This window comes from Electrophorus electricus, chromosome 11, assembly GCF_013358815.1.
Source record: "Electrophorus electricus isolate fEleEle1 chromosome 11, fEleEle1.pri, whole genome shotgun sequence".
In the NCBI taxonomy this organism is placed as follows: Eukaryota; Metazoa; Chordata; class Actinopteri; order Gymnotiformes; family Gymnotidae; genus Electrophorus; species Electrophorus electricus.
In genome coordinates, this window is record NC_049545.1 from 7,049,713 (window position 1) to 7,116,554 (window position 66,842).

Genomic DNA, 66,842 nt, shown 5'->3' on the forward strand with positions numbered 1-66,842 from the left:
CCTATATATCCCCCTTTAAATGATATTAGAAGGTGTTGGCCTGAACTTCACATACATAAAATTTTTACTTAAATGTTTTAAATAAAGTTTTTAAGTAGATGTTTAAAAAATGTAACTTACCTGCCCTTAAAGTCAATGTTTTGACGGAAGAACTTGGAGCTTTTGTTCAGATTAAATGGGCTATAGGAAGAGTCTCCTTTTCTCCTTATAGCCTTGTTAGAGGGAAGTGGAGAACAAGCCCTATTTGATTTATCTCTGTGATAAAAGACTTCACAGGCCCCCTGAGAGCAGTAGAGAGTGATGGAGAACAACTGAAAAGCTTCTCAGAGTCTGGGTACTCCACTGAGTACTTTGGATACACAATGTTTGTTTTGATTAAGAGAAAACATGCATATCATTAATTGGTAAACAGTTTAAAAGTCAATTATCGAAAATTGCCCTTTAAACAGATTATCTGCTTTCAATCCCCCCAGTGTGTATTTAGTGTCTTTTTCAACATCATATACTATTATACTAGCTTATCAAATTCATAAGAAATCCCAGTTCTGTCTCTTTGGAGTTTATAGGGTCTCAGTGGGCTTATTATTAGGAGTAGCCTACTGTACAGATGTTGGCGTCACAATGTTTGATATGTTATATCTGACCTGGTGAGATGCTGCATCCTTATACATGGACAAGCCCATATATATCAGTACTAAGGCAAAATGATCTGCAGGGAGACAATAATGTTTGTCACTCCCAGTAAGAGCATGTGCCAAATGCTGTTAATGAAAAGTATATGTTAGAATTTGGCTGTACTGTGCCTTATGTTTTAGAAAGTTAAAAACTACATTCTCTGAAACTTTTTTTAGGCCAAAGAATTACAAACCAAGCCACAGACAATATGTCTTAGTCTGCAGTTTCAGCTCCCTTGTCCTTGGGGCCCCAGCCAGTTTTTATTTTTTGTTCTGTTCCAGCTCTCAGCACAGCCTTGCAAGGAAGGACACAGCCCTGGTTACCTGGCTCAGGAATGTTGGGAACTAAAATAGAACAGGATGGCTGTCTGTAAGGGCTGATGACCTGGCTACAAACATGTCTTAACCCATTTGACACAAAATAATCCCTGAGTAAAATGGGTTTACCTGGAGATAAGAGGTTATCTTTTATTGCCATCTACTGGATAATAACTGACATTACAGAAATATAGGACGTTACAAAACTGTAGACTAAAGCTTGTATATGCTCTTTAATAAACATTTTATGTACAGATAATAACTGAGATATTTTAGTAATAACCGACATTATAAAAACCTAGCATGTTAAAATTCTGTAAAAAATGACATTTTATTTTTTCCTTACAAAATAATCAAGTTGTTTTCACTTTTGCTAGGTGGTAATATCTCGCAAATACACCCAAAACACATAATCCTGCAAATACACCTAATAATTTCTCCTTTAAGTCACGTAAATGTTGTCTTAAGTGGTCTATCAAACATGGAAGCAATTTTGTGAAATACGTCTCTGACCAAAGTGCTATTTTGTCATGAACACTTGGTGGCGCTAAAGAATTTTAGATCATTTAGATGCTTGTGTGCGTCCATCCCTCTTGAAGTTATTCGAGACTATATCTTTGGAAAATAAAGTGTTTAGTCATAATCTAATTTCCAATTTTTCTGTCTGTTATCTGTGCCTGCCTCCTTGGAAAATGTGTTAATTTGTGGATACATACAAGCACTATTGTAAGTCGTCCGCTGAATTCTGTAAATATAAATATACGCAGTTATACCACCCCATTACTTAGGCACTGCTAATGTTTATGCAACGAGTAAAGTCATGTCGAGAATTTAATCAAAGGGTGGGTATCAGATTTATTTTGTTTCCCTTACCTGAAGTTCATCAGGCAGTTGTCTCCTCGCATCCAACACATACACGTTGCGTTTTGAGTACGCTTCCTATTTTACGCATCGCCGAGATCGCTAGTCAGAACTCAGAAAGTGTAGTTATGTTCTTCTGAGAGGGAACTCCCAACATTCGACATGTTGAAGGTGGTTGTTGAGTGCGCTAAAGGAATACCCAAAAAGACACTTGGTGTTCCAGATCCCATTGCAGCAGTCATTTTTAAAGGTAAGTGTGAGTTTTGCATTCAACTTTATTATCTGCTTGAAAAAATCTCAATTTCATTAAAAATAATACATTTTCGTGTTGTATCTATACCACCTGAGGTCATTTAGGGTCGTATGTTAACTAATGATGTTGGTCATTTATAAAAACTGTAAATAATTGCATAAATAATGGATCTGTTTTGTGAGGTACCATACATTTCCAAATAAGGGCTGGAATGGCGCATCGCTTAGCTGGGAAAACTTGAATCCTCCCGCAGCTACCCAGAATGAAATGAAACACGAATTAAACGTTTTAGTTCGTATAAGTCGAATGCACATTTAGCGCTTGTATACCCTGTGCGCTATTATGCAGAATAAAATAAAAGTGAATCCCCACTGTACATGGTTGTGCTGATTTGGTCTGTGGTGACTCTTTTAGGTGAAAAAAAGAAAACAAAGGCCATCAATAGTGAGTTAAATCCTGTGTGGAATGAGGTCAGTGTGACGCAATGGTGCTCTACCATCTACCAATTTTAGGTCCTTTATGGAAAATAAATAATTATTATTACATTGTTTATGTTATATAATCAAACCTTTCCCCCCCCAATTCAGATTATTGAGTTTGATTTGAAAGGCTCATCACTGGACTCTTCCTCGTTCATTGAAGTGGTTGTTAAAGATTATGAGACCATCGGAAAGGACAAGTATGTACTTCATATTTCCCAGTCTTTTATAGGTGTTAGGTTAACGAAAATGAGATCAGGACACGTATATGGACTAAAGCACTCACTATCATTCCTAGCATTTAGTTATTCACGGTCATGGATTGCTGGCATTAGTGGCTCCTGTGACTCCAGAGAAGTGGGATACATGCATGACTTCATGCCAGTGCTCTAGCTGAAACCTCTGTTATTTTAAAGGTGCTCATTACACTACTTACCACTCTGCTGAGAGCGAATGTATGAAGTCTGAATGCTTTGTATCGTTAACGCTTAATAACTGTTAATAGTTTTAGTGTTTAATAACTGTTATTAGTGCCATAGTGTCAGGAATGTTATTTAAGTGACATGTTCATGTAGATTACTGAGGAACTGCATGGTCTTGTACAACCATCACCTACTGCCACACCCGGCTACCATGTCTGTACTTGCCATTCTGTGCTGTGAGAGATGTTGCATCTACCCCAGTGTAAAACGCTACAGCAGACATAACACTTATCCCAGACTTCATTCCCTAAAATAAGACTCTTTTTAACTTTATATGTTATTTCTGTTGCAACATAAGTAGAGAAATAATCATTAATGGTCTAATCCTGATTATAGGGAAAGTGTTCTCTTCTCAATTTCTTGCTCCGAAAGCCTGTCCTAGCAATTTCCTTTCAGTAACTATTTGTAGCTCACTTTGGACCACGGGCAGACTACATACACATTTTTTTTTTTTTCCATGATGAGCAGTAAGTAGTCTTGCAGCACGAGGTGAGTAAATGTGGAAAGGCCTGTGAATCCATCTTGTATCCAGTTTTTCTTTTTTTTGGGGGGGGGGGGGGGGGGTTGGGGGGGGGGTTGAGTGTTTCATGGAAACATGTTGCTTGAAGTACCCTTTTTTACATACTTGTGTCATTCCTTTTATTTTGTAAAATGATCTAAAACTTTAGTATGCACCAGAGGGAACACAGGGGGAGAAAATGACCTTGTTAAGATGTGACTCATAGTTTCTATAATCACACGGGATTACATTCCTTTTGTTTTCCCCAAAGTCTAAAAATATCAACCAAATGGAATTTGTCACCATTATCTACTATTGAAGCTCCCACTGCTTCTGAACATCCGATTTGATGATTTGAACAACAATATTTGATGCTTGACTATTATCTTCTTTAACCTACTGTGTTTTAATTGATCTTACTGGCTAATACACACATTATAAATAAGTGCAAGCATGTTTAACTTGGTATGATGGAAATCACAAAGTTTATGTATTTCATTGTCTAGTAAGTGCCATTGTATTTAAAATGTTTAGTCACTGGCACAGACTAATGTTGAAATTGTATGAAACTTCACCATGAGGAAATAGTGACTCGCACAAGCAGCTGAATTTCCCCTTCTTTCCGTCAGGTTGGCCACTGTGTCATGTCAAAACAAAAGCTGTTTGATAGCAACAGAATTATATATTATTTCTATGTCATATAACAGAATTCTATGTCTTCTAAGTCCCCTTTCACACTGCTCTATAAATGCATGGCTACATTGGTACAGTGCCATTGTTAACTGGGGCTCCACCCTCTGAGGCTGCTCACTGTGCCTCACTCTGGCCAAAGCTCATGCCTGTGGTTCTGGGTAATTACTCTCAGCCTCGGTTTTGCCTTATGTTCCCTTGGGTTGCTCTGTTTCATCCTGTCACAGAAGTTCTTCTATGCTTGGCAATAAGGTCCTGGCCCGATCATGTGACCATGTCCTTTTGTTTTTACAGTCCTTCTTTAATATGACATTTTTTGGTTTTAGTTTGCTGAACCGGTTGATAACATATGCATCTTATAATGCTGGCTGCTGTTCATTTTACTTCAGTTTTGAACTTAGCTAACTCTGCTAAGTTGAAATGTTGAAATGCAAGCTTTGATCAGTACTTGCTGTACCATCTGAGTCATCATGACTCACCTGCCATTGCATAACTGGAGCCAGTTCCCTCCTGTAGGAGCATGAGCCTGGCTATAGGTGGGCATGGGAAAGAGATCATTTACACTACAAGCTCCTCGTTTGCGTGCTTAAGCCAACCAAAGATTTATTAAGCGATAGAGACCTGATATATTAGCATGCTATTTGGTAACAAGGGGTTACTATTTGATTCTGTAATAGACATTTTTCATATTATGCTTCATATTAGAGATTCATAGAACACTATATGATGTGTGTGTTATATGTAAGTAAAGACCAGGTCTGCTATGTTGCTCATGCTGTGATATTCTAATGTTTTGCAGATTTATTGGCTCTGCAAAAATATCTCTTCGAGATCTTGCCAGTGGCCAGTCCAGATCACTGCCTTCAAGGAATGTCCCTCTTATCAATGAGAAGAAGCAAGATATAGGCGTAAGTCAGTTAGTCATTTGCAAATGACTAAAGCAGAAATGTCAGTTTTAAGCTTGTGTTTTAAGTGTACCAAAATACCAGCATTCAGTATTTTTCTGGGTTTCTGATGTTCCAGGCAACAATCAGTTTAGTAATTGGATATGAATCTCCTGCCAGTGCTGTTCCTAACCCAATCGGACAAGTTGATGGAGATATCCAAGCAGGAGAAGCAGGTTCCATGTGGTCCTTACTATGCACTGCTTTATACATTTTGCTACGTTGGAAGTTTGGTATCAGAATGATTTCCATAATGCTATAAGCCATTTCTCTTATAGTGGAAAAAGTTGTTGCTGCTATACCTTATCTACAATCTCCCATTTGTTTGGCCTGATCTGAGTTACTGGAGCTGTACTGCACTGCTGGAGCAAATGCAGGAATGCTGCTTGCTTTTCCCCAGATCACTGGGCTTTTCATACAGTATGAAAATGTGTGATGCAAATCAGTGACACGACAAATAGAAAAGTCAAAACACAAAGGGACAACAGGCACCACAACTAGAACATTCCCAGTACCCATTCAGAAGCCCATATCTGAAGTTACTCATAAGAGACACTGCACACTGTTACACTACAATAAACATTTAAAACTTTTAAATAATTGTGTTAGTGATTGTTTCTCTGAGTTTTGAATTTTTTCGTTTCTTGTGTGGGACTGTCATTTAAAATGAAAGCTTATTCATAGCTGATCTCATTAAAATGAGTGAGCTGCTGTTTTTTGTTCCACGTGTAGCTGTTTCCCCTGCTGCAAAAGAGGGTGCTGATGGTGATGAAGACGCGACAGACTGGGGGGATCCAAGAGCTCCTGGAGGGGCTCCCCCACCTGGCCAGCCTGGAAAACCTGCCCAAAAGATAATGGGCCGGAGAAGGCAAAAAGCTCTGGCTAACAAACTCCAAGATTTCCAGGTATATGCCTTGTGTTAGAATTTCTGCAGTATTTGTGAGACACAGCAAGTAAATCTCAATGAGATCTTGTTGAATTTGTCAATTCAGCCGCGTGTTTGTTCATTAGATTCGCATCCGAATCATTGAGGGTCGGCAGTTGCCTGGCAACAACATCAAACCAGTTGTGAAAGTAAGCATTTGTGGACAGAATCATAGGACAAGGATCAGGAGAGGAAACAATCCATTCTTTGATGAGGTACCCCACCTATTAAGAGCTCCATCCATCAGTTCAGTGCCTAGGCTCATGCTGAAACGTTGTCTTTCCCTGTAGTCACAACATTTTGCAATCACTTTGCTTTTCAGGAAATCTTCTAACTGCCATTCTGTTCATTGCTCTGTGACTCTGCTCTGCCTTGTCCTGCCCTTACCACATCTTCAAGCTGCTGGCTCTTTTTTTTTCCTCTCTTCCTCTGCCTCGTGCAGCTGCTTCAGTGAGTCTCAGACCTTCCCTAGGGGCTATGTTGGGGCACAGGCTTCCTCACACAGGCACAGGGCACAGTGTTTTGTGACAGTCTGTGCAGACTCTTGCAGACTCTGTGCAGACTCTTGTATACTTTACCATCCCAGTCATCTGAAGGGAAGCCATGCACCAAAGAAGCCTGTGAGGTTTATGACATGTTTTGCCACATGGTTGTCACTGATGGCAGTACATTTTTCCACAGATGTTCTTCTTCAACTTCAACATGTTGCCTTCAGAACTTTTTGATGAGAACATATACATCCAGGTAAGATGTTTAAACGTAACTCATAGGTTGTTTGCCTTTTTTGGAAGTGAAAGCTTTGTTTACTTACTGATGGCTGTGACATTGAGACATGATGAGGAAGCAGGATGCCGAGGCAAGTCTCCCTGATTAACAATTGTCTTTTATTGAATCAGAAACAAAACTGAAATAAAAACACAAAGAACAAGGACAAACTATGGTAGAATAAAATGACATTGCAAACAGAAAACCTGGTAATGCTCATGACAAAGTACAGCATGTAAAACACACAGGAACAAACACTACTGATAGCACAGAGACTTAAATACACACCTTAATAAGGGCTGTGACAAGTGACAGGTGAAACGGATAAGTAACTAATAAGATGGGAGCGTGCTAATGAGCACACACAACCACACATACACAGACAAGATGATACAAACACAAATGCCACGTGCCGAGAGGCAGGATGCAGTTGCCAGTCCTAAACATAAAAGCATTTAATGAAAACAGAAGCAAAACAAGTGGTTATCCATATAGACATCTGAGAAGTCAAGTACAGCCACAAAAGCATAATAGACATAGAAGACATGAAACGGGGGTAACATATACAAGGAGGAAACAGGGAGGGAAATGACATTTAGGTAGGATGAGGGAAATAATTACTAGACACAGGTGGATGGACTTACACTAGGGAGTAACAGAAGTAAGGGGTGGAGCAGGCAGGAGGACAACAGAAAGCACATGGCTAGAGAAACAAAGGACCAAATGGAGCAGAGCATCATGTGGGGTCAGTGAAACAGACGAGGGGGGCACTGATACACCATCACTAGATCATGGTTAAAAGCTATAAGATTTAGAATAAGCATTTCTGTGTCTGTCTGTATGTAGGTTTATAACTCTTTTTCCCTGAGATCAGACAGTCTTCTGGGGGAGTTCAAGGTAACCAGTGATCCACTTACTCTTCCATTTGAAAGTTTTACACCTCTTGTACTTTTTGTTTTGTCATATTGGCTTGTAAAACAAAAAGGTATAATTCACAACTAGAATTATGGAGTTAAATAAGTTATTTTTGCATTTGAATCTACAAACTCTAATTTTAGCGAAATTACTTTACTTCTTTCAACAGTTGGATATGGGCTATATCTATGATGAGCCTGGTATGTGAACTATTTAACATCAAAATTTTGTGTATGTGTGTCTGTGTGTGTGTATGTGTGGATATACCACTGCGTGTATACCTTTACATTATATGTACATCTCAGTGCATTCTATTTTGCTATGAAATTTAAACCATTAATCCCATACCTTTATACATGACATTATTATTGCCAGTTCCATATCTCCTTTCATTCTGTAATGTCTGAAGCTCATGCTATCTTGAGAAAGTGGCTGCTGATGAGTGACCCAGATGACTCCAGTTCCGGTGCTCGGGGTTACCTCAAAGTCAGCATGATCATCGTCGGAACAGGAGATGACCCACCAGTGAATTTTCATTATTTCTTCTTATCTCTTTTCTATCACAAGAAAGTGACAACTGTAGACATTTCCTTGAGTGATATACTGTACATGTAACAATCAGCAATCCATACATCACCAAATGTATTCCAGTGGCCCGGTCTGCAAATTCATTAAAGTAAACATAAGCTTGTTTTTTTTTTCTGCTGATTTGTATTTTGTGTGAGCAGGTAGAGAAGAGAGAACAGAATGAAGAACAGGATGATATAGAAAGCAACCTGCTGCTGCCCACTGGAGTCACCCTGCGTTCAGCCATGCTCTCTCTCAAGGTGTACCGGGCAGAGGACATGCCACAGAGTGAGTCTTCAGCCACGCTGCAGTCGGATATCACCTTCATTCAAATCACTTACAACAGTTGTGAAACTGGTTCCTGTGGCTTTGCACTTGTTTCTAGTGGATGATGCATTTGCTGAGACTGTCAAGCATATCTTTGGAGGAGAGGGTGACAAGAAAAACCTTGTGGACCCATTTTTGGAAGTCAACTTTGCAGGCAAAAAGGTAAACCTGTGAATGATTTGAATTCCTCTTAAAATATTTTGTAAGAACCAAATAAGAAAAGAATAACGTATTTTATTCTACAACAAAATTAATTTTTTTGACAAAATATATTTGTTTTGGCAGAATGAATGTCTGAGCCAACATAATACTCTGCCTTGTGGTCAGTGTAATTGCCATATTTCTTCATATTTTCATTGGGCTTACAAAGGGCTTTCCAAAAGAGAAAAATGTAAAGATTTAAAACCTAGATATGAGCTACACTTATATGAGATACACTTATATATATATGAAAATTAATATGAGCATCTGGCAATGAACCTGAGTAAGACAAAAGTGGAGAAAACCGTTCTTCCATTTTCCTCCAGCTAGGTCTTGCAGGTCTCTGAGTAGTGGTTTTCTCCATACCTGAGTTTCTATACAAAAAGTTCTCCGCAGCCTGTAGCAACCCTCAGAGCATCAAGCACTCTGAGGGCGAAAAACGTTAAGTGCACAAGCCCGGCTGCCTCATGCATCATACAACAACACGGGTCAGCGTGATCAGGCTGACCCTGCCTGGGGAACTCTAGCTGCAGACAGCACGGGATACAGCTGTAGACTCTTCTAGCAGGCCCACCTTCCCAGGACAATTCAGTTAGCGTGTGTGTTCACAGTTCCAAGAGTATTGGTTATGGAATTGTAATGTGTTTTGTTTTTTATTTCTTATCAAGCTATGCACCAGGATCATTGAGAAGAATGCAAATCCTGAGTGGAACCAATTGATAAACATGCAGGTTAAGGTAAGATGAGTGACTATATGGTACAAGTTAATAAATGCTCTTACTGGAATTATTTTGCAGATGAGTGCATGTCATTTTTTTTTAGTTCCCATCAATGTGTGAGCGCATCAAACTTACAGTATTTGATTGGTAAGATTCTAATTTGCTCATTTAGTTAATTCAAATGTACTATAGGAAGGACTGTCTTTCAATATCTTATATTTAACCCCCTGGACAATATTGGTTCTCGTTTGTCAGGGACCGCTTTTCAAGCAATGATGCTATAGGAACCACTTACTTAAATCTCACTAAAATAGCATCTTCTGGTGGTGAAACTGAAGGTGAATTTTCTCATTTCTACCTTGCAACTACCAAACTGTATGGATGACCCATCTATGCAAGCCCATGCCAATCCTTGTTCAGAATAACAAACGTAGTTGTTAATTCACATGATGCAATGTAGTAAGATGCATTTTTTTAATTTTATTTGACCATTTGTTAATAATAATAAAAATGTTCTGACATATGTCTGAAATACATTTTATCTTTAGCAGAGCCACTTGTTGACAATGGAATCCTTTCTGCAATCGACGGTATTCGTATTTCAGATTATTTGGAAAACCTTCTGATCATATTTCTGTAATGATTTTTTATAAACCATGCAGAAATCTAAAGGGTTTCTGGTATGCTGATGTGATATGAAATATCTTCCTTTTGTAATTGTTAAAACCTGAGGCTCATTTTACTTTTCTATTCCCTCATCAGCTGGTGTGGGGACTGAGGTTGGCTTTCTTCCAGCTTTTGGCCCTTGTTACTTAAACCTTTATGGAAGTCCAAGGGAGTTCGCTGAGCTCTCTGACCCATATGAGGAGCTCAATTTAGGAAAGGTGGGTGCCACATATTCATTCCAAGTAGCCAAAAAATTCAAGCAGTAAGGAACACATTATTGTTTAAGTAGAATTTAACCTCTCTCATAGTCTCATAACTTCTCTAATAGTTTCACATTATTAGAGAAGTTATGCCAGGATCCAGAACCTAGTATATTAGACTATTACTATTACTATAATTAAACTTAGTTCTGCAGTATTCACAAGACAAGTATTTACTAGGGCTTACATTCTGATTTGTCACTGCTTTATTAGTAGTCCTTATTCATACTGAAGATCAGCATTGTGGCTGTTGTCAGGGCTGTGTTATAGCAGGTCTTTGTGTCATAGGGTGAGGGGGTGGCCTACAGAGGGAGGGTCCTTATAGAGCTGTCTACCTGCCTGGATGGCAATGTTGACAAGAAGGTGGACGACATGCCTAACGATGACGTGTTAGTAGCACAGGTATGAGCATGCAGTATACAGACTCATTACTCTTCCAAATAAGTTTCAGTATTATGCTTCTACTCAATAAGACCATTAGAGAAATTTTGGTAACACCTCCTATGAATCCTGGAATATATAATGTTTTATAATGCCTGCCATAAGCCTGTATAATTACTCATGTAGTTATAGCTACATGCATAATACCTTATAAAGCAAGAGTATGACTTCATAATGTCAGATTGTGACTTGTAGGCCTCTCTAGGTCTGCGTTTTACCATTAGATGATGAGGTGTTGGGCCAAGCTTAAAACTGTACTCATCAGTGATGACAACCTTACTGCTATCCTATATGTTCCAGTCCTTATGGTCTTTTCCAAACCTCAGCCTTACTCTTCTTTGCATCTGACTGATGAAAGGCCTTTTTACTAAATTAGCACGACTTCAGCCCTACCCCTAGAAGGACAGGGAAACATGCATACCTGTGCCACTTCTGCCCAGCTGCTATTTGCCATTCTTTATATAGGTCATTTGACAGTTTTATATATATGTGATCACTCTATCACTCTATCTGACCACTCTATCCTTTTGTGAGTAAAGCCAGGATTGAACCCTGTTTTTCTGGACTCAAAGCCTTTCTTTTGCGGTCTTTTGGCATGGTCAGTAGTGCCTGTGTTGGAATTCAGTAGACACTGGAATGGAATGACTGCCAGAAATGTCGAAATATTGATTTAAAAGCTGAAGAGGTCCTGCAACAGCTGTGCAAACAAATGAGAAGCACTCCTGTTTACTTCACTGCCATTTTGTCATTCTCTCTCTCTCTCTCTCTCTCTCTCTCTCTCTCTCTCTCTCTCTCTCTCTCTCTCTCTATGTGTGATTAGAGGATATGAGAATTTCATAAAATAATAATTTTAAAAGGAAGTGTGATGTAGTTTTAAATATTCCCCTGTGAGCAGAAGTACCAACGGAAGAGGAAATACTCCTTGTCAGCAGTGTTTCATAGTGCGTGCATGCTCCAGGAGCCAGGAGAACCTATCCAATTCGAGGTCAGCATAGGCAATTATGGCAACAAGTTGGATTCAACATGCAAACCCCTGGCCTCCACCACACAGTACAGTTGTGCAGTGTTTGACGGTGAGTTTGATTTTAGGATACTGGGACAGACTAGTATGATATATTAACCTGGTAACCCTGGTGTAAGTTTAAATGCCTATTGTGTGTACTCTCACAGGAAATCACTACTATTACTTGCCCTGGGCTGACACAAAGCCAGTCGTAATCCTAACTTCCTTCTGGGAGGACATAAGTCATCGTTTGGATTCAGTGAACATCATTCTTTTCATTGCTGACAGATTGGTAGGATTTTAAAACCATAAATGTTGTGATGCACAAAATCTATGTTTAGGGCCATACAGTTGTATTAGAAAGGTTGTTTTTCATGCCTTCACTAGCAAGCTAACATCACCTCACTGAAGATGGCCATGCAGGCTAATGTGCCTGAGACACGCCTAGCTGAGATCTGGCTGAAACTTATCAACCAGCTCATCGAAGACCTCACCAGGTGAATATAATTAGACGCAATGTATATGCCTCCACTTAACATTCACTGTTTCCACTGAATCATTCTGAGACATTTTCCACTGGCCCTGTTATACTTGCTATAAACTCTTGACTGTTTGTTAGCTACCAGCTTCCAGACTTGGAAGGCAAGGCTAACCTGACGACGCTGGATATTCAGATCAAAAAGCTCAGAGACAGAACCTTGGTCAACATTAGGGAAGCAGCACACCGCCTGAGAGAGGAAGCTACAGATGTTAAAGCCACTCTTTCGGACATAGAGGAATGGCTTGAGTGCCTACAGCAGATTGCTGATGAGGTAGCCTACCACAGACTGCCTTATTGCTCTCAGTGTAGCTCCAATTATTATTTTTAATAATTGTTACCATCTCTTTAATTCTGCGTTGTCATATGCCATATTCTTAATCATTATGGTAATAAATAACTCTTAAGTCCTCTGATCTTTGGGTCAGGGTTCTATAGGACTAGAACTGTAAATACGACTACATACATAAGCGTTTCCCTCCTGATGCAGCCCCAGAACAGCCTTCCTGACATCATCATTTGGATGTTGAGAGGAGAGAAGCGCATGGCCTATGCCCGCATCCCAGCCAATCGGGTGCTCTTCTCCACCCACAGCAACCAGGCTACTGGAAAGTACTGCGGAAAAACACAAACCATCTTCATGCAGGTAAAGCACATAACTTTAGTAGAACTCATTTATTTGACTGTATGCAACAGTTTAGGAGAGAGTTCTACTGTGCTCTGCTATGAACTTCCATTCCTCTCTACATAGCTGACATTGATTACATCGGTGACTTCTCGAGCCTGTGCCTCTAAAGTGCTTTGTCACATCACTTTCAGTACCCAATGGACAAGAACAAAGGGCTGAAGATTCCTGTGCAGCTGCGTCTCAACATGTGGCTGGGTCTGTCTGCTCATGAAAAGCAGTTCAACAGCTTCTCAGAGGGAACTTTCAGCGTCTATGCTGAAATGGTAACACTCGCTTGCCACTTTGTTTCTAAAGCAACAGCATAATGCTGGTACAAGCATATCAGGAGGAGCATATAAGTAATGGTGTGTGCTCTCTGACCCCCCTACCCCAACCTGGCCAGTATGAGAACCAGGCTCAGGTGTTTGGGAAGTGGAGCACCACGGGCCTGGTGGGCCGCCACAAGTTCTCTGATGTGACAGGGAAGGTGAAACTGAAGCAGGAGTTCTTCCTGCCCCCGCGTGGCTGGCAGTGGGAAGACGACTGGTTTGTCGACCCCGCACGCTGGTAAGTATCGGTTGGCACCAAACATCACCATAAAAACTTGTGATGACATATTATGTGTTTATGCAAGTATTTTTTAAATAAATATTTGAACAATAACTCAGCAGCAAGTAGAAACATCCTGTAAATGAGAGCGTGTGGGTTTATAACTCTCTGGAATGTTGTTTGCCCTATCTGGTATTCAAACAGAGGAAATGGAGGCCATGGTCAGGGGGTTGGTACACACATTCAGCCAGTCAGCCTCTTACACCCTCTGCTGTGTTTATGCAGTCACCTCATTTCATAAACACACTGTACTGTGAGTGCTCAGTTCTAACTCTCCTCAACTGCGTGTTGCCAAGGTTTGGAAATGGAGTGCTGTGTCTCAGGGAGCACGCAACAGAAAAAGTGATAAATTGTCACGTGTGTGCATGTATATGTGTAATGTCGTGTGTGTGTGTGTGTGTGTGTGTGTGTGTGTGTGTGTGTGTGTGTGTTTTGATCAGTCTGCTAACGGAGGCTGATGCAGGGCACACAGAGTTCACAGATGAGGTGTTCCAAAATGAGAGCCGTTTCCCCGGAGGGGAGTGGAAGCCAGCGGCTGAAGCCTTCACAGACGTGGTGAGGAAGAGAGATCAGCACTACACAGCCTCCAGTAGACTCCTGCAAAGCAGAGTCATTACACCACACCACAGCAGGAATGGAAAACAGTTCTGTTTTTTCTGAGTCATGTAGTAAATCATTATCATGTTCTCATCCAAACACTAATATCTTTAATATTGTAAATAATAAAAAAATTCTGAAAATATTGGGTTTAAACCAGACAAAGCTTTACTGTCCACCACAAGACTCTAATCTAAACCCAATGTTTAACCACATGATACCTGTCAAAGCCACATTGAAGAAGCAAGCCAGGTGCTGTAATCTGATCCTGTTCCCTGGACAATGGGTCTGCTAGTCAGCTGGAATGCACCTGTTTGTTCAGGCTACTGAATGGTGCTGTATTATAAGGTGTGTGTAAAAATACCGAGTGGGGCGGATTTGTACTGTGCAGAATGGAGAGAAGGCCCAGAGTCCAGACGAGATCGAGTGTCCTCAAGGGTGGAAGTGGGTCCAGGAATGGAGCTTTGACAGCAACAGGGCTGTTGACGAAAAAGGTCTGAGAATATGATGGCTAGAAAATGTAACATTCTTCCTACCAATTTAGTGCAATAATCCAGTTGTACCAGTTTGGTACAGATGCATGCTCTTACTGTGGAGAACTCCTAATCTTTATTACTGTGCATAAGAGAATGTGTGTGACATGTAAAAAGTTGATCTTGTGGTGTATTTTTGCTGCACCCCAGGTTGGGAGTATGGCATTACTATTCCTCCAGATAAGCCCAGCTCCTGTGTAGCAGCAGAAAAGATGTACCATGTCCATCGCAGGAAGAGATTGGTCCGACCTCGTAAGAAGATAGCAAACATCCCTGCAGTAGAGGTGTGATGTTATTAACCCATTGTTCAGCCCTGATGATTGAATATTGTAATTCATAATCGAGGTTCAGACATGTTTCCTCCATGAGCTTCATTGGTATGAACTCCAAAAAAAGAGACAATGTTAATCATCAGCATTGTCAAGGTAAGCATTTAAACCAACGAATGGTGAAGGGATCATAAAGAGAGAGCCACAGCTTTGCAATAAGGTCTGCACATTATAATCAAAACAGCTATGATCCTACTATATTGGAATGGTAATAACAGTATTTTAAGTTAAGTTCATTAGTTAATTAATAGTGCTATTACTATTACTATTACTATAACTATAGGACTACAGCAACATGTTTTCAGCCTCATTTATTAAACAATCTCAATGCTCATTATTTAGTTTGATCTAATTTCTTATGTAACTCAAAGGCATTGCTCATATGTTTTGTCTCTTCCTTCAGTCTCAGACAATGTTGTAATTGCACATTTGCACAATAACCACATACTCATGGCCATATTAAAATGCCCTCATGTAGATACTAATAACTTTTTTCTTTCTTATTGGTCATCTTTATGTCCTAAAAGAAGAAAGAGTCAGATGACGGCTGGGAATATTCCTCTCTGATTGGATGGAAGTTCCACAGGAAGGAGCGTTCCTCAGATACATTCCGTCGCAGACGTTGGAGGAGGAAGATGGCCCCATCTGACAGCATGGGTGCGTCAGCCATATTCAGACTGGAGGGGGCGCTGGTAAGAACCAGTTCACTTCTGCTCACATGAGACTATCTGGAATGTTTAGTGATACTGTATAAACAGATCCTTTGGATCCCTGACAAATTACAGGATTAGAAGCACCCTGTGATGGGGCTTGTCTTGTTAGGTTGGCCTTGTTAGGCAGGAAGTACTCTGTATTTGTCTCAACAGGATTGCAGATGGCTTCAGTGAGGCGAGACAGATCTAGGCTATTTGGGTTGTAGTGCACAACGGCTTTCACCTAGTGGCTATCTCAAGTAATTGTATTTGGGTTCTAGGGGGTAGACATTGATGAAAAAACCAGTAAAAAGGATGCAGCCAAGTTGTTCGGTGCCAACACACCCACAGTTTCCTGCAGCTTCACCAGTAAGTAGTGTTGATTTATGTCACTTAATTAAAGCCCATGTAAAAGATCCTTGCTGCTGATGTGATTGTGCTCCCAGGACCCACTCCCTTTCCTCTGAGGAAGTCTGGACCCTGTAAACAAGCTAGATTAGACCACATTGAAAAGTTTGAGTTTGGTCTCTGAATGGCACTGATGAATAATAACATGACATTCCTGTACAAAAAACCCAAGGGCATATAGGACTAATTTGTTTTACAGCAAAGCAGTTCCTGCAAAGATTTAAGGAACCGTGTTAGTGTAGCTAACATTAGTTCATTGTTCAAGAAAAGGAATGATTCCAGCTCTAGAATTTTCCAAAGAACATTTGCTATATGTTTATACATTACTACTTTAATGCTGTGTAGATTTTGTTGACATCTCACACTGTGAGATATTTACTGTAAGTAAATATTCTAAATAAATATGGTTAAATATGTTTTTACAAGTATGTTCTGACATACTCCCAGGGTCGTACATGTACCATCTCAGAGTGTATGTATATCAAGCCCGGAACCTTCTTCCAATGGATAAAGACAGCTTTTCTGGTGAGAACCTTTGCACTGAATGGATTTGCTACAAAACCTTCAAATGAAGTACAATTTCTGCCTATGCTTTTCATCTGATATTAATGTGGCCACTTCATTGTAGTCAGTTGCTATTTTGCATCTGGTTTTCTTACAGATCCATACTGTCATGTGTCTTTTCTCCATGTGAGCAAGACCACAGAGATCATTAAAGCCAACCTCAATCCCACATGGGACCAGACACTCATCTTTAATGATATTGAAATCTACGGGGACCCTCAGAATATTGCTCATAATCCACCCAGTGTAGTCCTGGAGTTTTTTGACAGTGACCAAGTGGTATGAACCTCCTTAATTAAAGGCTTTATTACAGCACTTACTTCAGCAGCTATTGGCAAACTACTGAGTTCTCACCCACACTCAGCAGAAGCTTTAATGAATCATCAGAAAATTATTGCTAAAATCAATTCATACACTCTGAGAGTGGAGGGAAGCTTCTGTGTTTATGCAGTGCTGTGTTGCAGGGGAAGGATGAAGCCATGGGAAGATGTACCTGTCCTCCAGTAGTAAAGCTAAACCCTAGCACACCAGTGACCCCAAAGCTGCTCTGGTTCCCCATCACCATGAAGGGCCGACATGCTGGAGAAATGCTGGTGGGAGCTGAGCTATTGCTGAAAGATAAAGTATGTTATTATCATTGTCGCTGCCCTTCATGTGCAGGAACATTGCTGTGCTGGCAGTATTCTTCACTTATATGATGATGGGGGTGTATTACACATTTGAACTTTTTGCTATTAGTAATTTAATTTCTACAGTGTTAACCTGAAGTTCACTTGAAGTGAACCATCGTGTCCGTCTCTGCTGTGTCCAGACTAATGATGCAGAACTACCCTTGGCTCCACCCAGAAGAGGTGAGAAGCTGTACATGGTGCCTCAGGGGATCAGGCCTGTGGTGCAGCTTACTGCCATTGAGGTAAGGTAGTCAAGTCCGTCATTTGCATCATTCCCTTAGCATTAGGCAAACCTAGCAGGGAAGAGAAAAGGCAGTCACTCACCACAAGCATGCTTTTTTTGGTGTGTGTGCGTGGGTGGGTGTGTGTGCCTGCGTGGGTGTGTGTGTGTAGATCCTAGCCTGGGGTTTGCGGAACATGAAGAGTTACCAGTTGGCTGCTGTGTCCTCGCCCAGTCTCATTGTGGAATGTGGGGGCCACACAGTTCAGACTGCTGTCATCAAAAACTTAAAGAAAAACCCAAACTTCCCTGGCTCAGTCATGTTTCTGAAAGTGGTATGGTCCATTTACTCATGAAAGTTGACTGTTAACACCAATATCCCTAATGTTGGACTCAGCTGGCCCTGCCTTATTTGCTGTGTCATGTGATCTATTACAAAATACAAGTGGTCATAATATGAGCGAACTCACCTTACAGTAGTTTCACGTTCCTTTGGGCTTCATGCACTACTCATATAATAAACTCTTTAATTCCTAAATAAGTTAATTTCTCTCTGTAGCTTCTTCCTAAAGAAGAGATGTACACTCCACCTATTGTGCTAAAGGTGATAGACCACAGACCCTTTGGCCGCAAGCCAATTGTTGGACAGTGCACCATAGACTCTTTGGAAGAGTTCAGGTGTGATCCCAACATGTGTACCACTGAAGTTGCCAGAACTGCCAGAGGTAAGAGATCCTCTTTTACTTCATTTTTTGCAAATATTCTTTTTGTCATTCTAAATAACAAATAACATTTTGAACTGCCTGTATGCATATTGTTTTAGTGGCCTTGATGTCATCAGTCGCTGGAGATGTGATCATTGACATTGAAGACAGAAGACCAATCCTCGACAGTCAGGTAGATATAATCCTTCTGTGAAGCATAGCAAAGAAGTACTGCTCCTGAGGGCTTTTTAAAGTAGTTTTCAGGTTCACGTGGACCAGGATCATTTTTTTCTGGCATGTTTCAAGAGCAGAAATGTAAATATCATTGTAAATGTAAAACATTTTAAAAGTCATCTCCCGTTCTCTTTCCTTTGTTTCTATAGCCCGCTGAAAAGGTATGTTGTTCAATTCCAATGGCTTTGCATTATCATTGTTCTATACACGAAAGACTTGAAACTGCTTTTTGATTCAAACGGTGTCTTATTTTACAAACTTTATTTGAGGTGGATGAAGCTGTGGATTGGTGGAGCAAATTCTATGCATCCACTGGGGAGCATGAGAAGTGTGGCCCATATCTCCAGAAGGGTTATGCCACGTTAACAGTGAGTTCAAGCAACCCCCCCTCCCATTGAGCCAGACTGGATTCATGATTAAGCATGACCTGTATGATTAAACATGATCTGGGCATGTCTCTTCAGCTCTATGAACACGCCCTTGAGGAGATTCCAGATTTCCATGGGCTGACAGACTTCTGTCACACTTTTAAACTGTACAGAGGAAAGACTGATGATGAGGAAGACCCCTCTGTGGTGGGGGAGTTTAAGGCAAGTACTCTTTAATGTACACAGTATTTTTGAAAGCTGCTGTTCAGAAAGTTCTCTTTAACATGACAGTTGGACGTGTATTCGGAATAGCTGTAGAACAAATGTTTCAGTGAATTTAAAACAGCTGTAGAACAAATGTATCAGTGAATTTAGGACAGCTTTAGCTAAATGCCGTTGCAGTGCCAACTGGCATTTGATGATAATTGATTTTCGCTTGCCCCCTGGTGGCGACTTTGACTGAGTCTGAAATGTTTTATTAACTTAAGGTAGGGGTGTCAAGTGGGTGACCCAAAAAGTAGTTAGGTAGTAGTTATGTAATCAATAACTATCTATCTAACACATAAAGATCTGCGCGTGTATCACGCAAAAAAACAAAACAAAACAGATAAACAGAATTCAATCCATTGCCCAAAAACAAGATTTTTTTTTCTAAATTATTCTTTTAGAAAGAGATATGGTTGCAATTTTAAATTGTTAGATGTGTAATAAATGTTTTGTCAGTATTCTGTAATCTGGACCTGAGTTTGTTGCTTTGTTTGGCCCCCTAGTGGAATAACAAAAATTAGCTCATTTTCAGTTTGTAGGGCAGGATCTTTCAACTCAACTGCAGAGCACAAGATGATTTTAATTTAAGTCATTCTAGATTAATTTGATGTGACATATCAGAACCATAGTCAAGTTGGTCCAGGCCCACAGACTGCATGTTTGACACTCCTAATCTCAGGTCAGCTCCATTAGTTTCATGAGTGCATATGTTTGCATTTGAAATGTGACATAGATATTGTTAGAACCAGAGAAAATTCTTCAACCATAGCTTCAATACAATTATATCTGACATAAGATAAACACAATGCTGCAGTATTACAAATTACATCAGATGTATTCAAATCATAATCCTCAAGGTTCAGGTACTACAGATTTGTCAGGTGACAAAGTGCCCAACCAGTTACATTAATTATTTAATCAGCTACAAAGGAGTATAAAATGCAGAACTGAATTTGGATTCAAGGTCCATATTTGAATAACACTGGTCATAGTGCAGTAAGTATTCCAGCAGCTGTGCTTTAATTCAGACATTATGAATGTCTTTGCAGGGTTCATTTCGGGTTTACCCCTTATCGGATGACCCTGATATCCCAGTACCTCCTCGGAAGTTCCGCGAGTTACCTGAAAGCAGGCCTCAGGAATGCCTGGTTAGAATCTACGTGGTGCGCTGCATTGACCTACAGCCTAAAGACAACAATGGATTGGTGAGGGGTCAAACAAAGAACCACAGCACTGAAATCTTGTTATACACTATGCAAAACTCAATATTCCTTGGTGGTTTTTCAGTGTTTATATATTTCTTTTTGTCCAGTGTGATCCATACATAAAGATTTCTCTGGGGAAGAAAACCATTGATGACAGAGATAACTACAAACCAAACAGCTTAAACCCTGAGTTTGGAAGGTCAGAAATGCTTTTGGATGCTACTAGGAATAACTATGACTGAATGGTGTATGGAATTTGTCAAATAAAGATTTTACAGGTACATTATCAACCATAACCCATCAACACAACACCATAACTTGTGTTTGCAGAATGTTTGAACTCTCCTGCTTTCTGCCACAAGACAAAGACCTCAAAATCAGCATCTATGACTATGATTTGCTAAGCCGCGATGAGAAGGTTGGGGACACAGTTATAGACCTTGAGAATCGGCTTCTCTCTCAATTTGGGGCACACTGTGGCCTTCCACACTCATATTGTGTGTAAGTGCTTTCCACTGACCCCACTCCGTTTTCAGTGCTACATTTATGTGGACTTACAGTGTATATAACCTAATATAGATCTATGCAATATGAATATTTTATGTTATACATCATGAGTAGCACTGGAGTAAACCAGTGGAGGGACCAACTTAAGCCATCTCAGATCCTGCAAAACCATGCCAGACTGAGAGGACTCCCCCCTCCTCACATCGCAGATGATGGCAGTTCACTGTCTTTCGGAGGACGGGACTACAACCTGCAAGACTTGGGTATTAACTGCACTATGCATGAAAGTCTAGTTTATGAACACATAAACAAAAACAAACTTAGGAGCATGCATGTTTCAGTAATTGGTCAATACTCAGACCATTTTGTCACAGCACCAGCGATATTGCACGTGTCAGTGTGGTGCTGATGGTGGCTGTTATTGTATGACACTGCATTGCTAGAGGCCAGTAAAGTGCTGCACCAGCACCTGGGGCCACCCAGGGAGCGCATCTGCCTGCATGTTTTGCGTAAGCAGGGCCTGGTGCCTGAGCATGTGGAAACCAGGACACTGCACAGTTCCTACCAGCCCACGCTCTCGCAGGTGAGTCCATGGCCACGGTGGTACACATTACCCGCATGCCTGAGCTCTCCTGTCTTGGCACACACAAAACACAAAGTTCATTCGTGACAACAGGAAACATTCTCAACTTTATTTTTTTATATTTTCTTTAAGGGAAGGATTCAGATGTGGGTGGACATATTCCCTAAAGGCCTTGGCATTCCTGGACCCCCAGTTGACATTACTCCTCGTAAAGCCAAAAAGTAAGATCCAAGTGTCCTCATTTTCTTTTACCTCTTACTTCGTGGATAGGTGCTATATGCAATCATGTTCCTTTCCGCTTTAAAGGTACATCCTACGAGCTGTCATTTGGAATACCACTGATGTCATTCTGGATGATACAAGCATTACTGGGGAACATATGAGTGATATCTATGTGAAAGGGTAAAAACTAACACATTAAACAGTATACTGTACAGTACATATAGTCTTTAATACAAACGAATGAATGATTTTACGTAATAGCAAGAAATTTTCTTTAAAAAATCAGAATATTCAGAAAGAAAAATAGTACATGTAGCGTAAATGTACTAAACCAGATTAAGCAGTGAATTACTATTCCAATGCTGAGAAAATGTGTACTCTTCAGGTGGATGCCAGGTATGAAGGACAAACAGAAGACCGATGTCCATTATAGGTCTCTTGATGGAGATGGAAATTTCAACTGGAGATTTGTCTTTGACTTTGACTACCTGCCAGCTGAGCAGTTGTGCCTTGTATCCAAAAAAGTGTGTACATTTTCTTTCAGTTTGTCTCAATCAATCATTGTCCACAGATTTAGCAATTTGTGCCCACATATTTGAAAACGGCACTCTCAATTTAACAAGCAAGACCCACATATCTGCCTACGGATCTGTGGGCGCAGATGAATTGAGATTACAGTTCCCAAATCCATTGTTAAAACAAAGGAATGGTTTACAAATCCGTGGATACAGATTAGAAATCGAGAGTATGGATTTCTAAACCATGGGTACGGATTTCCATATTATCCAAATATTTCTTCTTAGTGACCCCTGGGGGGCTTCATAGTATTCATTTCACAACTGCTGGTTATTTTATTTGGAGGTGGAATTTAATTCTTCAAATCTATTTTGTCACCAGGAGCACTTTTGGAGTCTGGACAAAACTGAGTTCAGGATTCCTCCCAAACTGACCATCCAGATATGGGACAATGACAAATTCTCTTTGGATGACTACTTAGGTGAATCAGTTAATTTTCTTTCTATTATTTATTCATTAGAAATTTAAAAGTGATGAAGAATCTAGTTTCTGTGGCCTATATGAGAACCTAACATGGAATTATTCTGACAAAAACAAGTCAATCAGCTGAAAGATTCCTTATGTCATAAAAATTCAGGTTTGTCTTTGCAGTTTATTTGAATTGCTGGGAACAGACTCAAATTATGAAGACTCATTCCAATCCAGCATGCTCTTTGGAAAGAAAGTTTACAGTGAAAATAAATTAAAAGAAAAAAAAGACATACATGCAACTTGTCATTCAACTTTGTCAAACAGGCACAGTAGAGTTGGATTTAATTCACCTCATCCCTCCAACTAAGACTCCTGAGAAGTGTAGTCTTAACATGCTAACAGAGGGAACAGGCAAGCATCTCCCTGCGAAATCTCTCTTTGCCCAGAAGTCTGTGAGAGGCTGGTGGCCCTGCACCATGGAGGAGGATGGAAAGAAAGTTTTAACTGTAAGTAAACTTATATTCTACATAGAGTTTATATAGAAAATGGTGGAATGGTTGCCTTAGCATAGTTATGCTCTGTGTTGTTACAACTTATCCATAAGCACTTGTCCACCTGAATGATAGCTTTATTATAGATAAAGATTTATTTTTACATGTAGCTCATTTTTATAGAGTAATAAAAGGCTTTTAATTGAACATGGCCTGTTGGTTGCCCAGTGGTTACACAAAGATAAATATTACCCAGCTGGTTTATTATAGACCCTTCTAACAGACAATACTATTGTGTATGTTAGGGTAAAGTGGAGATGACATTGGAGATTGTGGATGAGAAGGAGGCTGATGAGAGGCCTGCTGGGAAAGGAAGAGATGAGCCCAACATGAACCCGAAATTAGAGCCACCAAAGTAAGAGATCATTTTCTAGAAAACTGATTATTTTACTGCATTCATAATTGTTTGATGTGGCATTAATCTTTAATATTAACTGATTTCTTTTAATAGCCGTCCAGATACATCATTCCTTTGGTTCACAAATCCTTGTAAAACTATGAAATTTATTGTGTGGCGTCGATTTAAATGGATCTTCATTGGAGTCATCATTCTCATACTTGTGGGCCTCTTTGTAGGAATCCTACTGTACTCTTTACCAGTAAGCATTTTTGATTCTGTGCTGTATATATTTACCACTATTGCTGGTAAAGAATAGTTAATATTAATGATTTTAATTTGACATGACTTATTGCTGCTTTTTTTGGTTTTCCAGAACTACATCTCAATGAAAATTGTGAAGCCGTTCTAATAGAAGACTAAAAGACTATCAACACCAACAAGGAATGTTGAATTAACCAAAATTCTTCATATTTTTATACTTTAATTCATATGAAAATGAAAGCCTATTCAATAATGGCATTTTAGACTAATGTTCACTGCAGTTTTAGCTACTGTTCAGAAAGCTATGCCTACCAAATACATACACCAGTCTTACCTAAAAAAAAATGTTTTTGTTTCCAAAGTCAAAGAAAATTTAAATAATAATTAAAAAAAAATCAATTACAAGCCAGATTGCTGTAACTGTGTATTATTCAACTCTACTGAATAAATCCATTAGTTTGTGGGCATTATGAACAATGAAAAGGTATAACTAAAGTCTAAAATACAGAGTTAAAAACAGATTTACTATGTATTGGAGGACTCTATGTGTTCAAACACTAACAAGCCTAATAGCTACTAATTACAATGATCACAGTGCCTTTAGACTATCTACTTTATGTAGACAAGACAACACAGTCAAGAGGTGACAAAAACAGGTAATAGAAGCTATTTGACGGTCCATAATCGCAGAATTTGTCGTAAAAATTATGGTTAAAAGGGAACTCTCAATAGGCAATACTCACAATCACAAAGAATTGTCCACCGTAATCTGAGCTGTTAAATTTCTCTAAAAAAAATCTGATCTCTAAAGGCTGTAAAACGACTCACTGGAATCTAGCTTATACAGTTTTGTAAAAGACTAAGTTTGAAATGCCTTCGTGGACGAGGCTTACGACCGGACGAATTTATTTTTCCTACGGTTGCTAAGTTACTACATGTAAGGGCCGGCCATTGTGGCAGTTCGTCGTTTGGATTGGTTTCTCTGGCCTTCCGTAACTGAGTGCGGAAAGGCTGAAAGTAGAACAATTCTGGATTACGGATATTGTCGAAATAGTAAATCATTTTGATTCTTTTTTTTGCTTAGGAAAATAAGGAAATGGGATGGCAGGCAATTTTAAGCCTCGCGTTTCCTTAATTAGAAAGCACTTCAAATGTGTAATTTAAGCAAGTTAGACTGCGATAGGAAGACCTGAATGTCTGTTGACTGACGAGCTAGCTAACTAGCCTTGATAGCTACTGGCTAGCGAGCTAACTGTCTAACCAGGTGGCACACTCTGTAGCTAGCTGGCCGTAGCTACATAACAAAAGCTTGTAGGTTAGCTAGCTAGATAGCTAATCGTCTGGTAACACTTGCTGCAAGTTGGAAGTCAGCATTCACTCGTTGCACACGTTATCTTTGACCTCGGTGTATTTTTGCAGCAACCTGATTCCAAACGTTCTCTATTGCAGTCGCAATCGTTATGGGCAATGTTAAACAGCTAATTTAGGCAGCTAGCTAGTACGCTAATGTTAAAAATAACAAAGTCTTAACCTATAGTATCGCATTAGTTTAAAGGATTATTCATTATTGAGAAAATTGTTAGCATACAAAGAGTTTAACCATAGCCATAGGGTCATAAAAGAATGACAACTTTGTCAGATACTGAAGTAACTGAAAAGAAATTGAAGTTGGAAGCTGACTGTCACAAACCCTTCAAAGATTGCTACAAGAATTTCACTGCCAAAGGTGTCCAGGAAACTGATGGCACGGCGTTACTGGGCTGTTGTCATCGAGGTTTGGAACGTCTTTTGGCTCATCGAGTACTACAGCGTTTTTGACATAGTGATATTTAACATTGAGTTAATATCGAGTATTCAAGTTATTTTTGTATTCGTCTGTTTGTACCTGTAAATTATTGTGGTCCTTTTCAGTTTTTGTAGTCTAGTGACGTTAGCACTTTCTTGCCTGTTTAGATAAAAGACTGGTTTATGATTTAAGTGTATATTAATTTTACCCTTTAACATAGGTAATTTGTCTATCAATGTGCTGACAGCAAATATGGATAAAACTGGAAAAGAAGTAAACAGGTAGACTTCAGACTTTTACATAGAGGCAAAATGTTGCCTTGTTTGTTGTATGCCCTAAATTCGTTTCATAACTGTTTTTTTTTCTTTTCACAGCAATGTCACTGGCGATTTGAGTGTAGATGACATAAGAAATGATTTTAAGTCATTTGAGTGCAATAGAAAGGATGATTGTAAATCAGATCTAAAAGAAAATGACAAGTGTTTTGATGCTTCAAGAAAACACGGAGAGTCAGGTGAGCAGTTGGAGAAAAATCAAGGGAGCGTTACACTGCCAAACTCCAATGTGGACTTAAAAGTGATCAGTGGCCTGAGTCACATAAATACCATTGACAGTGATAACACTGTCATCCAGACAAAGCCCGCCAATGGAGAAAAAGCTCTTGCATCAAACTCACTGGATGCCAAGGGTAGTGAGATTAAAACCACACCTGTGGAGAAGACAAAGATGAACCTCAGTTTATCTCCAAATGTAAGTTCTAGTGCTGATGTGGAGATGCTTAGTCCAGAGACTCCAACTTGCAAAAACTCTCTATACAGCAGCTCAGAGGAAGGGGCCACTTCTTGTGCTATACCCCAGGCACCTTGTGTTCGACCCGGTTCTTCTGCAGATTCCAGTTTCTCCATTAATCTAGCAGCTGGAGCTGAGAAAACCGTTGTCATGAGTGAAGAGTCTGAAGTGATAGCCATGGAAACTGACGATTTCCAAATGCCTGACTCAAGTAGCATCAGTTCTTTGTTGCCAAAAATCACAGCCAAGGAAGATCCTGGTGTCAAGCAGTCAAAACAGTCACAGGCAAGGTATGGGTATGGATACTAAATGTTGAAAAGTATTGTTTGGATGCATTCATTAAAATAATAGCAAAAGCATATTATAATAAAAAATAATTCACTAAAATATTATTAATAATAATCATAAAAACAATAATAAGTATTATTATTCAATAGAGTCTGGTTTTCACCAGTGATATTGGTACCTGTGTGTGCCTTACAGTGATGAGAAGTGGTTGGGAACTCCTATAGAAACACTGAGGAGGATGCCACAGTGTGGTCAACCCCTACCCCACCTCAGGACAACAGATAATCACAAAGTGCTTATCACGGTAAGCTTTACACTCTGGAGCAGTCTGGTGGCACTGAAGTCCTTAGCCAGAACCCTGGGGTTTTGTCAGTTTCAGTCATATCACACAGTAGGTAGTCTTGTTAGGCCACTACTGTGCCCACACGTGAGAGAATGCCTTAATGTGCTATTTATAGAATAAACTATTATTATAGAATAATAATAAAATTATAGCTTTACTTGTAGAGTAGCTTTCACACAGAGAGAGCATCTTAAAGTTCTTTACAAATGGAGAAAAAGAAAAAAGTAACAAGTGACCAAAATAAAATAATAAAATACTGCTAAAATATAATACATGTAAAGAATATTGTTATCCCCTGCAATTCTATTAAAACAGAGCTGATTATGTGCTCTCTTTTTGTTTTTGATAAGATTTGTATTTCTACATTTTGCACAAGTTGTAGGGGATATAATATTTTCTTGGGGAGCCAACAGCAATTTTCAAAGGTATGATAAAGCAACTGAAAAGATTAAATACCCTTTTGTTCTTTTATTCCTTGAACCTTAAAAAAGGTGATGTGGAAAGTTGAGCATATTCACATTTTCCATGCTGAATTGGGAACAACAGGGGAAGCTATAACCCGTTCAGAGGGCACACTAGTGACTGGGATGCAAATTAATTTATTTGCTACATTTTCTAGGAGTGGGTCACTGATGACCCTTAAATGTGGCATGTGCATATGCTTTGTCCTCCATATGAAAGACAGACTCTTCCTTCTTAATTAAGGCCAGCCAACTTCACCATCTCTAGGCCAAAATAGATAGCTGTTTTATTCAACTACAGTCAGGCTTGCGAAGTTATTCTGCACATTTGATAGCTGTTGTTTATGCTGACATTACAAACACGAGTGACAGCAAATCTAAACTACCATGTTTACTGCAGTAGTACCAGATTACAGACCCAAAGGATTTATTTTCAGTGCATGTACCCTGCAAGAAATTGAAGTTTTCCATAGTATGATTTTAGAAGGAAACAGACTGCAAACTCCGGCCTACGTTTTGGTTAGGTGTAGACACTAAAGGTATAAGGAACTCAAATGGGTAGGCTGTAATCAGCCTTTTGAAAAAGGCAATAGTGGTGTAACCATCGGTATATACAATAACTATGAAATTGTGACACTGTAACAACCCTAGCGTCAACAACTGAACAGGACAATACTGTAATCAGTTCTGTTTATAATTAATACCATGTTTTTCTGCATCATGTGGAGACTTATTTTAACAGTATTTTTAATAAGATGCTACTTGAGCAATCTTACTTAAATGGCTGATGAAACCAGAATCAAAAACAAATTCCTGGTTCTGAACTTCAGATTTACCACAAAAAACCCTTCATTTCTTATACAAGGATTTTACTGAATCTTTAGATTTACCACCAAGTAACAATGTCATCTCTGTTATAATTTAACTGTAGAAAATTGAGACGTCCACTGAGAAATATGTCACAGGTGCTTAACCTGTTGGGTTAAGACTCACATTTCAGATGGAATGAAAATTTGTGTTGTCACCATAGATATAAAAATCAATTGAATGTTTCCTGATTGCCTTGACAAAAGCTGACATGTACAATGAAAAGGTTATTGTTGCGTACTGTTGCATTATGAGTTAGATCTAAACAAAAACCACATTGCTGAAGCCTTGATATGGCCCTGTTTAATAGACAGACCTGCTCAAAGAAGATGAAGTCCCTTTTCCTTACCCTAACAAATTCCGAGATTCCTGGGATGACATGAATGTCAAGATGCCCTGCTCAGAAAAAAACCTGTTTCCTGTGGAGAATGAGGTATCGCTCAACTTTAGGTTAAGCACTGTCTGTAACTGAAAAGCTAATAGAGAAATTACATTACTGAGTGTTAACATCAATGAGAAATTTGGGTTACAGATTTAGGTGAGATGAATACTCAGTTTTATGTTCCAGGATGGAAGTAGGGTGAAGAGTCGATGGGAGCTAATCCGATCTGCCTTGAAAAGTGGATGCAAGAGTTCACTTGACATTCGGGTAACTTATATGGATTCCTTGTATTCGTATAATAGCTATTTCTACATTCATTCTTTTTGAGTTAGTTCTTTTAAGGTTTATACTAAAATGACCAGGAGATGGCGACATCTTTATAAAATATTTGATTTTGAGGGGTCAGTCTAGTGATTTCAGATTTTATTTTTTTTGTAATTTTGATTGTATTATGTTGTGGGTTTTTTTTATTTTTATTTTTTTTAATTGGTTTCCCAATATCTTATCTGAGGGTGTATACCAGAAGATGAGAGATTTCAACAGACCATATTTTTTGGTACAGTAGATCGTTTTTACCTTGCAGGATGCAATACTGAGCTACAACATAGCACATGCCAAGAGATGGGACTTCACAGCTTTAAATGTTCTCTGCACAGAAGTAAGTGGTAATCTACTTTTTTTTTTTTTTTTTTTTTTTTTTTTAATACAAAAACCATGTGTGCATATAAATTGTAATATAAATGTATTTTAGTATAAATACTAAAACCTGTGCACATATAGAAGTGCTATTGATGCATTTAAAACAAGCCATCTGAACATGGTTCAAAGCATCTTAACGCCATATTACACCATTGAAATATTCCCCAAATATGAGAAACTTGTTTTAAGTACAAACCAACTATTTTATTTTAGAAAATCAGCTAACAAAACAGTGTGCATGCTGTGTACAACAGTCAGACTTGTAACACATTATTTGACATTGAAACTCTACCTGTTATTTTATTATTTTAGAACTCTACAGCTGAAACAGGACCTTGAATCAGTAGAAAGCAAATTAGACAGTGATTAATTAAATCCTCTCTGCAAATAAAGGATTTATCAGTGATGAGTAATTTACTTTAACAACAAGGGTAGGCACATGTACATCAGTGAGAGATTCAGTATGAACTGACCTATCTAAAAGTGTTCACGTTCAGGGCTAATGCCAAGCTAACAACTATAAGCTCCTAAAGTTAATGTTACAGTACTTTAACATAAATACCCCTTCATTCATTAAAAAATAAACAAAACTGATGGTTGGTGCTGGCACAAAGAAGGAGCGCATATACAATAATGAGGCATGAAATGTTTATTGCTCTGTCACTGTAGAGTTAGCTAGACTCTGGGAGCAGACAGATGAAACAATTTATCTAATGCAAGCTTAAAGAATGTCTGCCATTAATTTAGTACCACAGTAAGGGCATAGTGTTGTTCAGTCACAGTGCTGGAACAGTTTAGTCTCCGTGTGGCTGCACACCCAGCAGCCTGCATCTGGCCCTTCTGGTGCCTTGTCCCCAGGGGCCCCCTGCAATCCAACACCAACCAATTAAGACAGAGCTGGGCATTCAGTGTGACGAGCAACAGCTGGCACAGAGAGAGGGGCCCTGTTTACCTGCTCACTGCCAGTAAACATGCTCAACAGATGGGCTTTAGGCCAACATAGATCCTGGCCATGGATCTTACCTAGAGGTGAGTTAAGGAAAGGTTTAGTGCATAAGATGTCCACTAATGAGATGACATGAATTTAGTCTTTCCATCTTCCATCTGTTTTTAGCTCTCTAATTACTGGATCAACTTTAACTCTGCAATGGAAGGGATTGAAGTGGGAACTGTTGGTCACAAATTGCACATTAATATATTTTGCTTGACTGATGCATCATGTATTTGACCAGTGTACCTCTGGAAAGGGAGGAGGAGAGGGATGTTTTCATCTGAAATGTTTTAATGGATAAGTTAACAAATTATAGAATATGTATATCTTTAATGTGGCCTATATCTGAATGTACTCACAGTCAGAGCACTCAGTGTATGTATTTTTGGGTTTGCATTGCTTAAAGCTAACCTGCTAGTTGCAGTGACTTGTTTTTTTCCGCATAGTTATTATTTAAAAAAAACAAAACAAAACAAAAAAAACCTTGCCTATATTTTCTTCGATCACTTTAAAGCCCAAAGCTTAACAAGAAATAGTTTCTCTGTGTCCTGCTTAGGGGTTTAGTTATTTTACCAAAGGTTTTAGTATAAGAATATGTATAGCTTGACGAATCTGTGAGGAGAAATGTTCTCCTCTATACTGTAAATGGAACATGGTGAATTATGTCATGTCATGGACATTTCTCTGCCCACCTATTATTTTCATTAATTAACTCATGGACTTCTGCCAAGAGCTTAACATTTTTCTTTGTTGCTTAAATCATTTTACTTGAATCAGCCTTATGTAGATCAATATCACCAGAATCAGTAAAAAGCAAATTAGAAATACTTTAATTAAACTAAGCCATCAAATTCATAAGGCTATAATGAAAGCCATTAGCAAAGTGTGGTTTGTTTTAATGAAACATGTTATTGAGGCATTTTATTAAATAGACTTCTTGATTTGCCAAACAAGTTTTTTCTTTTCATCAGATAATATATATATAATTAACTTATATACATATACACACACACACACACACACATATATATATATATGTGTGTGTGTGTATATATATATATACACACACACACACACACACTATATATATATATATATATATATATATATATATATATATATATATATATATATATATATATATATATATATAAAAACAGTAACGTGTAACCAAGAGGTGACATTCTTTCTGTCAGCAACTGCTGAATCTTGTTCCCAGTCCAAGATTATTGTTATGTGGTTAGTCAACAGAGTTAGTCAAGAGTTAGTCAAATCAAAAGAAAAAATGTAAAAATTCCCACATTGCCAACGCAGGGTCAAATTCTAAATGAAAACTATTTGCAAAAAAATTGATTTGTAATTTGTCAATTTTTATATTTATCTTAGAAAACAGCTTAAGCCTTTAGATCAAAATGTCTAAGATTATGAAAGTATAGAATCAGGTGTGTCTACAGTTTACTGTTACTCAAGGTGTATTAATTGTAAACACACATAGCACGATTAAATATTTTTTGTAAGTATGCATCCAAAGCTTCTGTTTATAGAGTCTCAGTTCACTGCCTAAACAACAGAGGGCACTCTTATTTCAGGATAGGATAAAGGGAGTTTAGAATGTATTCTTAGAACAGATTATTAGATTGTTGTGAAAGAAACATGTGTATGTAACTAATAATTAACATCACTCTACCAGTGGGTGGTCTTTTTTTTTTTTTTTTTCCCCTCAAAATTGGGCCTTCTATCAAAGGCCTGAGTGTTTGAGGGTGCGGCACAGTATTTTCGCTGCTCCTAGGGCTGTGCTCACCTGGGTTGAGATTGATGTCATTCATGGAATCTGTTGGAGACACTCCTCCATCTTGGGGGTCTCAACCCCAATTGCCTCTATCACCACTGGAACAATCTTGTTAATATTCCACATTTTCCCTATTTATTTTTTCATTCACTGATATTTTTTCCAACTATTTATATTCCTTCCTTTGAATATTTATCAGTTGGAACTGACACATCTATTACCACTGCTGTTTTCTGCATCTTATCTAGCTATCTATCTAGCCAACTATTGATATCTATAGATATCGATAGATCAAAATTATCATGTAGTACACAAGGTCCACAGTGAAACAGGATAGAGGTCCTTCAGAGACGGAGGTCCTTCATCAGCTGCGTAAGCAAAGTGCTTCTGAATTTGGAACCAGTTTATATTAAAACGTAGATGTTTAAATCATATCATTCATTCCATGCGCTTCAAAGGTCTGAGAGTGTAGATCAGTTCTTTTACTTTGAGTTTCCTAATTTCATTGCTGCTGTAGCAACAACTGGCAGTGCAAACAGATGTCGTCATATAGCTTTCTTTTCAGCTGCATAAATGCTCCTTGGAGGAGGAATGAGGAGCTTCCTGTTCAGAAATAGCCAATGCTGCTTAAGGGTCCTCAGCCATTTGTAATTCGTCAATCATTCAATTGCATCTGTGTAATTGTTGTCACCCTATGAGGAGGAATGGGTGATGACAATTGACCCTTTTGTGCCAGTTATTTTGGTAGCTGTGTTTAATAAATTTACATATACCACATCTAGAGTGGTTGCAGGCTACAGTACCACAGTTATTATCTGAATGGCCATTTATTTCACTCATGTCTTTGATGTTTTTGTCTCGTCTGGAGTAAATTGGTGGAGGATCCTTAAGGAATGTAGTCTCTTCATCATCCTGGAGGATTCTGAAGTGTAGGTATAATATTAGCCACTGTTTTATTTGTAGGATATTTCGGCACCAAAGGAATTCTTGTTGTCTTAACAGTAGATTGTTAGTATGTCAGTGTGTCCACTCTCTGAACAGGTACAACACAGGCCAACATATCATCTATGACTTCTGTAGGAAACCCACAATTATGAAAATATTCACAAATTTCTATATGTTTCTGGAGGAAGTCTTGATTCTCACTGCAAATGTGCTTCAGTCTTAGTAGCTGTGAATAAGGAATGGAGTTTTTGCAGGCCTTGAGGTGTGAAGAATTCTATTGTATTGTAAATAGGAATGAGAGTCCATAGCTTTATGAGCAATGGAGGAATTTAAACAAAAATGGACTTTGTGGAAGCATCCAAAAATGTTATCCTCATTTCAGGATGTGCTATATTCCATACTAACTCCTTTTATTTGTGAGTAGTACTTGGAGTCCAAGGTGAAGCAGGTATGAGTTAACGTGTTCCACCAGTCTTAAGAGAGTATCTGTGGGCTTTTCTCAGGTCTTGCATCAATGTTTTAAAATTTCTTAAAGCTTTCAAACTGTCTTCATTAGGTATGACTGTTAACCTTTAATGTGCATTGAAAAAAGTAAGGAATTGGCAGGTAGTTTTTTTTTCTTTCAGGCATTCAAGGATTTGTAGATAGTGTTTCTTTAAAATATGTAGGTAAAGACTGAATAATTGGTTCAGAAATGTCATCCAAAAACTGGGATATTATTCTTTTGGGCAGGAACAAGCAGATACAATAGGATGTCCAGGATTGTTTTCCTTAATGAATTTTAGGGAGAAGATAGAAATGGCTACAGCAAGGATAATCTACAATTAGATTCTGTGCAGAATCAGTGCAGTGTCCTACTGAAATGGCATGATTAATATTGGATTGAATGGAGAACTGTAACTGTGGAGTGATGTCAGAGCTGTATAAGAAAACTGTCATTGCTTCCATCTTATAAAGGTCTTTTCTCCAAACAATAGCTCCACCCTTATCAGCTGGCTATTTATAGATGTCCTTAATGACAAATATTCCAAGGTGTAACTGTAGTGTATACAGTTTCCAAAAAAAAAAAAAAAACCTAACTATTTTTATATATTTTTAGAGCATATTGATCTACACACGGTCTCATATTTGCCATCCTAAATTATGTCATACCTGTAAGGTTTGTGTAACGGTTGCTTATTTAAAAATGGCAAATGCTACACCCTACTCCAAAACATGATCCAATTTTGGTGACTCAAATACAGTAAGTGTCACATACCCATTTGATTGGCAACTGAGATATAATGGCTATAGAAAGAAGCAAAATAGAAATTAGGGCATGTCTTGTACATTGCTAAAAGTGCAGCTGAAATGGAAGTGCCAGTGAGGTGGTCTCTGATAAATGTCAGCAATGCCTGCCCTATAAAAAATCCTCTGCTCACATAAAGCTTGTACGTAAATATCTCCCCCTTCTCAATATCCTCTGAGCCCCTCTGACAATCTCACTGTACCATACATAGTGATTTAAGGGGTGACCAAATTTTGAACAGAACTTTGGCTGAGGTCCTCCATTGAGGTGCAGGTTGTCTTAATGTCTGTCTACCTCCTTTATCAATTGGAGAAACTGAAAGGGGTAGACTTTGCAGTAAGCACACAGTAAGTGTATTATCCTGGTCCCTTCCCTGAGCTGCATGGTCAGGCTTGTGAAATGAAGCTGCTTTGATTTAGAAAGCCTTAACTCTTGCTACTTCAGCACAGTTTCGTTCGACCTGCCAGCCAGCCTAATTCATTATGCCCAGGGGAGAACTTTATGATATCATTCGGGTCATTACTTATGACAGCATTTAGGCAGGCCTTCTTTGCAACTATGCTCCTTGGCAAAACTGTCAGTTGGGTCCTTTCTGTCCAGAAGTAGCCAGTGGTGCTGCCTCAGGCTCCTCAGCCATTTGCACCTGTTCCAGGAATTCCATTTAATCAGCCGAGTATGCCCAGTAACCTTGATGAAATGAGGCCCATGATTGATTGACATGACGATCGCAGCCAATATGTTTGTAAATAGGTGTGCTGTAAATCTCTGTAATGATAAAACAGCAGCATATTTTTGTGGGGGTCGCACTTGGCTGCTGAGCTGGTGCTGCTGGGAATCCCTCAATGTGAGGCTGGTTATTGCTAAGCAGTGCTTTGTGTCTGGCATGGGATTTATGGCATGGGTAGGTGTCCATATTTTTGTTCTGACAAAAGTGAACTGAAAGCTATCCTATGCCCACTCTTCTTATTTCCACTCCAACGATGTCATTTGCCATTGGGAGTTCCTTGGATATTTCACAGTAATGTTTTTTCTAACCTCTGCACACTAGATCTTGTTTTGTTACCTTCTTTCAAGATATGAAATAACTGATATTTTCTTTGTAAGCAGTAAACCATTGGTTTTGTTTGAGAAAGCGCTTAAATTCATTTTAGGTGCATTTTGCAGACAAAACAAAAGAAAAAAAGAATATTGATTGATTTACATTTACACCATTTAGGTGATACTCTTATCCAGAAGGATTTACAAAAGTGCTGTCATCTACTCATAGAATGTATCCTAGTAGGTTAGAGTCAGATACTATTCTAAAGGTTCTATACTGTAGAACTGTAGAATACTGCTAAATAAAGGTTTGTGTTGATGCCTAAAATTAAACGCAAAATAGTATTGCCAAAATGCTCATCAAACAATAAGTGCTAGAAGGGTTCAGTTTGATGATGGGAAAAGCCAGTTAAAATGATCTTTATTCCTTTGATACACTGTGTACAGGTAGATTTGTTATGCACTGTTCCTTACTGTACAGGTTTTTGTGAATTTGTTACCACCAATTGGTAGAGACATTTCACCCACTGCTACCGTATGCAGCCACTTGTACAAGTGACTCTTGGCTTTGAGTTGCACTACTCCTTGATGCATCTTTTATCTCATCTCCTGTCCTGTCACTATCACAGTTCATGTAGTTACTAACCCTCACTGTCTCATCTATAGGGGCTGGAGCACTCTGAGGTACAGTATCTGTTTGATTCCATCCTGCCAGAGATGGTGAAGTTGGCCCTGAATGCCCCCACGATTTGTACCCAGGTAAGCCTTCAACTGCACATGAGTATGGGGTCTAGCAAAACTGTAATACCGCTACTGTTTCATCAACATCTTTTCCCTGGTCATCAGAAAGCATGTGTGGGGCACCTGCTAACCAGAATTGACAGAGGGAATGTGATAATAGGACTTGGCAGGTGTCTGGTGACTGTTCTAGGTTAACAGGCTCTCAGGGCCACTAGGTGAAAGAGACAGCTAGTGAAGGACACTGGCACATGTGCAGCCTCATTATGAGCAAAACTAATGCAGCAACCACTTTCCTGCCCTGTGCACTAAATGAGGGGCTTCAAAACCACTTAATGAGGATCTCTTACGAAAAATCCAACATGCCTTTCATAATTTATTTTTGTAGCTGGTTAGTATTCAGAAAAAATTTCATATTCACTTTGCAGTCAGATGTGTCTCTAATCAGCCAAATTAAAATCTGATTGCTATTTTGGCATGAAAAAATCCTGCCAATCTACTTGACATCTAACTTGTGATATACAAGTGCTATAACCAGGATTTTTATATATATTTAGGCAGACTGGTGAGGGATAATGTTAAGATAACGGATCTGTTCATGAATTATAGATGTGTACCCTGACGGAAAGGGCCCAATTGAAATTTTAGGGGCCCCAGTGCAGTTGGCTGTCATTTGTGGCTTGAAGTGCAGACCACCTCTTGAAGTAGTTTCAGTGATCAGATTTAAATCCATTTTAAGTGTGTTTTAGGTGTCTTTTATGTGGATAATCTAGATACAATCAAAATAAACAATATACCATCAAAATACATTGTTGCATTTAATGGCCATGTGTAAACAGAAATGGGTTCACAGAGACAAAGCAAGCAACTGATGGATTAAAGAATCACAAATCACCCTTTTCATCTTGTATATTGACTTATACAAGGAAGAATTATATTCTTTGGATTATGTTGCAGGATCATGTAAATAGTTTTCATTCAGAAAAGGTTTCTTCTAACTCTTAAGAGTTAGAAGAAAAATAAGGTTTGTGCAATATCCTAACAAATCTTGCCATCAAGGAATTGAACTATTTGCTGATTAAAAATGAAAATCTCTGAGTTTTATATTTATGTACTGGTCATTAATGCTTTTATTGATTAGTCATCTACACTGGCCTTAAGAGGGTCTTTAAGTCCAATTACAGAAGATGGATTGGACTTGGTGTGCGCTGCTGGCTTATGGTAGAATCCAGCAGGGCTCTGTAATTACTCCGGGCCATTTGTTTAATGTAATTCTGCCTCCCTGTTTGGTCAATTGCTAAACTAATGATGTCCTTCCCCCTACCTTTTGCCCTTCTCTTTTTGCAGCCAATCCCCTTGCTTAAGATGAGCATGAATCAGTCCCTGACCATGTCACAGAAGCAGATTGCCTGCCTGCTGGCCAACGCCTTCTTCTGTACATTTCCAAGACGCAACTCACGCAAGTCTGAGTACTCCAACTACCCTGAGATTAATTTCTTCAGGTAATTTGCCTCTTTTTAACATTACTCAGGGTATCATGGCTTTTGTAACCTCTTATGCATTATAAGGTATAAGAATTGATCTTGAAAGAAGTTTAGTTTGATCACAGATTTCATGGTACCTCATAATACCAACCTGCCTTTTCATCAGTCTGTCTCCTTACATAACATTTCTCAGCCTGATAGGCAAGTGTTAGCTGTAGCACCTTTTACCCTTTTACTGCAATTTACTTTTTTGTGTGATTCTCAATTTTTAATTACAAACTGAACTTAAATTTATGATGAATCTATTTAAATGTTAGGCTAGCATCCATTCCATAATGGGGCACTGTTTAAAGGACTCCAAGAATCAACACTGATCTACTCTGAGCGCGTGTGTGTGCGTGAGCGCGTGTGTGTGCGTGAGCGAGCGTGTGCGCGTGAGCGCGTGTGAGTGTGCGTGCGCGCGTGAGTGTGTGTGTGTGTGTGTGTGTGTGTGTGTGTGTGTGTGTGTGTGCGCGTGTATGTGTATATATTTTCTTTATTTTTGCAATAGCTGTATTCTAAAGCTGCTAATGTGACCACTGTTCTGGCCATTACACCTGGTGTAAAGTGCACACCCAGTCGTCTGCTGTATGTCTCCCTATGCTAGTTTAATTTCTTTGTGAAAGCTTTTCACTGACTGACAATATCCAGTCTCAGTTCATGAGCATGGTTTGTTGTAATTCTTATTAGATTTGGAAACTCTATTGGAATTTCTTCACTGACCTGTTGTGAGGTTCATGTGCATCCATCATATTTACAGACAGCTATAGCTATTTGGTTTGGTTCTGGGTCTTTTATTTTTTGTTTGTTTTTTAAGAACTGGTAATGCTTAATGGCAGTGTTTTGAATGTGGTACCTGAGTAATATTGAGACTTATTGAGTATACAAAGGTTGAAACGTAGTTAAGATAGCATTAGATACCAGCAGTGCTTGCACATGTCTGGATGCATAGTACTGGTTCACAGTAGAAGGATGTTGCTTAGGTCTCATCTCCATGTAAAGTACATGGTAACGGTCATTTGCTATGTTCCTTCATAATGTAGTCTTCTCCCACATTTTGCCCATATGACTAGAGGATGATTCAATATCTTAGCCTCACATTTACAGCTGTTCTTTTATCTTGGGGGTTTATCTCCCTGGTCTGGGAATGGCTGAAGTGGGTGGGATTGTGATCGCCTGAGGAATTGCTGCATTAAGTTAGATGGCTTATTCTGATGAGTGCAGCAATGGGGCATGTACGTCAGCCAGTGCATCAGCATCCCATTCTGCCCCGTGGCAGGAGCAAGCCAGCAGAAAACAAGTTTTAGTAAGACAGCAGAGATTCCAGACATGCAGATCGTTATGGTGCAGCCCACTCTAATTGAGTGACTGTCCATCAGTTTACTTATCCGCTCGCTCGCTACCGTAATCGAGCACAGGGCAATTTCAAGATTGCTTGTTTGGCAGACCTGTCAGGGGCTTCCCTCTGAAATGACAGACTAGCTTTCACACATTTATTAATATTAATATAAATGGATGCATGCCAACACAGGTTTCTCCATGGAAATTAAGGTGCTTGCATCAATAAGTGTTTTTAAGAGGATTGTCCCATGTTTAAATAAATAAATGAATAAATAAATAATTTTAAAAAAGGCAAAAAGAAAAAATGCCTACATTGTTCAGAAATGACATGCTGAATCAAGGCGTGATTTTAGATTATTTTTGAGAAGTTGGGTGATTAGATTGTAGGTTTAGATGTATTACTTACACTAGCAAAACATTCCATTCCTGTTGATTTTAATATTCCTACTTGTGCAGACTTGTTGTGTTTCTGAATTTGGTAGTTCTACCATTTTTTGCAGTCCTGTTAAATACATGCATTTAAATTTTGCTAAATACATAAATGTATTGTAGGTAATAACCAGTGATTGGTTACTATAAAGCTCCCTTTATCACCCAAGCAGGTATCTTAAACTAAAGACAGAACTGCTTTACTTAAAATTGGCTCTAAGTGGAAGGGAGGGAAGGCCATGCAGGAACTGGCTTTAATAAATGAGTGCTCTCTTTCTCCCTGAAGGGCTTTTAGTGTTTTGCCGTTCCTTTTGTCATTTCAATTTGGCCCCCACTTTATCCACTTTCTATGCCTCGTAAGTATGTTTGAGGAATGATAAATGCAAGTGCATGATTGGCTTGAAGACCATGCTGTCCATAATGGAGAGAGCTATGTAAGAGGGAGTGGGTATAGCTTTAATGTTAATGTGGGCTCTTTGGGAGCTTCAAAGGTCTTTTAAGGGAAGGGGGCTGTGTTCCTCTGCCCACCGTCTTTTGAGCTGCAGCTCACAAGTGTGACGTTGAGCTTGTAGGCCTGAGGCCTTGAAGCTGTTTGACTGAAATATGCAGGAACCGTGGGCCGGCTACACTCAGGGAAGTGGCCTGGAAGCTTCACTGAACTTGCATCTCTGGAGGGACTGGGACACTGGGTTGAAATGAAGAAGTTTACATTTCTTTGCTATGCTGAAACAACAGAGTTGTTAGTCTTGTCTTGATTCCATTTTAGGTTGTTTGAGGGTTCCTCTCCACGGAAGATAGAGAAACTCAAAACTTTGCTCTGCTATTTCAGAAGAGTCACCACTTCAGGTAAGTCTGGCAATTCTGAATGGCATCCATTCCTCACTTTCTTTAGATATGAGGATACAGTTTGTTTTGCAATAGGGTTTGCACTTATATATTTGTTGTTTCATTCTCAGAGCCCACTGGCCTTGTGACATTCACAAGACAAAGCCTTAGTAATTTTCCTAAATGGGAAAGGTATGTTCACTTTACTTCACTCAAATAAAAATGATAAAACATAATTTAGGCAGAAATATTCAATGTTTTTGGTGGGGGGTGATGTGGTTTATTTTATTTTTTACCTGCAAAGCAGGTTAATTTTCAACGAGGGAGATTTTGAGAGCTCTGGTATTTTCTGCAATCCACTTAGAAATATAATTTCATACTGCTCCTCACTTGACAAATAAAGCATAGCACTGTGTAGACACTCAGGCCAATTGCTTTTGCAGGCAGTGCACCCTGGAAGCAGAGTCTAAGAGTGGGACATGAAAACATAGTCTAGAGCCTTGCATCAAGTCGAATGTCCTATCTTTTAAGCTTATTGGAAAACTGTCCGCTGAAAGCTTTGGACTGAATTAAGAGCAACCCTGCCTCTCTATGTGCCTGAATTTAATATTTTTGAAATGTATCTACTTAAATTTGCAATTCTTATAGGTTCTTTTATTTAATTAAACTAATGTATTTAACTTTTTCATCCTGTCTTGGTCTGTAAACTATATAATGACAATTGTTTGGTGTAGTAGTTAATTGTTTCTATTCACCCTACTTTTAGTTCTACTACCCAGCTGACACGGCTTCATATCACCTGTGTGGGGACCATTGAGGATCAGGGATATGGCATGCTTCAGGTGAAAGGGCTCCATTACAGATTTAGGTCATTCTTTGAAGGTCTCATTTGCAACATGAAATCAGCAAAAACCTACCAATTTCACTAAAAAGTAGTAACTGCTCAGTATTTCAGAATTTTATGATGTGTTTTAGTATATCAAATGGTCTCACTCGAATGAGTATTAATGACCGATGATTGTTTCTATGATCATTGTGTCTATAGACAGCAAGTGTGAGACACTGCCTAGGATTTTTGAAGCAGTTATAGTCTTGGACAGCTGTGTATGAGTGCACTGTTTACTGATGAAACAAAGAATCCAAGGCAGCTTGGGTGTGCCTGCCTGACTGTGGCAGCATGGGCCACATGACCTGAGCACAGTCCTCCCCTTACCCTCCGAATCCATCAGCCTGCGTGTCTGCCGAGGGTCATTTGACGCACCTCCCTTGCACTCAACTCTCCTCCAGTGGGGTGGGGCACTCGCTGACAGCTGATGCTCACACATGAGCAACCCTGGGACGTCCCGCGGGTCTTGGGTCCCGCTGGCTGGATTGACAGTTGTTTCCAGAAGGGTGGGACAGGCCGACAGGCTGTCAGTACTACTTGCGAGAGATTGTGTGCACCTCCAGTCTGAGTGACCTGATCAGCGAGAACAGCTGGCAGCTTGCCACTCCACCCCACCCTCAAACACTTGCACATGCAGACAAGAGGCAGAGTCCCGTTTAGTCGGACCTGACAGTTTGCAAAACAGCTTCAGATCAGCTTCCTACTCCTGTGCACTCTGCTTACCTAGAGATAGTGCTGAGTGCCCACGTCTCTCTATGTGTACAGCAGATTGCAGGCCACTGGGACACCAAATTCAGACTAACAATTAGTGATCATCGATCATAGTAAAAGCTATTTACACAAGAGCTGCAAACTAAGACACTGAGTAATTGTAGGTGTTTTGTCAGAAGCTGTTATCTGCTTGGCAATGTTACAGTGTGTGAAAATAGGTATGAAATAGGAAAATAATTTTTCTGACACAAAACTATGAGATTGGACACAACCAGTCTACCATGACCCAGTTAACTTCATTTGAATAAAGTCTTTACCCATTTGCTTGCATTGTCTGACCTCGGAAACTCATACCTTCTGATGTCTACCGGAGTTGTTATTCTTGTCTGAAGGAGAACTTGTAAATTAACTTAATAGCAAGTTGTTAAAGCATGCAATTGTGTTCACTTGCTGCAGGTGGACTTTGCTAACAAGATGGTTGGAGGAGGGGTAACAGGGTTGGGCCTGGTTCAAGAAGAGATCCGCTTCCTCATCAACCCAGAACTTATTGTCTCCCGCCTCTTTACTGAAGTCTTGGACGACAATGAGTGTCTTATCATTACAGGTCAGCAAGCTCTCTCCTTTTTACATGTTTTCACTGTCCTCTTTCTCTCTTGCCTCCCTTCTCTCACAGTTTTCACTTAATTTGCAGTATCCTCTTTCTCACATCCATTCAGAGACATGGCTGCTAGTCTGCTCCTCCCTTCCTTCTGTCCTTTCCTGCATCTTACTTCTCCATTAGTTTGATGGATCTGATCTGTTCCTCAGCCAACTGATTCCTTTCTTCTCAACTGGCCTTCCGACTGTGATACTGCTTAGATTATTTTTAGATGCATGGAAATTTTACTGCTTTTCCCAAAGTAAAATATCAGTCCAGGTGAGGGTGGTTATATAAAATAAGTAGGTTTATATGAGCAGCATGTTCAGTCATGCAAAATTTTAGCTCATTATACATGGTTAGATTAATGATTGTCATATTTGTGAAATATTTATACAGTACCACTGAGGGCAGTGGTAGCTCTGTAGTTATGGTCCTTGACTTGTAATCAGAAGGTTGCTGATTAAAACCCCCCACTGCCAAGTTGCCACTGTTGGGGCCCCTGAGCCCTTAACCCTCAATTGCTCAAGTTGTACTCAGTCATAATTGTAAGTCACTTTGGATAAAAAGCATCAGCTAAATGATGTAAATGTACGACTGTCCTGGCTTCACTGCTTCTCCACAACTTCTCCCCAGTCATATAATGAGTTGACCATCCGTCTTTCTTTCCCTCTGCAAGTTATTTGCCATTGCTCACTGGGGCCTATGTATTCATTGAGCTCCATCTATTCCTCCTCTGCTCTCCTCCCCATGCAATTTGGACATAAATCCATTACATTGATTCACTCCAGGCAGCACTATTATTCCTCATTTCTGCCTAGCCGAATTGCCTTATTTTTCACCCTCCAACTCACTGCGTTGAGTCAACACACTAAAATCAGCCGGCCCCCTCTGTCCCTTAATTTTCTTCTGTCCCTGCCATGACCGCTTGCCGACTGTGCGGCAACAGCGAGGAGAAGTCCAGCTTGTATGTTAGTGTCCTGCATCAGCCTCATCCCAAACACATCAATGTCTTGCCTCAGCTCCCTCTCACCAGCCAGGTGCCTGCTGGATTCCCCTCCTACCACTGCTCTCCCAGAGCATTCAGAGAAAGGGAAAGAAAGAGAAACGCCCTGTCTGAGCGCCTTGCCGTGAAAACCAGCCAGGGACATCTGATCATGGATGGCACATCTAAATCCCAGCCATGCCAAGCAATACTTAGGGAAGCTAGCTGTTTTGTTAAGAATTAATTTGTACTGTTTCGTTTGTATCTGGATGTATTAGTACTGCTTGCTTTGTTCAGCTTACCTCCTTACTCCTGGCAGTAATGCTTACAGAAATGTGCATATGTGGATAGCCTTGCTTACTGTGTGACAGATTTTGATGTCAGTAAAACTGCATTCTAGTCACATTATTTTAAGTAAAACAGCACCTGGCTTTTTTCTGGTATAAAGGACTACTTTTTTATTCTCAAATTTCATGGTAGGTGTAAAGTACGAAAACACTTTTGCATTTTGTACACCTCACATGCTTATTAGTCGTTATAGATATTGGCGTGTCTAAAGCAGTCCATGTGTCTAGTACAAAATCTTTGATCTTTAACTTATTGTCAGCTTCCTCATAAATGCCTTCATAATTTATTGAAATGGGCTCCTATATTTCAGTTTCCTCATGAGACGCATTTAATTTGTCTTACTTCATGTCATGTAAAGCTGCTACCACTGGTGAGAGAAACAACACTAGAGCTTCAGAGTTGCCCAGTGGATTAATCTTGTTCCTTAGGTGAACTTTGAAGTCCTACCAAGTAGAGAAGATGAATAAAAACTCTGCTGGGGAATTTGAAGTGGGAGACGTTGCTTGCTTGGATGCGCTCTTCCTCTTGACTGTTCCTGCACCTGCAGACTCAACCATTCCTCATCCATCCACATGCTAAATTTTGGTTGACCAAGAAGAACTGGCCACAAGGCACTGAGTGTTTTTGGCATATGATTGGTTGGTGTCCTAGCATTTGGGATATTCCCACAATTTGACATTGAAAAAACTAGTTATTACAAGTTCTATTTCATTATTTATCAAATATAACTTCTCTTTCCAAGCCCATTCATATATATCTTACCACTTTGCAGAAAGAATAAGTGGCAGAGAATGCACATAGCCTTAATAACAACATAAAAGTCCATTGTTGCTTCAGTTCTGAAGCAGTTTGCCACTGACCGTCACTGTCAGCTGCATTCCTACAATGATGCGCCATGAGACAAGCTCCATAAAGCTTGGATCTGGTAGAGCAGCTGGGGTCCCAGCATATGGTTGCATTTTAATCTTGCGATTGTTAGTTATGGGTATAAAGTGGATCGAGCCAGAGAACACACATTTTGCTGATGGTGCCGTTTGCTCTAGAATGTTTTGACACTGCTGTGGCATCTACTCAGATGTGTCACCTGACTGGAGCTATGCCCGTTCAGAGCCTTTTTTTTTTTTTTTTTTTTTAAGCTTGCAGGTATTTGCACATGCACTAGACATCAACTGTGTGCAGTATCTTTCTGATATATAACAAAGCATTTTTGTTTATGCAGTACATGCTCGGGTGTGTCACCTTGCACAGTATCTGTTTTTTTACAGATGCTATCCTGGTTGCTGGGTTCAGGATTGTTGTGCAGCTGCAGACACTAAGTGGCGATGAAAGACATGATTTTGTGCTGGCTAGACTGGAGCTCCTCAGAGACTAGACCAGCCATGTACTCAGACACAAGTAACTTAGCTAGTCTTACTTAGAAATAGCTGCCCCTGTAGCACCGCTCCAAGGATTTTAATGATGAGAAGGGAACTGAAGTCTAAAGGCAATTCCTCTAATATTGATTATGAATTCAGTCCATAATGTTATACTGCTCCACTAGAAGAGTTGGCTAGGTAGTGGGTTTGTACCATCATGTAACTTTAGTCTTGTGCTTTTGCTTTAGTCTCATGCCTCGAGTGGTGTGGTTAAAGGCTTTCAGCATCACCTATGCTGCTTACTTTGGTTGATATGAATTTTTTGCTTTATATTTTCAGGCACAGAGCAGTACAGTAAATACTCTGGTTATGCAGAAAGCTACAGATGGAAGGACAACCACAAAGATGACACACCAAGGTAAACAGTAGGAAACTGAAGCTTTCTGCATGTTGTATTTTTCACATATTCCCTAATATTTTTTAAATAGAGCATACGAATAAACTACAACAAACACTCACCATCTATGTTATTAGAAACACCTACCTTATATCTACAGTAACTGGTCACTTTTTATTATCTTGTATCTAAAGTAGGTACCTATCTTAGGAATAATTTAAAGGTGTACAATTATGGACTATAGCTCATCTGGCCCCAAGCACAATTTGTTAGCAGTCTCTTACTGCAATCTCCACTGGTCAGTGTTTGCCCATCGGACCATTCTCAATTAGATATGTTTTGGGTAACAGGCCATTCTCTACAGAGCACCAATACTGGCATGGTAGTGTTATGAGCAAGTTTCAGTTACAGCAGTGGTGGTGTTGTTTTTTTGTTTGTTTGTCTTGTAGGTGTTTTAATAAAGTGGCTGCTGGGAATAGTAGGCTTAAAGGGAACACTAACCACAATTGGAAACATTCTTGTCTCTTTTATAATATTTGCAGTGCACTAACTGTAATACCCACTGAGTAGATATGCATTTGTGATTTCTTCACATACATTGTTTCCATCATAGAGATTTTGAATGTATGTGTGAAGTCAAGCTAAATTAATATTTAATTAATGTTGGCTTCACACAGAGATGTGGTTTAGGGAAATAGAATGAAAAATGAATGTTTTGTATTCTGTGAGCCAGAGCATCTTTAGATCAGTACTACAGCCATGCACAGTGCTGTGTGAGGAGGTAGTGCTTTATTAGCCCTGACTGTATTAAGCATGCAGTGTTGTGTTACTCCAGATCCTGGACTGGACATTGCTGTTTCATATGGTTAGATGAGCACTGCTTCAGTCTGATTTTTTGACAGTATTGCTACCCAGTAAATTGCATCACAAATAAATATGTTACATTATAAATTGAATCTTTTTGCTAAACTGGATGTACATATTCTCCTGTCCTGCTCAGGGACGATTGGCAAAGGAGATGCACGGAGATTGTGGCTTTGGATGCACTCAAGTACAGGCATTTCATGGAGCAATTTCATCCTGACAAGATCAAAAGGGAACTCAACAAGGTCAGCAAGAGGTTCTTGGCACAAGTACAAATTTTGTTTTCGTCACAGTGGAGCTTGATTGTTTCCTTTGGTGGGGGTGGAAGGGGAAGGGCAAGGAATCCCTGACAAAACTTGGTAACTCATATACAATGTTACTGGTAGTTCCATTTCTTGGTGCTACATGTTTACTGAGTGTTTATGACCCAGAGATTTCTGTGCGTTTCCTATGTCTTGTACCCATAGTTACATTCCCAACGAGAAGCTACTGATTGCTCTGTCTGTCTGTCTGTCTGTCTGTCCGTGTCCCCCCCCCCCCAGGCATACTGCGGCTTTGTGCGGCCTGGCGTTGACACCCAGAACCTCTCTGCCATTGCCACAGGAAACTGGGGCTGTGGAGCATTTGGGGGAGATACACGGCTCAAAGGTAGAGCTGATGAGCTCGGGGCTTGCCAGATGAATGAACATAAAGCATCTGCTGATTTCTATGTTGAACCTTTCCAGTTAATGAGGAATGATTAAAAAAAAATATACCAGCTGTTTTATGTTAAATAAGTTTACCAATGAATAAGTAATGATACAAGCACCTTTAGAGAGGCCTCTTGTTGCTTAGCTACATGTCAGTTCCTGAAGCTAATGTACATGCTTATTAGAGTCTTTTTATTCTCCCTGTCTCATGTCAGGATGTCAATATTTATGACAAATATTCTGTTAGTGGTGATGTCAACTGATTCATTGGCAACTGAAAACTAACAGATAAATTCCTTAGTATTTGAGTTCCGAATCAATACCTCCACTTCCACTGCTGATGACTATTATAGTTAATGAATCTGGATTCAGAATATGACTTTTTGTTTTTTTTAAAAGCTCTTATATATAGATGTAGCCTATGTGAAATGTTCCTACTAGTATACTGATAGTGAGGAAGGTAGTTTTCCATGTACAGAGACCGAGAGAGGAGCATTTTCCTCTGTATTATGTAGAGTCATCACTCCACACTGCTCTCCTTTTGCTTCAGATGCATTTTTTATTTTTCATTTATTGATCCGAACACCTTTCCAGTGCATAAGAGCTGACACAAGTATGACACATTTATGCTTTCCATTTCCAAAGTCTAACTAATCGACCAGCCCTGTCCATAAATCCATTGCTTGTGGCTGATCTTTTTTTATTGTAAGAGCCTTTAGTTATCTAGAGGTATACCTGTTTTTTTATCTAAAATAACTTGCATAAATGTGACAGACCTAACCTTGGAAGTCATGTAAGAGAAGTCTGCATGGCATCTACAAATTAGTGTAAACTTAATTAGAATTAGAATTGAAAAAGGTTCGTCTCTGAAGCTGACTATACAGGGGTTTTTGCACTCGCCATTTTAGAAGTTTATGCCAATGCTGGGGGAGGTAATAATATGGATTGTAGGTAGCAGCTCTCATTAGTGCATTAGTCATTAATCAGTGGTCTGTAACCAGCTTCATAAAATATTTAAAGTGTTTTTCTATTGTTTGATGCTGTGTGAGTATGATTGAATCTTTTAATAAGGAATGTTATATGTGGATTACTTAAAAAAATAAATAAAATATATATATATATATATATATCTCATATATATATATATATATATATATATGAGAGATGGCATCAGTAATACTGTCTACTATCAGGAGCAATGAACAAGAATAATAGCCAGTATCTTAAGTAATGTATGTGTGCAATAATATGTTTGTGTGCATTATCCATAAAGGAGCCTCAAATTCTTTGCATCAGTCTTCTAAAGAATAAAGGCTGCTGGATTAAGTAGTGACATATGAATGTCCCGCCAGTGTTTGTCAGGATGCAATACATCAGTGCTGAGTGGCTTGTGAGTCAGCCTGAGGCCGTGTACCTTTGTCTTTGCAGCCCTGTTGCAGATAATGGCAGCTGCAGAGGCCGGAAGAGACGTGGCTTATTTCACCTTCGGTGACGCTGACCTTATGAGAGACGTCCACGATCTGCACACCTTCCTCTCAGACAGGCGCGTCACAGTGGGTAAGGGTGCTTTACTGCCAAAGAGAGCTGTTTTAGGGCCGGGTTTTCATCCCCACCTCTGCAGAACCGAGGCCAAACCCAAGCCTTCTCGTTCGCCATCAACTCATGAACATGTACTGTTTCTGCTCATTGTTACATTCATTGCCACATTCAGAGTATTAAGCAGTTCATATCAAGTTATCTTTGGCAGGTCAAAATCACCTTTTCCTTCTTTAGACTTTGAGGTGCAAGATGATTAAGATGACAATGTAGGCTCAAGGAGAATCCACATGTACTGTAGGTTTTCATTACTGCCTTCCCAAACAAGTATATATATAGGTTAGACAGCATCTGTCTCCCAGATTATTATGAATATTTCACATGAAATATACAAATATTATATTACAGTTGCTTTTCTGTTTTTCATTGTCCATTTTATGCCTTGTTTTTTGCTGTGAAGTTTTTCAAAAGGTTCAAGAAGTCCAAGAAGTTAGTAATGTGCAATGAAAGCAGAGAAATACTTATAGTCCAGTAACAATGCTCTTAACCCTCCTTCATTACTTTCACATGAAATCATTGATACATTTGTTTATTCAAACTATTATTGTCCATAATCAAATCTTTCATATGTCCAAAGCAGGCAACATTGCCCATTTCTGACTGATCTTAGCACTTTTTCCCCCACTGTGATATTAATTTAAATAATATTGAAAAAGCACCTATAGGCATGTACTTACTAAATTGGAGTCTCCATTGTGTCCTTTGATTTATTAACTAACTCCTTATATGGATGTTTCTATCGTTATGTCACTCTTTTTCAGGCAGACTGTATGTCCTGCTGAAGAGGTACTTCAGTGTGGTGTGTAAAAACTGTCACAGTCAGAGGCCTGATGTCAGTCTTTATGGCTTCATCTATGAGCAGATTAGTTCTGATCCTGATCCAGATCATGATCGCAATCCTGATCCGAGCCCTGGCCCCAGCAGCAGCACCCGTCTGACCACTGCAGTTTCCTCCAGTCCTTCAGACTGCCATTAATACTGGCCTGTCATAGGCTCACATACCTCTTGTCTTTTCTTATTTAGCAAGAAATCTTTTTGGGTAATTGTTTTCTGATTATATGGAAGTAATGTATGCCTTTTTTCAGCTGGTATGTTTCAAGTCATAATATACTATATATAGGGCCTGAGAATATAGCAATAGTTATCCTGGTTGCTGGGTTTCTTGCATTCCCTCATTTATTACAGACACCTGTGGCCAAATTTACTGCATGGTCTTGAATTGTTCAGTATGTAGTTTGAGTGACTAAGACATTAGTTTTGATTGACTGAATATTAGCAGGGCACTAACAGATTCGGTACCATATAGATCCATGTAATACTATATGCATGAGACTAAATACACACTGATTTTCCTTATCACACCTGATTATGAAAATGTATCGATCTGAATCATCTTTTTGCCATATTGGGATGGGAAATGTATTATTGTAATTCTGTTTTCAAAATTAAACTCCATGTTAAGGCAAATATTGTAATATTAAATTATTAAATATTGTTGCTATAATGGTTCCAAAATGGTTTTCCCTTTGAAAGAAACAAAAACACATGGCTAAAATTACTGTTCCCATGTTGAACTGTGGACAAATCCATCACCTTAGCATGTAACTTTTTAGCAGTTTATTATGCCTAATGTTTCTACAGTTTTTTAAATTCACAAATCTATTTAAAATGGTGATTCTCCCCCCATAAGACCCATAAGAAGTGGGACTTTTTTAGTTGAGCTGCATGGATTACCAAAAATAGATACTTTCAGCCCTGATGTATTTGAAAATGCTTTGTTTTTATTTCCAGCATTAACCAGGATTAACTGAGCCTGAAGAATTAGATACACAGACCTATGTATCATTCATATCTGACATATGCTGACCTATGTTGAACAAGGCAGCAAAGGTTTATTTACAGAATATTTACAGCACAGCCAGTGATCAGTAGGGAGACTAATGGTATTTAGTTGTAATAATTTTCCCTTTGTGTAATAGCCAGTTTATGTTTAATAGATAGTTATTACATATCAGTGTAATGATGGCAAATATTTATGCAATCTTTGTCATAGTTGTTTGTTTGTTTTTGTTTTTTTTGTAAGGTTTAAGTTGCACTGAGATGGCAGGTACAGCTTGTGTAGTTTTCTAAAGGAAGCACCAATAAGTAATTGACAACTCATTCATCACTGTCAGTCAGCAGTAGGATGCATTATGATGTACACGGCACATTACCATTGAATCACACCCTTAAATCATGGCATGTTTCTTATAGCTGTTTATTTGACTTTGAGCAGTTGTGTTATCTGCTGTTTGACATTAGCAGATTTTATTTCTAATTGGCATTAATCAGGAATGACAGGCCTGTCAGTAATTAATCTCTCAATCATTCAGCGGTTTTGTTGGCATAACATTGTTCAACAACCCATTGTCCTCCCAGTTTTGTCATTTCGATAAACAAACATTTCAAAGCGAGTGCATTTACATTTTTATCAGTGTTGAATAGTGAAGCCATCAGAGGGTCAATTTGTAATTGGAATTTAAATGTCAGAGAAATACAATAAGTAATCTGTACCTCTTCTGCAACAAAAGAACTGGTGTCATTGAGAACAAGAACTTTACAGTTTGCCTGTTGTGGAGTGATTATGCCAAAAGGTGGCAATTTCACAAAGCTATGTGTTCGACATTGCCAGCGGGCCATTTTACAATGAATGCTTTAATAAGATGCCAGAAATGGGAGGCTCATAGCTCCATCTTTGTCAAGATCCAGAGTCAGGGCTCAAAAATGGCATTTTCAATCATAATTGCTTGACCTTGCCTGCTTGTGTACTTTATTTATTTGTTTGTTTGTTTGTTTATCGTTATGGACCTTCATATCCTTGACGTCAGTAAGGAATTAATAAAGTGTAGATTGAAAGCCTAAAGAAATAAAGATACTAAAATATATATTCAAAACTGAAGTAAATTATAGAGTTTTCAGAGAAACAACGTTTTGGACAGAGGTCATTGGTTGTGCAAGCAAAGTGCTTCTGCATTAGTAGTAGGAGGAGTCAGTTTACGAAAAAGTAGATGTTTAAATTATAAAATGTATTCCATGGGGTTCTAAAGCTCCAAGAGTGACGATCAGTTGTTTCTCTTTGAGTTTCCTCATTTCATTGCTGTCATAGCAACAAGTGGCAATTCAAATAGACATGTAATTAATGCATTGTCCATAAGTATTAAAATGCCTTACCAATGGAAATGACAAATCCTTAATTCTGCTGGTCTGAAGTTATTCAACAAACCAATCTCTTGGTTTCTCCAATAAAAAAAAACATTACATCTATTACAAGTAATACAGTGGACCACTCCCGCAGAGATGCCTGTGTAGAAATGGGTGATGACAATTGATCGTTTTGTGCCAGTTACTGGTGGTGTTAATACATTTACATGCGGCATATCTAGAGTGGTTGCAGGCTACAGTACTACATCCATTATTTGAATGATCATTCATCTCACTCTTGACAAGGATGTCTTTTGATATCTTTGTCTTGTCGGTAGGAGATTAGTGGAGGATCCTAAAAAGGGATGTGGCCTCTGCATCATCTTGGAGGATTCTGAAATGTTTAAGTATAATGTCAGCTACTTCTTTTTTTATTTGTAGGATGATAAGTCAGCAGCAAGGGAAATCTTGTTGTCTTAACAGTGATCTTGTTTATAGGTGAGAGCGTCTAATCTTTGAACAGGTAAGACACAAGCAAAAGCACACTTAAATCAGCCTGTTTATTATGTTTTCTGAAGGGCACATGTTGTGAAGGGTTGCCTGTGCCTTTTTAAAAATTTGCCCATTATCACTAGATGTATTCCAATAAAAGGCTTTAATTCCATAATAGTGTTATGACTGACAAACGCTCTCTACTAATAGCAGTGATCAGACAGGAACGCTGTTCCATCAGGCTATTCTTCAGATTATATGATTTGTGGTAAATTGAAATATTGTACTTTTAAGGATGCATCTTTCCAGTGACCTTTGTGATTGTATATAATTAATGAGTGGTGGTCTAGGTTTAAACATGAATTTGTCATGAAAGGAATATTTCCCATGGGTTTAGCTATGGCAGCTGCACCATGATTAAATGAATGGTTAACCCCATTCTTTATACTTCCTTACTACTGTTAGTTTATTTACTACCCTTTACCTCCCATCAACGCAATTTATACATCGTCACACCACAGGCCCAGGCCTCTTACGGATGTCACATGACTTTTTTTTTTTTTAATTATTGCTCCTAATGCAGATTTCCTTTAGAGCATTGTGGACTTTGAGGATTTGACATTGGTATATTGGAGCAGACAGAAACAAACAACTTTTTTTTCAGAAAAGAGATTAAGTAATCACCTTTAAAACATAACTTTTCTTGCAGAATACACTGGCACTGTATGCATAGCAATGTGAATACTGTAGAACAAATCACCCAGCGCTAAACTGTTGCAACTGTCCTGGGCACAATCGCAAATTATTGCCAAGTCCATTTGAAATTGCAAAGCCATGCACATGAATTGCTTCATAGTGCCAATTGAATTAGTCAGCTTACTTGTAGCAGTGGTGGATGGATGCTGGCTAACGATGACTAGGCTTTAAGTAAGATGTCATAATGAATAAAAATTATTAATGGTAGATTTTAATAGTATTCTAAACGACCATTATCTGATGAGTGACAAAGAAAATATTTATTGATAGTATTTTTCTGACTTTTACCTGCAGTCCTGAAAAGGTTTTTGCCATTTTTTAGACACACTATTTATGTATGTTATAATAAGTGAGATAGCATACGTTTTTATATAAGAAGTGTTTTGTAGTCTATCAGGCTGAGTGGATATGAGTCAATTTCGATCACTCTGTGGTGTCCTGAGAGGAAGCAGGCTGTGGATGCAGGGGCATGCAATACCAAGAAAACAAGTGGTTAACCCCAGCCGAACCTGGTCCTCTGGGGCTTCTCAGCCCCTGGCAGCCCTCAGCTCCAGCTGCGTGGAAGAGGGTTACTATGCTTGGCTAGAAGACCAAAAACATTTTCAGGAGGTATATCAGACACTTACAACAATACAAACAGGATCCTAAATTCCATGCGATCTCCTGTATCTGGTTAACAGATTCTCCAAGGCAAACTGTTCTTTTTATATCAAGTGCTAAAGGAATTATATTTAGTATGAAGTATTAGATTTAGTATCAAAAAAGTCTTAAAATGTTTCCTGAACAGTTTGAGGTAGATAGGTTTTTGGATATTTTTTGCTGTGGTCCCGGGATTCCTATTTTTGTCATTTTAAAGCCAAGAGTCCACTGGGGGAAACAGGGGAGAAATATCCACTCTTCTGGAGGGTCAGGCCTTGTCCCACACACCAGCCATGTGCCAGAAGGTGGTGGAAGATCACCTAGCTGTCCACCACACCCTTATCCGAGCTTACCATATGTGGTGACCCAGACCTCTAGCAATGGAAGAGATCTTGGAAAAACATTGGTTTAAGATTTTTGTCCTGCTTGTGTGTAGCTCTGAGATATGGTTGTTTAGGAAACTACAAAACCCATGACATTAGAATTTATGCAACAATAAGATATTTTGTGAAATTGAGGAAATGTATATAATCCTAAGGGTTGATTGCATCACCTTTATAAAGAAACATTCCAAAGTTAAGCATTGTGTTTTAAGGGACTGTTATGGTATGGTGCCTTGATCTTTGTTGCAATAATCATATGATTAATTTAAACATAATTAGCCCTCTACATTTTTCCCCTTTGAAAATAAAGTTATGATAAAAGACAAAAAGCTGTTAATCTTCCCTGTTTCCTTACAATAATTAGACAGTGTTCATGTCCCTACCTCCAACTATATGGCTTCTTTTTCTCCTTTCTCCTCAAACAAAATCCTTCAACTCTTGACTTCCAGCAATCTGACTACATGTCCACTGGATTCCATTCCTCCCACTCTGTTCCAGACAATCTTGAGAGATCTGCTTCCTTTTATCTCTGTCATTATCAACAGTTCCTTATCCTCTGGACATGAACCAACTGCATTCAAAACCACTAGGGTGGTACCAAACATAAAGAAGGCCACACATGACAGCTCCAACATAAGCAATTATAGACTGGTACCACTTCTCTATTTCCTCTCAAAATGTATTGAATGAGCAGTTTACAATCAATTATTTCTTTTCCTCACTCAGAACCAGCCCATGATCCCAATCAGTCTGGCTACAAACTGGCACATTCAACTGGCCTTGGCAGTTTCTCTTTCACTGCTATCATCCGTCTTGATTCTTCTGGACCTTTCGGCAGCCTTTGATATAGTAAACCACAGCATCCTCCTCTCTGTTCTCTCCAGCCTCGGTGTGACTGGCTCTGCGTGGAAATGGTTCCAATCCTATCAGGTAACATGAAGAAGATCCACATCCAATCCATGTAGACTCTCCACCAGTGTCCCCCAGGATTTAGTGTTAGGCCCATTTCTTCTCTCTTGGCATACTTGGTCTCTTGGTGATATCTGCTCATAGCTTCTCCTACCACTGCAATGCTAATGACACCCAATAAATTATTTCCTGTGTGAGAAGATCTTGGTGGCTATAAATATTTGTAAATAGTTACTGGGTAAAGGGAGTGTTGCCTGTTTGTTTGGGATTGGAGTTTGTCTGTTTTTTGGTTATGGAGTCATTGTTGAATTGTATAGTTTTCACTGACGGTCGATAGCGCTGGTGTTTATTTTGCGGTGTGGGTTTTGTTTATTATTTTGGCACTTCAATCACTCCTGGTGATTCACCAGTTTGTGTTATACTGATACTGACAATACAGTACAAGATTTTTTTCATCATATACCTTTTGTTTCAGGTCCATTTATTCCACTTAGCCCTGTTATTGTCATATAACTCAGTGTCACTGTTACAGCCACGCTGCTTATACTGGGGTCATAACATTTGCAAATGGGACACTTCCTTCCTTCATTGGTCAGCACCCTGTCAGGCACTGTAAGTCTTGTTGTCGACTGAGACACACACTGTCTACTAGTATAGGTTTTTTTTTTTTACATAGTTCTTCTCCATATTTGATAAAAATCTAACACAGATGTCCTACTCTCTTTGGTACTCTGCGTCACATTGAATTTCTGTGGTGGTTTTTTTTTCAGTTGACTTTCTTTAGCACTGCAGCATGGGGATGTGTGAGTAGTGTGTTATAGGGTTAGTGACTGAGCTCACAGAGTGGCAGATGTTTTGGTTTGTCAGTATATTGGTATGTTAATATGACTGCTACCCAACAGCCAAAGACTAATTAATTAATTATTTAGAAATAAATATTTTATGCTCACTTTAGATGAGACACTTAACTGCAGCTAACCCAGTTGACCAACAATTGGTCAATGCTGACAAACAATTGATTGCTTTCATAACAGCAATTCCAGACAAAGACATTATATGATTTATAGGAATAGGTCAAGGGTTAGGAATATATGATCATATATTTTGAGGTAAGCATATTATGTAATCAATTTATCAAAGAAATAACAGAGGAGTTTCACAATCAACACAGGTAAGGGTTGACAGAATTGCTGTCAAAAGGGATTCCTCAATAAAAAAACCCATTTAGAACTAGTAGAGTTTAAAGCACTAACTGGTAAAAACCAAATTATACTAATGGGCTTTTGATATTATTGACAGTAAAGATAATATTCTCTTAACACAAACCTGGGGTTGTGTTTGCTTGTTTTTAACATGCTTATAGGGTTCAGTAATACTGGACCATAGAAATCAGTACTGCAGGCTGACTGGAGAGAGTGTGTGAGGCGTGTTTCAAGAAGAAGCTTGGCCTTGTAGCTTGGACAGTTGGAGGACTGCTCATTCAGTCAGTACAGCATCCTAGTCTGATTAGTCTAAAACAGTGACATGGGCTCATGTGTAAGAACTGAAGCACAAACCCAGGTTTATGCTGTCTGAGGACAAGGACAAGAAATCTTTCCATCTGCTCATGCCATGCTCTGTTGTTTTTAGTGCCAAGAAACCAAAGGGATGTAGGACATGTTCTCACAACAGATCAAAAAGACAAAATAATACCTACTAAAGACTTCTCAAAACTCACTTTCTTCCCTTAATACACCCTCTATTTATGTCAGATCATATTTGACCATATTGTTTCAAGGAGCCACCACATAGTTAATGAAAGCAGATATCAGACCCGTGGGCTATAGTTGCAGTCATGTGATATAGCCCTATATTCTAGGGAATCTTTATCTGCATTGTGGTTTAATTTAATTTCATGCATCTTCATGTCTCTTCTTGTGGCAACCCTGCTGAGCATACCCAGTCTTACTGATAAGGTCTATCAGCAGGATCGGATGCAAACCATTCTGAGTATAGAAGAATGGCTTAATGAAAATTGCTTTACATTCACTAAAATTTGATTTTAATCATACACATTTGAATTCTTTAATATTTCATTTTGTTGTATTTTGAACTTGTAAAATCTCTTAGCTTTTAACATGTTTTGACACTTACGCTTTTTAACCTCTCTTCCGCGCTGTGCCATTTCAATACACTGTCATCAGGGGTCTATGGGTTAGATGAGTCTAATCAGGACAAAACCTTTGGCTACCATTGACAGCATTTATTGGAGGTCATGAGATGAAATTATTCACAGGCTTGAGGTAAATAGCAACTGTTTGGGGTGGGGTGGAGTGGCTCTAAGTGTATCACAGAGACAAACACTGAATATTGTAGTGATTTAAAAAAATTTCCCTACCATAGCATGTTTTTTCCTTGTTCACACCTCATCATCTCTAAGAAACAGCCAAGATAATTAGCGTAACAATATTTCAGAGATTCTCAACTTGAAACTTTGTTTTGGTTACATATACTGTATATGTGTATACTGAGCATTGCAGACATCTTAGTGTGACCATAATATGCAGCGATATTAGAGGATCTGGTAAAGGTTTGAGGCTCCAGGCATGAAGTTTACTGACAGAGGACGAGGACACTGCTGGCAGGGCTGGTGCACTCAACACAGTCAGTGTTTGCTGACTTAACAGAACAGTCTGAAACTAAACAAATACATAAACCACTGAAATGGTGGTACTCTTTTATAATGTCACTATGAGTAAATTGTGAGGAAAGGCTACATTGTATGGAGTAGTGAACATGTTTCCATGGTTTTACAAAGAGTCTACAGTGTAATTATAAAAAAAAAAAATTATTATTTCATCTGATACACATGCTTATGTTTATGGTGCAGCTTTGAAGACTTCCTGGCATGCAAATGGTATTGAGAGAAATGCTTTGGTTTAGAGAGCTGTGAGGTTCTTATCCCTGTAGCGAAGATGATTATCGACAAGTCTAGTGAAGCCGGCACAAAGAGTGTAATCATGGGCATGCCCCACAGGTGCATTACCTCTACTTAATTTACCTTCACTCTCCACTTCGGAGCTCTCATCAACAGTAACAACACTATTGAGTAGGGGTCGAATGAAAGTCCTGACCAATGTTGTTTGGAAAGATCTCGATCAGATTTTCTGCCAGTTTGATCCTAAGCTTGAGGCTGCAGACAAGGTAGGATGTGAGACAGAACACTGCTGGTTATATGCTCTGTTAGCAAGTGCAAATTACAGATGCATACATGCCTCCACCTCACAGCTCTGGAAATGTGAAGCATCACCTGGGTATGTACCATGAGTGGCTCAACAGGAAGATGGATAAGAACATGGCTAACCCCTCTTACCTGGAGGCAGTGTACCTGGCGGTACAGGGCAAAAGTAAAGCAAAACAGTTCTACAGAGGAGACCTCACAGGAAATAAGATAGCTGCAGCAAACAAACAAATAAAGCCATGGACTAATTATGTTTTAGGATCATCCAGCCCTTTAAAAGTGCAGTCTAAAGGTCCACCAAGTAGGATTTCCCATAAGATTTCTGTGACATTTAAAATCAGTAAATAGACAATTATCCATGGTCATAAATATGGAATGTACCGTGGTAATGAGAAGTTGAGAACAATCAAGGTTGTGCATTAAATGGGAAAATACTTTCAATTTAAATACTTTAAGAGGTATGCATATCATATGGATACATTTTAGGTGTATGATTGCCATTACAGTGTTGCTCCTTTGTTCTCAGGCACTGTAATTAAGAACAAAAATGTAATTAACTTAGAAAAGAAGCAGCTTTCATCAGTTAAACACATAGAATAAACAGTGTGGCATTCTATAATTTACCTTAAAAGTAACTCTACTTTTTAATACAATAGAAAACTGTTGGTTATGCAGAATATTAAATTAGTGACTTCATGCTATTCACCTATGAGATTAAGACTGATTGATTGTTTAAACAAACGGTAAGTCTCTATCTATCTATCTATCTATCTATCTATCTATCTATCTATCTATCTATCTATCTATCTATCTATCTATCTATCTATCTATCTATCTATGTATATATATATATATATGTGTGTGTATATATATATATATATGTATATATAGATATATGTATATGTGTATATATATATATATGTATATATAGATATATGTATATGTATATGTATATATATATATATATATATGTATATATGTGTATATATATATATATATATATATATGTATATATATGTATATATATATGTGTGTGTGTGTGTGTGTATATATATATATATATATATATATATATATATATATATATATATATATATATATATATATATATATGTATATGTATAGACACAAACACACACACACACAATCTTTTTGGTGATGTTGATGCAGTGTTTGCTGGTCAGGGAATTGTGTATGAAACAGTCCACCTCAGTGAGCTCCCCTTGTACAGTACACATTGTTAACAATCAGATAAAGGTTAAGCCTCAACACTTTTAGTGAATGCTATTTTGAGAAATGTGACTATTTTAATACTGAAATCAGATGGTAAATGCTTAAAATCAGCTAAAATCGCGTACTGTTTGTCCAGATGAATGGAACTCCTTACCTTTGCATATTTGTTAAAATGATGACTTTTATCTGTATTTGGCTTCACCACTGATCTGCAAATGCTCATCGCTCTCCCTACCCCACATTCGTGGCTCCAGTGGTCAATGCGCCCATCTTCCACGGTATTGCGGATGACCCTGAAGCTGTGATGCATGTCTGCAGAGTGGTTGCTGAATTGAGGAACACATTTAACAAGGATGTGGCCATAAACCAGATGAGCACAGTCAAGTCAGTAAAGCAAACAGAGCTCCCAATCCCACAGGGTGGCTCAGTCCATTAGATAAGAGAAATGATATATAGAAAATGACATAATTCTATTATGAGGAGCATAATACCACTATCAGAAATGTCCATAATTTATTCATAACCCTGATTAACCCTGAAGTGAATATGCCTTGGTCATAATATGGATGAACTGTTTGTGTAGCTATTACCTACTTGGGTTAGTCGTAGCAATGATATCTTAATGTCTGTAAAGCTACATAGAACCTGAATAACAGCTCACTAAATTTAATATATTTATCAAATTATCAATCCATGACCGATGTTGCTTTTGTAGGATTGTTACTGGTGCTTTGGCTACAACCAGATAGACAAACTCATCAGCCTCTCATGTACAAGCAGATCCAAATGCATGAGTCTGTGTTGTAGATGTATGCAGACAAACTCATCTCAGGGGGAGTGGTTACTCTGCTGGAGTTCAAGGATTGCTTCTTTGGTCATAATAAGAGCTAATAAGAGACTCACAGCCAGGCCCCCCCCCCCCCCCCCCCCAATTCCTGCAATTATTTATATGCACAAACAGTCCAAATATAGTTATAGCGTTTCCTTAAAGTCATACTGGAGACAGGCTGCCGGGCAGATTGAGTGCATTTCATTCGTCTATGTACGAGGTCACATCATGGTTTTGTGGAAATGCCAGAGAAATTTGTACAGTGAAGTTTTCTGTTGAATGACAAAGGCGGATGGGACTTGATGTGTGCCGGATTTTCAAGGACTGTTTCTTTTGGTCCAAGGTCACAATTTCAAATGTCTTCCAGTGCCATAAAGGTTGAGGTGATGTCAAAGAAGGGGGAGAATCATACAGAGATGGACAAGGATGAGAAAGGGTGCGAGGACATGCACTCCGACAGCAGGTCTGCAGAAGAGGAGCAGTGTGAGAGGCCCTGGGTGGAGGGAGAAGAGTCAGAAAGGAGGTGTTTAATGCTTCCAGGTGGAGTAGACTCTCAGAGAAGCCTCACAGGAGAGGAGGAGCACTACAGTGGGAGCTTTTGGACTGGAGAACACGGAGAAGAACCTGCGGAGCAGAGAGCGGCATCGGCGGGACGTGCGGTGGACAGAGCGCACGGACGTCCAGCCCGGGATAGCTCCTTGGGGGACAGCGGTGATCTCGTGCAATGGTGTGTGGGTGAGGAGGTGGCATGTGCCTTTGAGGCATGCATAGAGGAGGTCGGGCACCTGCAGCGGCAGCAGGAGGAGCTTGTGCAGGAGCTGCTGGCAGAGGAGGAGGTCCTGCCACAGGCAGGCGGAGCCCTGCGTCCACTGCTGGAGCGAGCGCATGGCGACCTGGCCCACACCCACCTGCACAAGCACCGGCTGCAGGAGGAAGTGGTGCAAGTCAAGAAACAACTGTTTGCCACCATCAGGGAGTGCGTGCAGAACCAGCAGCGCAGCAGTACGAGGTGGCCCAGCTCGCTCTAGTGCAGGTCAGGCACAACACACAGGAGCCAGGCATACACGGAAGGCATTACGTACACTGCATGGAGAACTGAGCCCCTAAAACGTGGGCTTTCCATCCCCTGTGCCGAAGGACATTGGTTCTGAGTCACTCCCTAATGTAACTTATTTTGGCTACTTTTTCCAACCCAATCTGGAAACGTAACCTATATCACTCATTTGAAGGTATTCTATCTACACCATAAGTGAATTGTGTCTTTCCCTACATCTATTTGTATTTTATTGTTGATGCTTGTTGAAAGTGGTTTTCAGTTGCTAGGACAATTACTTTTCACTCTGGTGCTGCTGCATTTGTCCTGTGTCCCACCCATTCACTTTGGCTGCTATGCCCAGAAGCCCCTCAGCATCAGAGTTGCCATAGAAACTAAAGCTTGTACACTGCTGTTCTTGCAGTGGGTATGACTGAAATTCTGTCTGGCCAGACGACAGCTTGTTTTATTTACAACTGTGTCCCTGTTACTCTGCACTCACTGTCATAGCTCAGGAGAATTCACGGTGGGAATAAACTGTGACTTAAGATAACTGTTTTCTGTATTCTATCACATGTTGTCAATGCATACACATGTTGGTAACTGGTTGCCAGAGGAAGTGGCTATATATCACTAAATCTGTGAAGAAGCATACACCAGCTCCAAAGATGAGGAGATACTGCACATTTGCCACTGGCTTGACTCAACTTGGCGAAGTACAATTGTTGAGTTTCATCCATAACCATGAATTGCTACATGGCAAAATTAGAGCCTTTGTCAATAATTCATCATGATCTGCTTCTTTGTTTAGACTCCTTCTCAGATAAGGGTGAACCAAAGTATATGAGCTACCCCCCATGGTGCTGCCTGAGGATGTCCTGAAGCCCACTGGTCAGTCACACTGCTGCCAGCTCTGTCCCTCTGCAAGACTTCTTCATTCACAGTGGTGAGCTTTAGACATCACTCAGTCTATCGAATATCACAGATATCTGTCTGCTATGCCTGACAGATTCTGCACTTTCCCAGACAAAGGCAGTGCTGGAGGGTGATGGCATTGCTGTGTATGATTAGCAATGGTCCTTATGATGCTGAAGCTGCAGAGATGCAGGGATGTCTCAGTACTCCCTCACTGAGATGTAATATAGAGGAGCTCCACAGGCATGATTCAGCCACACTCAGGGACCATTAAACTAAAGCCACCAGCATAAGCCTGTCGACCCCAAACACTCCTAAATCATCCTTACCACTGAATCATTTTGACCAATCCTTCTTTAAAACCTGGCTCTGAATACAAATCACTCACTCACCAGTTGCCAATCAGTACATAAGTCCTCCACACTGAGTAAGATAAATTCGTTCTATGGACTTTTTTTTTATGATGTCTGAAGAATCAAGTTATGGTTGATTAGTTGTCAGTAAGATGTTCTTTGAGAGCTTTATTCTCTTCCTTGTATTACTCAAGGAATATTGGCCACATGTCCTCATACAAGTATCTCATTAATTGATGGTGATTAACTACTATCAACCTGTATGGTAAGCACTGTTACCTGGGATTTCTTTACTGCAAGGATGCCCAACCTCTTTCCTGAAGAGCCACAGACCAACACGGATCGGTGAATATGTTCTATGCGAAACCTGGTAATTAACTAGTTGAATCAGTTTTAGCAGGAAAATCATCATACAATACTGGACTCTGGCCCTCCATGATTGAAGGTGGGTATCCCTGCCTTCATGAACAGGTCTTGATAGGGAGGTTCTTGGAAATGGAAAGATGGAAATGGAATATTAAGACCCAGAATTTGACTGGATTTTTATGACTTTTTTGTACCTGTTTTCACTGTTAAATCCCAGGGTTGTTGAGGATCTTATAAGGCTGAAATGACCTGATTAGCAAATTAGTACATGGTCTTTGGCTCCCTGCTCAGAGATCAGATTCATGAGCGGACAAGATGTGGAGAAAGGAACCTTCAGGTAAGCACACCACCATGTGGAAGCCTTCTAAAGCAGCTTGCACCCTGACTGAGCTTTGAAAGACAAACTTAAAATGTTCCACAATAGACACAGTTGTAACCCACACTTTGGGTGTTTGAGGTAGGATACCTTTATTTATAATGTACCTTGACTGTGACCATCTGTGACTGAATTCATCAGTTCCATTAACCTAAAAACCGCAATGAGCCAGCTGTCTCATCATTCAGAGTGAAATTCGGCCACCCAGCTTCATTTATTGTCTCTACAGTGGCAGATGACATCAGTCTGTCTCACTGTCCTGTGGGAGAGAGATGGACACTCACATGGTGCTGTCACAGTATGGCTTCTGTTGACACTGAAGGAAACCCTTTTGATAACACACCACAACAGGTGTGACACAGGCATATGCACTCCCACTTTGACTAATTTCAGTCCTGTGAGAGGAACCTGGCCGAGTTTATGTATTGTTGTGCCTTCAAGTGAAACTGCTAGTCCCAGAGAATTGTTAGGCAAAATTCTCTTGCCACAAAACAACTCCATAAGCAATGTTATTTGCTACTCCAGTTCATATTTATAACTTTTGGTTTTCCTGATTTAACTCTGTCAAACAGGCTATTATAGGTAATGTAGGCTTTAATCTACAACATTTCTGAAAGAATATGTTAGTTAGATGCAGTCGGAGAAGCAGCTTGTCTCATAAGCCTGTTTATTGATGTGGACTGTCTGAGAACTGGTGTATGTGTGCACTGTCACCCTGCTTTTGGCAAGCCTCCTGCAGAGGCCAGAGGAGGAAATACATCTCTTTGCTTCAGTCTACTGTTCCCAGACATTACCAAGGGACTTAATGGCTATGAGTAATTGATTCAGTCATCTGTGTTTGTGAATGTGCGTGCCCCTTTACTGATAACAGGTGGAGACAGTGTTTACCCCCTAGCTGCTCTGTGTTTCCACGGTGACTCCACAGGGCCATTGCACTGTAATACAAAGAGCCACTTTCAAATCACAGCTGTGATTAAATGAGCACAGCAAACAGACTCCAATTATGGCTAATTCCTGCTCCATTTGTTTTGCTTTGCTACACTCTCCATTTCCAATTGTTATCTAACAATGTGAATTACCCATTGCCTCTGTGATTCATTCTTTGAAAGCAACGTGTGTCTAATGGACTCTGAAGTGTAACTAAAGGACCAGCAGTGCCATATAGTCCTTACCCACAACATTAGAATGATTAGAGTAAATCTACAAGGCAACAGGGCACATGTGATTCTCTGTGAAGTCACTTCTATCTAGTCTCTCTAAATAGTCATCTGAAGCTGATCTATTTGTCTATTATATGAAAAACTGTCATTCTCTGTCTGAATCTGGCCGCATTACTGCTTAATCAGTACTGTGATGTTTAAGAAATGTTAAATGCTTGTTACATTGTACTGGATTTGATGGGTGGTTTAGAAATGTTTCTGAGCAACCTGGCAATACACATCACATCTCTGAGCTAACCTACTGTCCCTTCTTTTCTTTTCCTCTTTCTCTCATTATCTCTGACTGGAGAGGGAGGGACAGAGAGAGAAAGAGTGCGAGAGATGGACAGAGAGAATGAGAGACAGACAGACAGAGACACAGAGAGTGAGCTTCTCTGCTATAGTTTGACACAGCAGCAGGGTGAAGTGATGTTTAAGGGAGATGGGTATGTTTTCTGCCTCTCTGACAGATCCATGCCATATCATCACGGCCTCAAGCAGCCTAAGCATTTGCAGTTAACAGTTAAACTAGCTAGAAATTCTTCCTCGAAATTCAATGTTCAGTTTGATGGCATTTGTCAAAATGCATTTTCTTCTTGCTGTTTGGTTTCCTAAAAATAATTTAAGGCACCTGGTTGTCTGAAAGTTGTCTTGTATTGGATGGTAGTGATTACACTGCACTTTAACTTTGCAGTCATCGTCATCATGTTCTCCATGTCCAGTAAGTGGATAAACACATATGTGCACCAATGAATAATTTATGGAAAAAACTAAGCCTCTTACACTGTGTGCAACAGCTCTCTGTCTGAGTATGTAGTTTGGGTGAGAAACCTCCAAAATTGCATGTGTGTGTTTTGGTCAATTCTGTTGGTGTAGAAAAGATTATAATATTATTTGTCACTGATTTCTGAAATAACTAATTTTACTACAGTTTAAAGTAATGTAGTCATTTGCTTTTGCTATATTCTATTTTTAATTGTCATTCTGGTTCATTATTAGAACATATTGTAGGATTTGAGCTGTGTTTTGCTATGGCTAGTCTGAATGCCCTTGTATGCTGGGAGGTTCAGTTTGGAGACTTCCACAACATGGCACAGGGCACCATTGACCAGTTCATCAGTTCGACCAGTTCATTACTTCCAAATCATCATCTAATAAAGTACATATTAACAGAGTTAAAGAATTCATAACTGAATGCCTTTTACAATAATACAAGCAAATGAAATAAAATATGGGTGTTGTTTAATATTATCATGCATTATTAAAGGTTGTTGCGTTATTGTTGTATTTGCCCTACTATCAGAGCTACAATTATGCAACAACAATTATCCTCAATCATGTGGACCATATCGGTTTTACCACTGAACCAAATCTGTACTAGAGCAAAAAAAAGGAAAGAAAAGAAAAAAGTGTCCATGTTTTTAAAACTCTACATTAAGGCCAAGTAATTGTATAGGGATCAATGATGATGACTCAAGTCATGGCCTTCCAAATGAGGCTATAACTCTTCAGCTTAGCTTGCTGTGTCTGTGTGTGTGTGTCTCTGTGTGTGTCTCTGTGTGTGTCTCTGTGTGTGTCTCTGTGTGTGTCTCTGTGTGTGTCTCTGTGTGTGTCTCTGTGTGTGATTACTAGGGCCCAGAGCATTCATCAGCACAGCCTGAGCGTTTCTTGCAGATGAGTAAGGATGACCCTGATTGCTATTCACTGAGTGATCCTCTTATAAATAGTTCAAACTGATACTCACAGGAATTCTGTCCTTTAGTCACTTTACAGGAACCTCTTGAACAACACCTGTTTAGAGAATGCTGAATGACACCATCGTTAATGTTTTTGTTTTATTGCTTAGGTGTGAGTCCCATGGGCAAGGCAAGTTAAGTACTTACAAGACTGTGAATGGCTATAACTAAATCTGGGACTTTTACA

The 66,842-nt window shown here is 39.3% G+C and overlaps 3 protein-coding genes across 5 annotated transcripts; all 3 read left to right on the forward strand.

Moving 5' to 3' along the window:
* Positions 1-1,678: 1,678 nt before the first annotated feature.
* On the forward strand, positions 1,679-24,445 carry myofl (myoferlin like). Of its 2 annotated transcripts, none has more exons than XM_027031163.2 (54): positions 1,679-2,103; positions 2,521-2,576; positions 2,694-2,785; positions 5,056-5,164; positions 5,280-5,376; positions 5,933-6,105; positions 6,212-6,340; positions 6,807-6,869; positions 7,737-7,787; positions 7,975-8,005; positions 8,215-8,330; positions 8,534-8,660; positions 8,758-8,861; positions 9,569-9,637; positions 9,723-9,766; positions 9,875-9,957; positions 10,168-10,209; positions 10,382-10,503; positions 10,834-10,947; positions 11,882-12,059; positions 12,157-12,281; positions 12,377-12,486; positions 12,609-12,801; positions 13,018-13,173; positions 13,347-13,478; positions 13,598-13,761; positions 14,244-14,358; positions 14,792-14,894; positions 15,084-15,217; positions 15,790-15,954; positions 16,236-16,323; positions 16,810-16,887; positions 17,024-17,205; positions 17,391-17,549; positions 17,738-17,839; positions 17,991-18,152; positions 18,377-18,542; positions 18,641-18,714; positions 18,905-18,916; positions 19,025-19,123; positions 19,220-19,345; positions 20,440-20,595; positions 20,703-20,794; positions 20,926-21,096; positions 21,217-21,365; positions 21,546-21,685; positions 21,818-21,906; positions 21,992-22,087; positions 22,293-22,431; positions 22,805-22,904; positions 23,219-23,400; positions 23,691-23,800; positions 23,897-24,044; positions 24,159-24,445. In XM_027031163.2, the coding sequence occupies exons 1-54, from the start codon at positions 2,016-2,018 to the stop codon at positions 24,192-24,194; spliced, it is 6,141 nt and encodes a 2,046-aa protein (XP_026886964.2). In that variant the 5' UTR covers positions 1,679-2,015; the 3' UTR covers positions 24,195-24,445. The 2 variants fall into 2 exon arrangements, with proteins under 2 accessions (XP_026886964.2, XP_026886965.2); XM_027031164.2 differs by having other exon boundaries at positions 10,171-10,209.
* A 546-nt stretch (positions 24,446-24,991) lies between these two features.
* parga (poly (ADP-ribose) glycohydrolase a) lies at positions 24,992-50,503 on the forward strand. 2 transcript variants are annotated; one of them, XM_035531489.1, is made up of 18 exons: positions 24,992-25,820; positions 26,053-26,113; positions 26,207-26,911; positions 27,105-27,213; positions 28,891-29,013; positions 29,149-29,229; positions 29,546-29,620; positions 36,379-36,471; positions 37,798-37,952; positions 40,510-40,589; positions 40,700-40,760; positions 41,335-41,410; positions 42,622-42,769; positions 45,830-45,908; positions 46,888-46,996; positions 47,294-47,399; positions 48,869-48,997; positions 49,802-49,900. In XM_035531489.1, exons 1-18 carry the CDS (start codon positions 25,670-25,672, stop codon positions 49,816-49,818), a joined length of 2,358 nt encoding a protein of 785 aa, XP_035387382.1. In that variant the 5' UTR covers positions 24,992-25,669; the 3' UTR covers positions 49,819-49,900. The 2 variants fall into 2 exon arrangements, with proteins under 2 accessions (XP_035387382.1, XP_035387381.1); XM_035531488.1 differs by having other exon boundaries at positions 24,993-25,820; positions 49,798-50,503.
* Positions 50,504-57,654: 7,151 nt separating this feature from the next.
* Positions 57,655-61,705, forward strand: ogdhl (oxoglutarate dehydrogenase L). The gene is given in 11 exon segments (XM_035531606.1): positions 57,655-57,677; positions 57,965-57,993; positions 57,996-58,038; positions 58,265-58,411; positions 58,488-58,579; positions 58,662-58,825; positions 59,755-59,845; positions 59,879-59,917; positions 60,041-60,061; positions 60,064-60,232; positions 61,021-61,705. Coding segments are annotated over 11 exon segments (1,503 nt in total).
* Positions 61,706-66,842: the final 5,137 nt, after the last annotated feature.

Excerpts from the sequence above, each read along its gene's own strand:
- myofl (XM_027031163.2), top strand. The coding sequence starts at position 2,016 with ATGTTGAAGGTGGTTGTTGAGTGCGCTAAAGGAATACCCAAAAAGACA. Across the intron at positions 10,210-10,381 it reads AATCCTTTCTGCAATCGACG|CTGGTGTGGGGACTGAGGTT; the intron begins GTATTCGTATTT and ends TTCCCTCATCAG. Across the intron at positions 24,045-24,158 it reads TCCTACTGTACTCTTTACCA|AACTACATCTCAATGAAAAT; the intron begins GTAAGCATTTTT and ends TTGGTTTTCCAG.
- parga (XM_035531488.1), top strand. The coding sequence starts at position 25,670 with ATGACAACTTTGTCAGATACTGAAGTAACTGAAAAGAAATTGAAGTTG. Across the intron at positions 41,411-42,621 it reads AGGGATATGGCATGCTTCAG|GTGGACTTTGCTAACAAGAT; the intron begins GTGAAAGGGCTC and ends CACTTGCTGCAG. Across the intron at positions 46,997-47,293 it reads TCAAAAGGGAACTCAACAAG|GCATACTGCGGCTTTGTGCG; the intron begins GTCAGCAAGAGG and ends CCCCCCCCCCAG.